The sequence below is a fragment of the Rosa chinensis genome, chromosome 1 (genome assembly GCF_002994745.2).
Source record: "Rosa chinensis cultivar Old Blush chromosome 1, RchiOBHm-V2, whole genome shotgun sequence".
Taxonomy (NCBI): Eukaryota; Viridiplantae; Streptophyta; class Magnoliopsida; order Rosales; family Rosaceae; genus Rosa; species Rosa chinensis.
In genome coordinates this window covers 66054764-66123253 of record NC_037088.1, presented here as the reverse complement: position 1 = coordinate 66123253, position 68490 = coordinate 66054764, and the positions used below count along the sequence as shown (strand labels likewise).

At 38.2% G+C, this 68490-nt stretch overlaps 8 protein-coding genes and 1 pseudogene across 35 annotated transcripts in view; 7 read left to right on the top strand and 2 right to left on the bottom strand.

The window, feature by feature from the left end:
* Positions 1-3800, top strand: part of LOC112177326 (inosine triphosphate pyrophosphatase) — a 4024-nt gene extending 224 nt beyond the window's left edge. Inside the window, exons 1-8 of one of the 19 annotated variants that reach the window (XR_005805161.1) lie at positions 1-289; positions 458-642; positions 1153-1188; positions 1711-1736; positions 1842-1970; positions 2064-2073; positions 2661-2759; positions 3300-3800. The exon at positions 1-289 is cut by the window's left edge and continues 221 nt beyond it. Coding sequence is in view for 12 of the 19 variants with exons in the window: in XM_024315630.2 (XP_024171398.1) it covers positions 1689-1970; positions 2064-2073; positions 2661-2759; positions 3300-3412 (504 nt within the window). In the remaining 7 variants the exon portion in view is untranslated. The other 18 variants (XR_005805162.1, XR_005805160.1, XR_005805159.1 and 15 more) reach the window with 18 other exon arrangements.
* An 8018-nt stretch (positions 3801-11818) lies between these two features.
* On the bottom strand, positions 11819-14583 carry LOC112182979 (PP2A regulatory subunit TAP46). Its single transcript, XM_024321571.2, has 9 exons — positions 14348-14583; positions 14136-14258; positions 13955-14041; positions 13708-13818; positions 13355-13516; positions 13100-13135; positions 12938-13009; positions 12362-12642; positions 11819-12253 (listed from the first exon to the last, which is right to left on the bottom strand). Exons 1-9 carry the CDS (start codon positions 14447-14449, stop codon positions 12001-12003), a joined length of 1227 nt encoding a protein of 408 aa, XP_024177339.1. The 5' UTR covers positions 14450-14583; the 3' UTR covers positions 11819-12000.
* Positions 14584-16032: 1449 nt separating this feature from the next.
* Positions 16033-20322, top strand: LOC112182963 (interaptin). 3 transcript variants are annotated; one of them, XM_024321540.2, is made up of 8 exons: positions 16033-16245; positions 16370-16490; positions 16794-16803; positions 16916-17005; positions 17112-17213; positions 17471-18644; positions 18740-19605; positions 19842-20322. In XM_024321540.2, the coding sequence occupies exons 6-8, from the start codon at positions 17495-17497 to the stop codon at positions 20190-20192; spliced, it is 2367 nt and encodes a 788-aa protein (XP_024177308.1). In that variant the 5' UTR covers positions 16033-16245; positions 16370-16490; positions 16794-16803; positions 16916-17005; positions 17112-17213; positions 17471-17494; the 3' UTR covers positions 20193-20322. The 3 variants fall into 3 exon arrangements, with proteins under 3 accessions (XP_024177308.1, XP_024177326.1, XP_040368431.1); XM_024321558.2 differs by lacking the exon at positions 16794-16803; XM_040512497.1 differs by lacking the exon at positions 16794-16803 and having other exon boundaries at positions 16804-17005.
* Positions 20323-22960: 2638 nt separating this feature from the next.
* LOC112203566 (uncharacterized protein At4g00950) lies at positions 22961-24770 on the top strand. The gene is made up of 2 exons (XM_024344514.2): positions 22961-23736; positions 24517-24770. Exons 1-2 carry the CDS (start codon positions 23182-23184, stop codon positions 24628-24630), a joined length of 669 nt encoding a protein of 222 aa, XP_024200282.1. The 5' UTR covers positions 22961-23181; the 3' UTR covers positions 24631-24770.
* A 314-nt stretch (positions 24771-25084) lies between these two features.
* LOC121049932 (protein RKD3) lies at positions 25085-26901 on the bottom strand. The gene is made up of 3 exons (XM_040508411.1): positions 26773-26901; positions 25625-26612; positions 25085-25252 (listed from the first exon to the last, which is right to left on the bottom strand). Exons 1-3 carry the CDS (start codon positions 26868-26870, stop codon positions 25085-25087), a joined length of 1254 nt encoding a protein of 417 aa, XP_040364345.1. The 5' UTR covers positions 26871-26901.
* An 11345-nt stretch (positions 26902-38246) lies between these two features.
* On the top strand, positions 38247-42259 carry LOC112181644 (glyceraldehyde-3-phosphate dehydrogenase, cytosolic). The gene is made up of 12 exons (XM_024320019.2): positions 38247-38531; positions 38633-38656; positions 38756-38856; positions 39284-39399; positions 39480-39579; positions 39905-40051; positions 40132-40192; positions 40524-40657; positions 41353-41495; positions 41599-41682; positions 41757-41846; positions 41951-42259. The coding sequence occupies exons 1-12, from the start codon at positions 38528-38530 to the stop codon at positions 42000-42002; spliced, it is 1056 nt and encodes a 351-aa protein (XP_024175787.1). The 5' UTR covers positions 38247-38527; the 3' UTR covers positions 42003-42259.
* A 1354-nt stretch (positions 42260-43613) lies between these two features.
* On the top strand, positions 43614-50642 carry LOC112182913. Of its 8 annotated transcripts, none has more exons than XM_024321483.2 (13): positions 43618-43870; positions 45259-45352; positions 46120-46141; positions 46357-46401; positions 46957-47063; positions 47306-47843; positions 48170-48334; positions 48515-48613; positions 48709-48810; positions 48924-49043; positions 49482-49622; positions 49786-50112; positions 50240-50642. In XM_024321483.2, the coding sequence occupies exons 6-13, from the start codon at positions 47349-47351 to the stop codon at positions 50528-50530; spliced, it is 1740 nt and encodes a 579-aa protein (XP_024177251.1). In that variant the 5' UTR covers positions 43618-43870; positions 45259-45352; positions 46120-46141; positions 46357-46401; positions 46957-47063; positions 47306-47348; the 3' UTR covers positions 50531-50642. The 8 variants fall into 8 exon arrangements, with proteins under 8 accessions (XP_040368429.1, XP_024177260.1, XP_040368428.1 ...); XM_040512493.1 differs by having other exon boundaries at positions 46357-46445; XM_024321477.2 differs by having other exon boundaries at positions 46357-46485.
* Positions 50643-51554: 912 nt separating this feature from the next.
* Positions 51555-54178, top strand: LOC112182941 (lysine histidine transporter 1). Its single transcript, XM_024321509.2, has 7 exons — positions 51555-51717; positions 52135-52515; positions 52998-53391; positions 53473-53578; positions 53728-53819; positions 53901-53969; positions 54061-54178. Exons 1-7 carry the CDS (start codon positions 51665-51667, stop codon positions 54157-54159), a joined length of 1194 nt encoding a protein of 397 aa, XP_024177277.2. The 5' UTR covers positions 51555-51664; the 3' UTR covers positions 54160-54178.
* A 942-nt stretch (positions 54179-55120) lies between these two features.
* LOC112172527 lies at positions 55121-61372 on the top strand (annotated as a pseudogene).
* Positions 61373-68490: the final 7118 nt, after the last annotated feature.

The following is a 68490-nucleotide window of genomic DNA, read 5'->3' as shown; positions in this document are numbered from 1 at the left end:
ACGAAGATGAAGTCTATGTAGCTGCGCCAAATTTCTTAGGGGAGACGATGGATCCGCCCCAGTTGTCAAACCCTAGTCCGGCAGGCCTCGGTGAACGCATAAAGCCTCCAACGAGAACACTTCTCCATCTTCAGATCTCATCTTTACGGCCCTGGATTCGAAGCCTTCGCCGGTGGCCAAGTTGAATGGTCTGTTGCCGCCATGGCCACGGCCATTAAATCCTCTCAAACGGAAGCTTGAGATGCTTCCTGAGAACTCCGCCCATGGAGCCTCTGATTCCGGCGTCCAGGTACTGCTCTAATCTTGAGACTGCTAATTTGAGAAATCTGTTTGTTTTTCATGAAATCGTTCTTGGGGTTTTTGCTTGTGTTTGGGACTTTTGTTAATGTTGGTTTGGTTATGGAAAGTCCTTGATTCACCGTCCTCTCTGAATTTCTGTTTGTTGGGCTTGTCATAGGGAAGCTCAGCTCGGTAACGCCGGAGCTCAGCTGGACTTTCCGCCGTCCTTCGCTCCAAAATCTTCGATATCCGCTTTGCAGATCCCCAAAACCCAAGTAAATATCATGTCATAGACAAACCGAGCTCAACTGGACGACGCCGAAGCTTAGCCCGGTCACATTCAATATCAATTTCACCATGGAGGTAACATTTAAACTTAGTAAATTAGGAATTTCAGATTGGGTTGATGCTCTTTTGAGTGATTAGGCTGTAAAAATACTATTTTAGGTTGTTGTTTGGTCTCTGGGGCTGTTTTTTGCGATCTGAGATAAACAAATGATTCCAACATTTGATTTGTGTTAATGGGTTTGTGATTGATCCACCAGAGCATTGTTGGAATCGAATTAATTGTTGGTGGGCTTGGTTGGGTTGGCTATATATTTTTGGATGTATCTAGTTATCACCGTAGAGCAGGATTGTCTTGTGAGCATAGCCGACTCGTTTCTATATGTTCTCAGGATCGGATTTGCTTCCACTTGGTTGTTTGGTTAGCTTGGTTTAATATGGCTTGAGAATTTGACTTGGGTTTGTGAATTCTAATTTGTTTTTAGAATCCAAATGAATTTTGATTGCAGGAAATAAGCTAATACATGAATTTTGGGGTCAGTTCCGGGGTTAACTTTTGTTCATAGTTGCTTTCTCTATATTTTGCAGGTATCTTGAACAAACAACTGCTTTTTTTGGTTCCTGGTAACCGTTGCTCTCTGCTCTTCCCTTTTGCATTTCCATCTAACTGAATTTTGTTTCCCAATTGCATATTTTCTATTTATTTTTCCCCGTCATCACTATGGTGCTTTAAATTTCATGGATTCTCAAAGAAAGAGGAAAATGGTAGTGTTCTGGAATTTCATTTGATTTGATACGCAAGTAGTAGAGTTGTTGAGAATTGGTTTCTACAGTTATAGATATTGGAAATCTTAATTAAGCTTTGTATTGTAAAGAAGGTTTATTGATATTGAAAATCTTAATTAAGCCGATACTTTGTGTTAGGCATAAGAATAATCAGTTTTATGATTGGGTTGGGAGAATTGGTCTAATCTTAATTAATACTCCCAACCCATCTTATTTTCATGATATATACCCCAATACTCATCAGTTTTATGATTGCATTTTGCCATTAGCTTGGAACTTAATTGGTTTTGCCATCAGGCTGCCTATTGCTTCTCTAATATGTATGTTTGTGTATTTGCATGGGAAATTGGGGATATATAGACAAGAACAGAGTTTCGTTCTCTACGGTAGGTCAATCTTCGAACAAGGTACTAAAGCATGAAGGCTTTCTAATACTGCTGTCTATTGGATCAAAAAGATTTAGGCTTTGTTTGTTGTTGGGTTTTTGGCAGTGCCAGAATTGCAAGGGGAGCCTGAGGACATCTCCAAAGAAAAGGCGAGGCTGGCTGCCGTTCAGATTAATGGTCCTGTGCTTGTGGAAGACACTTGCCTCTGCTTCAATGCCCTCAAGGGTCTACCTGGTTAGTCCTTAATTTCTCTATCTCCTTCCCCACGTTTCTTTCTGTTAATTTGGTATTGTTTGGTTCTAATTGATTGTTTAAATTTCAATGCAGGGCCTTACATGTAAGTTTTTCATCTTGCTTGCTCTCACTAGGTGGATTTATCTTTTGTTGCTCAAAATTTGATATTTTTATCATACGGAGCAAAAAAAAATGATTGATTTTTGATAACTAGAAGGTTCATGAAGGCAGTGGGTTTTGTGAGTAAATAATTGTGTTTGCTTGTTGTTTTATTTGTTTTCAATTCCACTATGTTTGAATTTAGGATACCCAATTGGATAGTGGTTGAAATTATTGCATACATGCAGATCCAGTTCTATAACTGGTTGAAGTTATTTAACTTTTTCTCTTTTCCTTTCCCTACGTTTCTGGATCATGACTACTTTGACAATTTTATTGAGTGACAAGGTTTTCATTCACAAACTGTAAAACTGTAGTATCTTGACAATTCTAATGATTATAAAATGCTACTCTTCTTTTAAATTAGTTTGGTGATGAACCTAGAATTTGATTTAATATTAGATTCACTCTGATTTCTTGCAAGTGGTCTTCTTGTTGTATCATTCCTTATTCAAGATTCACTGCTTTTTCCTTTGATGAGCATGTGAACTGTCTGGATTTTTGACATTTATTTTACTGAATATTTTGCAGGTTCACTACTAGAGCAGGAGAGAGACCTGGAGGGTGCAGCAGCTAAACATAAGAGAAAGCAGGCTTCATCAAACTTTGAACAGACCTCTAGTATAGATGGTATGGTTTATGTTTTTTGTTCGGTTGGATCATGTCCTTGATTTTTCTTTAAATGGCATATTAGAGGTCCGTAATATCTAATGGTTTTAAGTTTGTAAATAATAGTTTTGGGTATGAACTGGTATAATTCAAACTTATCATGTTGGGCGCAAATTTTATAAATTACAATTTAACAGTTTGCAAAAGAATAGTCTAGAGGTCTTCCCAATGTTGTTGGTGACAAGTGGACAACAAGTGAATCTCTCAAGTTATTTGCTATTAGGCTATATGTGACAATTATGAATTTTGTCATTTGCTGCCTAGTATCACAGAGGCATTGACATTTGCTCTTCTCTAAACAATACATGTCAACTGTTCTTGGGTGAAAAAAAGTAGAACTGCTCATAAGTATCTTTATGCCTCCCCTGCTTCCGCCCAATCTAACAATGTTTCTGCAAAATTCCTGATATGCTGCATTCACATATAGGGGCAGTGTTTCTGTGTTTGGTTTTCTTCTTGTGTAGCTTGATGTGTATGTGTATTTTCTCGACTTTCCTATAGGTTCAAACATGTTTCGTTTGAATATTTTAGTCAAAAGGATTACTGAAAGAAAATGGCATCAGAGATCATTTTATTGCTGGGATACTAGACAAAGTGACAGTGGGACACTATAGTGTCAACTGAAGTGTAATGCTTGCTGAATCCATGCCAGGAATGCTGACGAACTTTCATCATATTTGTAGTTGGCGGTAGAGGCTCATAAAGGATATACCCAACAACAATTTGACGAGGTGTGCATTGAAGTGGCCGACTAACAGACTTTGTTGTAGATTCTGACTACTTTCATGATTTTGAGTAAGGCTAGTTAGCTTTTGTTTAACATTTTTGTAGTAGATGAAATGAATGCAGCAATTATGAACAAAAATGTAATAGTAATTGCTTGCCTAGCCTTGTAGTAGGTTAATTGGGGTTTTTGTTTTGCCTATTTTGTGAACTGTCAATGATGATGATTTTGGACAAAATACCCCAATATATATTGAAATCACTTTGGTCAACTGTGGATATTGCAATATTGTATAGCAGCAGCTACATATTTTGTGGACATCAATCCTCTTATTTCAAACTGATGTATATGTATAAAGTTTAAATCAGTTATAGCTATAAGAACTGATGTCCAGTAAGAGAGATATATCAGTTCCAAAATCAAAATCGATGTCCCATTAATCACAGGAAATTGAATTATTATGTTGGAATCGATGTGCCATAAGCTACGTACTGCACATCGTCTTTTAGAAAAAGATCGATGTCCAATATAAGTATTGCCATCGATGAGGACAAGAAAACCGATGTTATGAAAATATATGGACATCGTTTTTTATAGTGATTCGATATATTACATAGCATTAGACATCGTTCTTTTACTGGAACCGATGTAGTATAAGATGATTAACATCGTTTTTTCCCTAGAATCTGATGTTAATGTAAGTAAATAAATCGGTTCATATAATATTCAACTGTGTATATTGAATTAGGAATGGTAGGATATGAGCCAAATTACACGTCTAAATCATGAACAACAAGAAATGTTCATGGTGACTGATGTGTGAAGCAATATCAGTCATCGTTTTTAAGTAAATAACGATGTTAAAATGTATAGTTGGGCTGTATGATCTATATTTCTATAAGCATTAAAGGCAAAAATATGAGGGTTTAACAATATGTAAACATACAAATTTGTCTGAATTTAAACGTATTTACATCGATTTATAATGAAGAACCGATGTATATAATTATACCAGACATCGGCTAAAAACCGATGTCTGCATTTTCCGGATCTTTCTCATCAGGCACTAAGACATCGGTCGGAATTCTTTTTCTCATCGGTTTTGGCCGATGTCTTAGGCCATAATTCTAGTAGTGTATGTTCCTTAGCTAAGGAACGGATGCCTGTTCCTGAGATCAATTATATTCAGAGTCGAGACGCAAAGGAAAAAAAAAAACACAAATTAAAGATTACCAATTTTATGAACAAGTAGTATAAAGGTAGCAAATTAAAATGTAAATGAACTAGCCATTTTTATGTACTTTGACCCAAATTAATATAAAAGAAGCTATAGGGTTAATTGACGGGAGCCTGGTATCCCAACGATCTAGACACTGGCTTATACATGAGTAATATTAGTTGAGCAAAAAATTAAAACAAAACATTCTCTCTCACATTTCTTAATAGCTATCCATCATTTCTTGGTTTTCCATAGCAAAGCTCGCTCGCACATTCTCTCTCGTTTATTCTCTTAGTAATCGATCAGCTTAGTTTCTAGGTTGCTTGCCCAAAAAGGCTTCACATCCTTGTGATAATGGGGAGGAAGAAAAGCAAGAAAGTTGAAGAAACACCATTGCCATTTGACCGGAGGTAACTAAAATGCCCTACCCTTTTCCATTTTCATCCGGGTCCCTTTTTATTTTTCGTCTCTATTGTTTCTTTCTTTTTCGTTTCTTGTTTGTATCTGGGTCTCCGGGTTAAAAATGGTAATGTATACACGGTAGGGCTAGGTGTCTCCTTCCATGTCAGAGGCTTGAACCTCCATGGAAGTGGGACTTTAAATATTTCAAAATTTTCTTTCAACTTTTTTTGGCGGTGGAATCCCCAAATTCTTGTTCATTTTTATGTGTTTTGATTTTCATGTTTTCATTTCTCAAACTCTTCTTTATTTTTCTTCTGGCTTTTTGGTGGTAATTTCCGTTCTTCTTTATTATTCTAGGTTTGATCTAGAATTTTAGGGGTTTAGGGTTTTGTTCGTTGAAGATATTGATCGATTCGTTTTGATTCGTTTTCAGAATGTGGTAGGCAGCTTCATGGTCCGGTACTCAAGAATGGAGCTTTTTTCTACAACAATGCCCAAGAACCATGTTCATCCACCAAAAACACTTCGAGTAAATACTATCCGACCCAATTTGAGCTGTGAGATATGGCGAACTGGGTTACTCTTCATTTTTTCTTAAACCCTTTTGTTTTCAAGTAAAGTGGCCAAAAGATTTGGTTTTGAATTTTAGGGGTTTAGGGTTTTGTTCGGTTTTTCTCAATTCTACTTATTTGATTGCAGCTCTACTGCTACTACTGCTTTTGTTAAATGGACCATTCGAAAGGAACGAGGCAAAAGGAAACAAAAATGAGCATGTGATCTCTCCTAAAAAAAACAATGGTGGATGAGCCAAAAATGAATCTTTTAGTAGTATTTGTAATCCACGAATTCTGAGACATGCCACAATCAATCACAAACAACTCATATCTGAACTAGAACATGAAAAATCTAGGAAAAAAAAAAACAGTTTTGAATTGGCCCAAATCGTAATATGAAACTCCAAAATTGTGAAACTCAGAAGAAAAAAAATTGAAAAACCCACAACCTCAAATCATATTAACTTCGAAGAAAGGTGAAGAATTTGAATTGTACAGAAGTTTTGAGAGGGAACGAAAAAAAAAAACAATTTTAACGGATGACTTCTCCAAATATTTGGTTTTTATAAACTGACAAGGTGATCACTACAATCAATCCAGAATAACTACCTAGAATCTTGGAATCGTAATCCCAATTGAATTAAGACGAGAATTTTGGGATCCCAATCCCAATTAAATTCACAAAACAAAATCATGATTTTGACCCTAAAATTTTCCAAAATTACTAGAGTTTGAAATTTGTTTTATTCATTATACTTTAGAGTACAAATAACATATTTTGTAGCATTTGAATCTTAATGTTTTGAAACTTTGGGATGAGGAATGATGTCTCTTGTACCTCAATATGTGAATGCAGTTAGGAGAGTGCACATTTGAGTGGCTTTACTGGCCTCAAGCTAAGCAACATCATCTGTCTGAAACTCTGAACTACATCCAATTTCTAGATGCAGAAAAAGATATTGACCTTTTAAGGTTCTATGGATGGAATCTACCACTTGAATGTGCCTGCACTGTCCTCATTGCCACCATGCTTCTAAAGAAAGGTGTAGAGAGAGGACTCACTCCCTTTGCCATTGGAAGTTTCCTGTGTTCGGAGACGTCGAAGAAAGAATCTGTTATTGAATGTGGATGATTCAAGAAGCAAAAGAAGTTGTACTCCCGGGAACGGCTTCGAACTTGTCCCCTTCCAAAATGAAATCAAGAGAAAGCCCCAACCAACTTGACTGGAGCTGATTTTGGTTCTAGCATACTTGGTTTTATATTAGCACTTTCATGGAATAGATTACTAATTTCTTTAGACAATTAATTTAAATTTCTAAGGTATAATTTCAAATTTTAGATTTTTAGTTTCTTGACTCTAACATTTCTAAATAGTTTAATGCTTTGCAAAATCTCCTAAATAGTTTTGCCACGTTTTAGTAATATTAATTCATTTGTATTTTATTGAATAGTTCTACAACTTCACTAAATTTCTAATTATAATTATTTATATTGAAATACCAAATACTTTACTAGCAACAGTGTACATTTACTCTAAATTACTATAATTCAGTTCACCATTTTTTCCCCCAAATATAATAGATAATGGAACAAATAAGTAGCTCACAAAGTTTCACTAGCAAATTAGTAATTTCAATAATTTTCTCTCAATTTCCACCATTTCTTTCAAAAATTTATCGATATCGAAAATTTTCCAATATTTCTATCGAAATTTTTATTTTTCAGACCGTCAATATATATTCAATACTCGATATTTTGGTCCTTGAATTTTATCCATCTCCTATGGCTTGCAGGTTTCTCATTTCTGTTGTTTGATGATGGATTTTGTATCTACCGCCTAAAAAAAACTCCTCTTTTAATTTGTTTCCCCTTTTGTCAAACTTTGATACATCCCTTTTCGATCTATATAGTAGTGCTTAATTATTTGACGAGTAATATGGAGACAGTAATACATAATATGTACTTTGATAGTACACTTGGTCCAACATTCTCTTCTTTGGTTTTTGCTATGGCTCTCCTAAGTTTCCCCGTCGTGGTTATTGAATTTTAGATTTAATGCTGTTCTTGAAACTATGATTCCATTTGCAATAGGTGAAAAAAGATTTCAGTACACAGTAAACACAGTAAATGTGATGGGAGTGAATTTTTTTTCGGATGGAAACCAAAGTCTTAATCTGAGATGTGCTACATTACCTACCTGATTATGACCGAGCATGTGTTCGGCCTTCCATGTTACCTGCTTAAGCTCCGGTAGTACCTTCCAAAGTCGATTTTGATACTAGTATACAACTCTAACCTAAAACTTCATTTCAAGGACAAATCCAAGAAAATGCTATTCTGGTTTGAGTTTGGGGTGGCTGATCCATTTCAATGCTTGGCAACCAAACTTAATAAACCAGGAAGATCAAAGTGGATATGGAACATCCTGGGATGAGCCTTGTGAGCATTTGGTGTTTGGAGGCACAAAAATGGATGCATGTTACAAAATCACATCAACATGAGTGGACTAGACCATCACATTATGCATTGATATTCCACAGCTGGCCGTGCTCTTCGGTTACAAAAATGGATGCTGATATGGGCCGAGAACTTAGGCAGTCGAAGCAACTAAAACGGCAGTTTAGTTTGGTCTTGGATCAAAAGGAGTCAGTTTTGATGGTCCAAAAACTATCTGCGGAGATTGTAAAGATGCACAAGGATTTGGAACAGAAAGACAAGATTTTATCAGCAATGCTGAGGAAATCAAAGTTGGACATATCAGAGAAGCAAATGCTTGTAAAGGAGATTAAGTTGAGCTGAACTTAAAACAGAACGATGGAAAGTAGTATCCGAGTCTAAACATGGAAGGCACTCATCGAGAAGTATGTTGGAGAAAGCGAATTCGAGTACGTAATAGACGGTTCCGCTGGGACGATTAAGACTAATTCTTTGTGCAGTATACAGATTACAGACAGCATAATCACGTGCATGACGATCATGTTCGCAACAGAAAACCAAGTCATTGCAAACCCCCAACACAAATGACATTATGTTCCTAGCTACGAGCTAAAAGTTTGGGTGAGCTAGGAAGCTAGCCGGCAATAATGCAACAGGGTCTCCTCTCTTTGGTTCATCTGTTGGTGCCAATTTCAGCATCAACGAGTCAACGGAGGTTCCGTTGAAATCCAAGTGTAAAGTGGTGGGGTTGTTTTCTTCAAGTGGGCCTATCTTTTCCTTCGATTAGTTTGGCTACGTGAGTAGCCCTGATCATCCACTTGTGACTGAAGGTATGCCTTGGTAGTCCTATGCCTAGCCTTGGTCGTTCACCTCTTGTGACTGAAGGTATGGCCTCGGGCTTCCTTCACCTGATCCTGGGCCTCCAAGCTACCTTGTTTGGTGAGACTGACAGTCTCGTTTCGGACTTCCTTCACCTGGTGTTGGGCTTCCTCCACCTAATGTTGGGGTTCTAAGCTCATTTCTTGGGTGGAACTGATGGCCTCACGTCGGGCTTCCTCCACCTCGTGTTGGGCTTCCAAGCTCCTTGTTGGGTGAAGCTGATAGTCTCGTCTCGGACTTCTTTCACCTCGTGTTGGGCTTCCAAGCTCCTTGTTGGGTGAAGCTGATAGTCTCGTCTCGGACTTCCTTCACCTCGTGCTAGGCTTCCAAGCTCCTTGTTGGGTGAAGCTGATAGTCTCGTCTCGGACTTCCTTCACCTGATGTTGGGCTGATGGGCTCAAGTTGGACTTCATCCACCTCGTGTTGGGCTTCCGAGCTCCTTTCTTGGGTGGAACTGATGGGCTCAAGTCGGGCTTCCTCTACCTCGTGTTGGGCTTCCGAGCTCCTTTCTTGGGTGGAACTGATGAGCTCAAGTCGGGCTTCCTCCACCTCGTGTTGGGCTTCCAAGCTCCTAGTTGGGTGAAGCTAATAGTCTCGTCTCGGACCTCCTTCACCTGATGTTGGGTTTCCTCCACCTAATGTTGGGGTTCCAAGCTCCTTTCTTGGGTGGAACTGATGGCCTCACGTCGGGCTTCCTCCACCTCGTGTTGGGCTTCCAAGCTCCTTGTTGGGTGAAGCTGATAGTCTCGTCTCGGACTTCTTTCACCTGGTGTTGGGCTTCCTCCACCTCTTGTTGGCGGAGCTCTATGGAAAGGGCTATGCATTTTGGCAGAGCTTTCAAAGAGAAGAGAAAGTTGAAGTCCCCCTCAGCCTTGTGAAGGCTGGGTATTTATAGGAGAAGAGGGTTGAGGTGGAAAGGGAAAGGCATGGGCTCAATCCCATAAAATTGGGGTGTCAGCACCCACTCTCTGCTTACTAACGCTCCAGGATGGATTTGACAGAGTTGGTGACAGGTGCCGTCACGTAAACCACCCTTTGTCCTCGAATCACTGTTGACATGACAAGGGAGCCATATTGGGTGTCAGAGCTTGACACGTGGAAAAGTTGGTGAGAGTTGGTCCTTGATGTGTACTACCATGTCTCCTTGACTGCCTCCAAGTGTGAGCCTGAAGGTCGAGGCTTTAGGCTTGGAAGTCGTGGTCATGATCCTTAGAGGTTGAGGCTTCTAAGCCTTAGGAGTCGAATTCTTGGCCTTGGGGGTTGAGGCTCCTGATTCCTTCGGACTATGCTATTCTAATAGCCAGGTCACGATATGCATTGACTTCGCCGTTCAAGGTGACAAGTCAATAACATGGTGACTGTCCAAGACCTAAGAGATGGAGGCCCAAGGTTAAAGACTCGGCATAACATGGTTAGGCATCTTACTAGTCATGGTTATTTTCATCTTAGGATTATCTTTTCTTTCTCGATGAAGGGTTTAAGTGCGTTGAAAGGTTAGGGTCCTACGTGGACTCTTTGACATTTCAACGCGTACCACGTGGAATGGGTTAAAAAGTCAAAAGTATTTGTCGAACCAAATTATGACTTCAACATCATCAGAGTCAGGGGCCGTGGAGTTTCAGTACGTTTCCTTTGTTGTTGAAGCACAAAGCGGCCAATGAAGTACAGCTCCGACGTTAGATTTCCCCAGAGCTTGCCCACAGACTTGCATTAGAACACTCTGCCTTCGAGACTATAAAATATAACCTGAACTCATAGGCTCATAGCACGGAAGTCGAGAAAGAATCTCGATCAATACATCATCAGGGAGATCATCAATGTTAGATTCACCAACTTTGATGATCTTGATGGTGTTGCTGATGCAAGGGACAAAGAATTTACTATAATCACTTCTCATGGATAGTCATTGTGGGATGGCATTATATATAAACGTTTTGTCCGTGTTTCCAAGTGTATATAGGAAAGGAATGTCCATAGTGTATAGGAAAGGAAATTAGAGTCCAGAGGAAAACTCTAGTTTCCTTCTTTGATTTGGATTCCAGTACTTACCTTATGATTTCAATTTTTGTTTTTTTGTTTTTTTTTTTAAGAAATGAAGCAGACATTTATTTTCTCGTGCTCTTGCTCGAGTACCGAGTGCCCAGTGCTTTCCAGTTACGAGTCCTGGTTCACTGATAGTCTTCAGAAATAAACTCATCAGAAAAGAAAAAAAGAAAATTCCTCTGGAAAACTTGGTGATGATGATGAGGAATATATATGTTGGTGAAAGAGGGCAAGCACATTCTGCTTCATTCAAAAGGATGATACTGGGGAGTGGATTTGATACGAAGCACAACAGTGATCAATACACGACGCATTTAAGATGATATAATACACGCACAATTTTCTATCGGAGAAGAATTTTGCCCGGTAAGGCATATCACTGCAATTAAAAGGCAGCTCATTACTAGGCTTAAGAGCAACTCCAACAGATTCCCCATATTTTTATTTTTCTCTACTTTAGGGAAAAATAAACCTCTTTTAGGGAAAGTGAGGAAAGAGAAAACCAAATTCCCTATATTTACAGCAAACTCCAAAATTTTAAGGAAGAATATAGAGATTTTAATGATTGTTGTAAAATAAGGAATCTGTTGGAGATGGAGAAGAAAAAGAGGCTAACGCTTTGCCTTTTGCTTCCCTATAATACAGAAATTATAGGGAAGCTGTTGGAGTTGCTCAACAAGCGCACCATGACAACCTGACCATTCATATAAGTATGCTTCTAGGGAATCTGAACAAGAACTTGACAAATATGACTCGACAATGATGATTGAAAGACAACTAAGCTGAAATTGATACCGAACCAAAAACAAAAACCTCTCGAATTTCATGAAAATGCTTTTATTAAAAAACAAAAAAAAAACAAAATTAATTTACATGAGTTTAAACTAGTCATCAAACACAATAATTTAGATCCTGCGTCTGTAAGGCAGTGTTTCCATGCAGACTTTATCCACAAGGGGTGAGCTTCTTATTGCCAGCACCTCGAGGATTATCGTCTTTCCAGTCATCCCATGCCCTTGCCTTGTCTTGAGCAGCATCATCATCTTCATCATCTTCCTGGGGCGGTCCTGGCAGTTTCCCACTGTCATTGTACCATGAAGAGTTTGCTTCTTCCATGAGTTTAACATTCCTCTCTTGCCATTTGTTCATTATCTCCATCTCCTTCAGCCCAGCGTCCTCAATGCTCATAGTGGGTAACCTTGCACAAAATTTCACTTTAGCATCTCAACATATGTATTAAAATGATAACAGAATCAGAACATAACAACCATATACTTTCAGAATTCAGATACTCTTAGAAAGGTACCTATGACTAGGTTGGAAAACCTGAGCTGCCATCCTTTCCCTCTCACTTGTTATGCTTCCACCAATAAGACTTGCTGGTCCAAAGATTAGTGGCTGGTGTTTGTGCTCATGCATCTGTGACACATTTGCTCTCCCTTCTAGAACATCTTGTGCAAAAGTTGCACATGTGATAGGCGGTGCTGGTTTACTGTACTGCACTCGAGCTGCAGCATTACGATGCCAAGCTTCAGCCCTCTGGGCACGATCATCAAGAACTTCTTGATAAAATTCCTTATCCCCCTCCTGAAATACAAGGTCACAACAAATCTTTTAGACCAGTGTTATACGTTTACGGACTAACCAACTAGCAACAAAAGAGAAACATCTGCTAGACAACTTCCAGCTTTCTACTCAAAAACATTATGTGCATTACTCTATTGAAATACATGGCCAAAACAAAATCTTTGAACCTGTGTTCTTTTACTCAACATTTATAGCTTTACCCGACTAACCAACTACTAGTAATAGAGTAACGCATAGCAGCTAACTGCTAGACCACTTGGAGCTTTCTACTCGAAGACATTCTGCTAGACAATACCTTTGATTGCCTTTCCTTAAAAGCTAGCAACATCTCTTCTTCCTTCTTTAGCATTTCCAATAGATCAAAAGCCTGAACATGATCGCATAAAAGGAGGGCATAAGTCCAAAGCACTGTATAAGAATAATCATGTTGAAGATTACCTTAAGGTAACAAACCAACCTTACAGAGTGCCAAAGAGATAGAAGTAAACCAGGCCTGCAAATAAAAAAAGGAAGTACGTAATCAGACATGTAACTTTATAAAACACTGTAGAAGAAAACCAATCAACAGTCCAGTAACGAGGTCAAGGCTATTTGGACTCCACATTCAACTTTTACATGCAACGTTGTGGCACTCAAACAGACCGAGACACAATAAACACCTGCGAGTGCTAATAGTACTGTCCTCCACAAACAAAAGGAGAAATCAACTAACCTCTCGTTCCTCCTCTCCATCATCATCCAGCACATCTTCATCTCCTGCCTCAATAGGAGTTGACAAGGCAGACGCCCTAGTTGAACGCCCTCTCCGCTCTTTCCTCTCCTTAATTTCCAGCAACTTTGATTCTGCCGCTCTTTGGCGTTTGAATCGAGCAATCTGGATAGATAAACAAGAAGTAGATAAGTAAAATATTACAACAACAAAGCTTCCACCCTATATTTAACTGCCACAAACTTAATATGAACACCAAAATGATACAAGCAATGACAAGTTGCCAGGAAAATGGTGTCACAACATCAAACTATCATGTCTTTCCAAACAAAATGATTGGGAAAAAAAAAACGTACCTTCTGAGCCCTTCGGTCAGCCATTGAATTGGATTTTGGACCATCTTGTCTAGACGCTTCCAACTCTTCTTCCGGCACAAGCTCCATCGCCTCACAAAACGAAACAAATTCCTACAGCGTTTTCCCTTACATAATCAGAATCACAACACAAAACTTCAAACCCGAAAAACTCCACATATATTCCCAAAAAAAAAAAACACGCACACACACTGAACATCATGGTATGCAACTATTCAATACACCTCACCTTTAACTTAGCCTGAGCTGCCTTAACAATCTGTATCCTATCATCATGCCCAACCTTCTCAGTCAACTCACCAAGATAATACGGCACCTACAATCAAAACCAACTCATCACTTCAACACCAAAAAGACCAAAACTTTTAGCCACCACTACACAAAAAAGATCACCAAAAACGTGAAATTACCATAATATACTTGAGATTGGTGGTGCTGATATCCTCCTTGGTCTCGTTGGTTGAGAACAACCCAAGCTTGCTTATCATTTCATCGCACTTCTCCAGAGCCCTGCACGCTTTCTTCACCTCCTCCTATTTCACCCATCGCTCAAATCAATTACCCATAAACACCAAAACCCTTGAAATTGAATCCATTTAGCTTACGGTGTGGATTAGCTGACCTGATCAATCTCATTGCCGGACTCCGTCGCCGTGAAATGGACCTTCCGAGCTTGCTCGAACAGCGCCGGTAGAGGCATATCGTCCATATTGAGTTCGCCCATCGATGTTAATTTGGAGAAATGATCCAAAGAATTAAGCTTTGAATCGCGGAATTTGAAATTCTAGGGTTTTTGAGATTTGGGAATTTGGGATTCTGGAAGGGATTGGAAATTTCGGGAAATTAAAGAGGGAGAAGTATTTATATGGGGAGTTTCTGTGTGGAAAGAACAACTCGGTTATGGTGGATCCGCGTTGCCACGTGGAACAATTTTTTTTTATTTTTTGAATTTTAATGAAAGTAATAAAAGACTCCAAAATATCATTCAAATAATATAGTCGTACATACACTTGATCGAGAAAATGGCTTGTGTTACTTCTCTGAGGCCATCAAAGATGAAAGTATGTTCTAAAATGTGTGTTTTATAACCTACAATTTTTATGAAAATTAGCACTTTTGATATTTTTGAGAATAATTGTCCGGGAGCAAAGGTAAATTTATATGATTTTACAAGAATTCAATCCCATAAGGTCTTATGCACCGGAATGATGGCTTTCTTTATGTAAAGCAATAAAGGTCATCGAGATAAGTGTTTGACTAATTATTGATTATTTTGGTGAAAGAGTTATTTTCTTTTACGAGTGTTGGCCGATTCTTTTAAGCTTCCAAATGAGTCTCAAATGAGACATGGAAATAACATTGAGCATTGAAAATAAAAGAAAGTTTGATTTTGACAAGACCAGTAAAAGGACCAAAGAAGCATCTGCACAGATACTTAAATATTTTAAACCTTATAAACTCTTAAACAATAGAAACTGACACACACTCGTCTTATACCTGAATCGAAATTACCTCATTTCAAAAAGCCAACCGATCTTAATCCTTCAAATCTTAGATCAATTCATGTTTATTTCTAACTGTCAAGATTTCATAGCCGCAGTGGCCTTATTAGGGGAACTTCAAACTCAATTTTGGCAGGGAAATAGTTCAGACTTCAACAAAACTGAAAATCTCTATTTTACCCAAAAATTACTGTTCCAAAAAATTCATGATGCTTTCTTTTGTTTACAAAAATGCCAATTTTTGTGCAAAGCTTTGATTTAAAGGCCATTTTAACTAATTTCTCTTTTGCTTTTATTACTCTATCTTTACCACATAGAGTTGAGTGATAATTTTGGTCACCATCATACAAGTTATTTGGACAATGAGTTATAACTGCGAATGGTATGAATGAGCTACTCAATTATTTCAAAATGCCAAAATGGAGAGTGATTGATACAAAGACCAGTAGACAAAGGCTCGGTAAAAGGTGAAGCTACAAGACACACAAACAGAAATTACAAAAATAGAAATAAAAGGGAAAGAGAATTATTCTGTACATTTTGTCCACCCCCCCCTACTTGTAGATTTCACAATTAATATTGAATACTCACCCTGTGGAAGAAGAATCAAATTGAAGAGAAGATGGTAACAATATTAACATATTGTTCATGAAATGAAAGTTTTTGAGAATCAAATTGAAGAGAAGATGGTAACAATATTGACATATTGTTCATGAAATGGAAGTTTTTGAATCAAAGTTCAAGTAATTCCACCATTCCTAGTGGACCCAAGAAAAACACAATAATTTAATACAAAGCCATGTTGGGAACATGTGCTGTGATCACAAATATCCAGACTTAAGACTGTGACACTAGTATATTCTTCTTTCTTGTTTCCCCTTTCTTTAATTATTTTCAGAAAATGTTTATGCAGGTCAGAGGGGAAGCGATTGCTTGGAGATAATCAAATTATGAGTCCAGCATCACCTACCCCAGATTCCAAGGGCAGATCAAGCAAAACTAGAATAAAGAAACTTAGGTGCTTATTACTGGTCCTTTTTCTGTTATTATAAAAACACTAAAGTGTGATTTGCAGCTTTTCAAGTTCAATGAATTTTCTCATAGCATTTGATGAACAAGTTGCTGCTGCTGCTGCTTTACAGGTCTCTCAGCCAAGAGAGAAAGTTCAGAAGAAGCCCATCTCTCTGGAGTCTGGACCCATGACCCATCTGCTTAGGTGGTTCCATTATCATCATTCTGAACTGGAAGTGAAATTCTACATTGGTAAATACATGTACTCCTACTTTTATATTATTGGTCTTATAAATGTTGGAAATTTCTATCTTTGGTTTTGGTTGAAACTGACTGGGTTTTAGTTGAATTGGGTATGCTATGTGGTTCTCAAATACTTGGTTGCAATAATGGGTTTCTGATTCTGAAGTATCTTTTTTTTTTTTTTCAGTTTGTTTTGGTAAAGAAAATTAGAAAAGAAGTAGCAAACAGATATGATTACTGAAAACTATTATCTATTTTGTAGTCTTTTGGGGATTACTTTTGTGACACTTAAAAATACTTTATGCTGTGTAGTTTTCTACAGGTAAGCAAGCCACTCTGGAAATATACAATTTTATTCTGGGACTGTTTCGTTTGGGATATGTTTATTGTTTTCCTGGAGTCCACTCTTACTAGTAATGGTGACAAACAACCAGGAATCTAGTGCTTTTGCTTCCAATATCAGTCATGACTCATGACCAGTGCTGCCCAAGAAAATGAAGAACATGTGGGGTTGTGCTGTTGAGGTCAGCCTTTCACTGAAAACCAGGGAACAAAGAACCTTCTCCAATTCTCTTTTTTTAACTGATTTTGCAGTATCATATATGAGTAACACCTCAATGGCTTTTGCAGGCTCTAGCCGTTGAAGTACTGCACTTTCCGAGCTATAAATTCAATCTCAGTTAGCTGTGGTTTGTGGTTTCAAGCTGCAAGAATCATACGCGTCTTCTTTCTGTAAGTTCTCTTACAATTCATGAATGTTAGGTACTGAAATGATTCATATATAGTTGTGATAAGACCTGTTGTTTCTTGATTACCTTGCTGGTTTTTGTGTTTTCTATTTGGTAATCTAGTACTACACTAGGTTCCATGTTTACAATCTTATTTAGTTATAGTATGTGAATTGTTGAAGCTCTACACTGATGCTTAAACTTTAGAGTTCCAAATCAAAGTCTGACCTTTAGTTTTTAATTTGATATTGTTACCTAAAGGAGAGGAAGTAAAGCTTCTGAGTGATGGAAGAGAGAGTGGTGGCGAATTCGTATTTGATTGTTTCTGAAGATAAGAGTGATAGCTTGTATCCTACATACTTTGGTATTTCTTGTGCATTCTTTGCTCTACGGCTCCTGTCAATATCTGATGTGCAAGATGAGAGGTTGTCTGAAGTGCGTGATAAGATGCTTCGAGGGAGTGCCCAACTATTGGGATTGCTGATGTGGAGAGTTCAGAAAGAAGGAAGAGGTGGGAAAGAATGTGAGCTTCTCCATAAGCTTGAAATTGCTGAAAGAGAGATTAGAGAGTTGAAGAGACTGAGGCATGAAGACGCAAAGGCGAACGAGAAAGTTGTGAGCATCTTTGCTGCACAGGAGCAGAGTTGGTTGAACGAAAGGAAGAAACTGAGGCAGCACATTGGAGCTTTAATGAGTGGATTGAGGATTTTTGAGAAAAAGAAGGATCAAGCAATTACTCACTGGAATGAAAAAATGAGGAAAATGGAGCATTTGGTGCAATCTAAGGACAAGGAATTGGGGGATATGGAGCAGAAGTTGAAAGAATTAGAAGAAAAGCTAACAGAGGCTGAAAATGTGGCTGAAGAATTGAGAGAAAAGGCAAAGAGTGAGGCTCAGCAGCATTCTTCTGAAATTTTGAAGCACAGAACTGCATTCATTGAGCTTGTGTCAAACCAAAGGCAGCTGGATGCTGATATGGGCCGAGCACTTAGGCAAGTCGAAGCTACTAAACGGGAGTGTAATTTAGTCTTGGATCAAAAGGAGGAGTCAGTTTTGATGGTCCAAAAACTATCTGCGGAGATTGTAAAGATGCACAAGGATTTGGAACAGAAAGACAAGATTTTATCAGCAATGCTGAGGAAATCAAAGTTGGACATATCAGAGAAGCAAATGCTTGTAAAGGAGATTAAGTTGTCAAAGGCAAAGAGGAAGCAAGCTGAACTTGAAACAGAACGATGGAAAGTAGTATCTGAGTCTAAACATGAGAGGCACTCATTGAGAAGTATGTTGGCGAAAGCAAATTTGAGGTTTGAGGTTGCTTTAAATGAACGAGTCATGAATACTAGTGCAACAGGTACATCTCATCTTGGGTATGAAAGTCCTGAGTTTAGAAATGAGTCTGTTGAGTACTCTTTCGAGGAAAATGTCGACTTAGGTGAGAACTGAACTCTTTAAGTATCCTTTTTGATTTAGCATATATGGCTCCTCCAGTTAACCTCATTTTTTGTTATTGACTTTAATTAATGACAGCTGACATGAAGCAGTTGGAAGGTTGGGTTAGCTCAGAGGCAGAGAGGTATGCAGCAGTAATTGAGCAGAGGCATCACCTAGAAATAGATGCTTTTATAGAACAGTTAAGAATTAAAGATGAGAAACTAGAGACTTACAGATGGCGCTTGTTGAGCATGGAAATAGAGTCAAAGAGGTTAGACTCCCATCTTGAGGGACTGAATAAGGATATCTCACAACTCAGACATAACAACATGAAATTGGAAGCCTTGTTATCAGAGCGAGAAGAAGAATCAACTTCCCTAAAAGAGCAGTTTGCATCACAGTTGAGGTTTCTACATTCCCAGATGAACAACTTTAGGAGAAAAGCTGAGGAGCAAAGTCAGAAAACAGAAACAAGTTTGGTTGAACTATCTCAGGAGGAAGACGCTAAGAAAGAAGATGAAACCTCATCTTATATAGAGTCTAACGATCAAACGTTGAAGGTACAATCTCCTGACAAAGATTTTGAAATTGAGAAGAATGTTTTGCATGAGGGTACAAGTCAAGAGGGAAGTGAAACTTGTGCAAGTCCTGTGGAAGTTATTGGTGCCGAAAAGTGGGTGATTGCATCACCAAGCCAGGCCTCAAGTACAAATAATAATTCACTGTGGAGGATGGATCTCCAAGCTCTGGGAGTGTCCTACAAGATCAAGAGGCTGAAGCAACAACTTCTTATGCTGGAAAGATTTACAGGAAAGCATGATAACAGCGCAGATCACAAGGAAGGCAATGATGATGGAAAAAGTGGGATGAAAGATTATCTTTTGCTAATGTCTTTGTTGAACAAACAAGTTGGACGGTACCAATCCCTCCAAGGGAAAGTTGACGACCTCTGCCAACGGATGGTAAGCTTCGACTCTTGATTTAAGTCTATTTAAAATAATATACATATCCAAAATAAGAAAGATACTATGTATCTCTAATTCTATGAAACATTAGGATCTAACCAAGACTAAACAGGTCCAAAAGTAGAAGCAAATGTTGAAGTTAGCACATTTTTGTAGCTTCACTATATGATAGTCATATTTTGCATTGGCACATCTTTTACTAACTGAAATGGACTTTATTTATGGTTTTTCAGCATGAGAATGATCTAGATGGAAATGGGAGACGCGGAGATTCTGATGTTGCAAGAACAAAGGACAAGTCTAAAACACTAGAGCACTTTCTTGATGAAACATTTCAGTTGCAGAGATATATGGTTGCCACAGGCCAGAGACTAATGGAAATCCTACCCAAGATTGCTTCTGGAATTGTTGGGATTGCTGTAGAGCTACAAAAGTGCCCAAGCTTTGACATGAATCGCTTCACCGAGTTTATCAGGACTCTCTTCCAGGAAGTTCAAAGAGGTTTGGAAGTTCGAATAGCTCGAATGATTGGAGATCTTGAAGGCACTTTGGCTTGTGATGGAATGATACACTTGAGGAGGTAGTGATGTGGTTTGATCCACAAGATTAATAACAGTAGCTTCTACTGATTTATATACTCATATTTGTATAGCCAAATAACGTATATAATCTCAATGCAGAAGAAATACCATGAATTTAACCTTTAATTTGTTAGATCATCAATCTCATACAGAATCGTAACTTTATTCCAATATACAGAAAGAAAACAAACATGAAAGGAGGATGAGAAGAGCCCTTTTTTTTTCTTTAATTCAAATGGAAAGACATTTTTTCTTTTTTTCTTTTCCTCTTATTCAAATGAAAGAGCCCCTTTTATATTATGTAGGAACTTAATCTGACCTTCCAAATGAGCAATTCAAACATTGGGAATCTTATAATAGAAAAAAAATGACCCAAACATGGATTCATAACCCTTTATATATTCTCCCATAAAATCTCAATTAATTATACAAAAGTTCTTATAGTACGAGACATTCTCTGATTCTCCTTTACAATTAGTAGTCGCCAGCAAATTGGTTACATGTCAATTTGAAGCGGTAGCTTTGTTGGGTTTCCGTACTAATATTCGTCATAACAGAAGAAAAAGAAACACTTGGTGATAGAATTGTAGGTATATGAGGTCTATATATCGAATTGTAGCTATTGCTCAATAAACTCGTCAAACTGAGATGAAGCTTCAATGAATCTAGGAATGAAATGAGGATGTGGTCCTCTTACCTGGTTGGGAAATGTTGCTCATGCACTTATACCCTAATCCATTAATGGCTTTGATAGGTCACAGTTAGTTTTAATTGATTTACATGGCTCTGCACGCACATTTGTTCCCATTTTCCACTACCATTTTTAATTTGGGTAGTTGAGTTAGTTGGTGATTAAAACTTTGCTGAGCTGAAAACTTTGTTTTTCATGGTGGATAGAAGCGGAGGTAGAAGCTAGAATTCTCTGTTCTGATCAATGATTACCTATTATTGCTATATATATGAGGAAAAGTACTCACAAACAGACAGTTTCAACATCTGATAATGCATTAGTTACTAACAACTCATCTGTCTATGCACTCTCAATTTGTTTTTATGCATTTCCGTACTGTAAAAGAACAAGAAAAAGACCTGTAAAACTAGGACAGACATACTAAATCCAATATCATTCCCTTACCAGAAGGAGGTGCACAATATTAATTATCATACAGTAATGGCTTGTAGTAGGAGTAGGATTACAGCTCAAAATGGACTATGAGAGTTGCGTTTTCTTTCTTTTTGAATTGGAACAAAAAATAAAACAACGAACAATCTAATGACGTGAGCCTTCGCAATTAGAACTTTTGATCACGCATTCTTTGTTTTCTGGTTGGTATTGGATGACTAGTAGATGCATGTTTCTCATTTTCTCTTTTTGGGTCCCAATGACTTAAAGAACTTGTTGGATATATGCATGTGCTTTCTTTTCTTCTATTTTTCTTTGTTACTTCACACACAGCTACCTAGCGAGTATTATTGTGAACTACTAATAATGCAGAAGAAGTGGGATACTGATATAGAGAAAAAAAATCAAAATTATTGATCAGTACTTGTCATGAAAGTAAAGAATGGGATATGAGTGAGCTCATAAACTGTAGAATAATCAATAATGAAGTCAATTGGCAATGTTTCACTAGCTTCATTCTATATATTTGGCTTTGTCGGTAGGAAAGGACAAGAAATAGAAGAGGGAGTTGAAATTAGCAACTCAAATATTTACTACCGCTCATGTTCTAATCTAGCTCAGCTTCATTACCATCAAGAATATATACACATCTGAAAACCCTAAATCTAGAGTAGTGTGAGTAGAAAAACCCTAAATCTTAAAGCTTTAATAAAGTCTCTGTTAGTTCTGTAAATCTAAACCATCTGGATGATCGAATACTTTAATTTGAAGTATATATTGGTTCTTCAATCCCCGGTCTTTTCCATATGCAGAAAAAACCAAAGGAATCAGACCATACGCCAGTACTTTTGTACTGGGTAACATTCTTTTGACTCGATAAAGTTTGTAAAGTACCATAAAGATCTAAGCTTTTGTCATTCATATCACCTCCAGCTTCCAATTCCAAATATGTACCCGCCTAAACCAGATTGAAGCGAAGCGAAAGAGAGATTTCTCCTCTCTAGTATGAAAAAATCATACAAGGGCATAAATACGAGGAAAGCAAGATTGTGTTGTTTGTGTTATATTGCGACATGATAAGTAGTGAAATCGATCCTAAACTTGTTATCAATTTTACATAACATAAAACGAGCATGATTAATTAAACACAATACATTGTCATGTCAACTCTAGTGTAAATCTTGATAATTAGCAGTATGGTTAGAGAAAATTTGTGATCTATACAATCTTTTTCGGCATACGTATATAATTAAATCACAATTTGCCTCCAAATTTAATAGTGTATTACATGGAATCACAATTTTCCTCCAAATTTAGTAGTGTATTACATGGTGCTCCGCAACTTGAAATTGTTAATTAGTTAATTACATGTGATGCTCGAAACCAATTTGCAATCTAAGACTTTCCGGTTTCAGAATTTACTTGATCTCATCACACATTTTGTACGTGCCTACTTGGCTTCTCTGCAAATACCCAGAATACCAGTTTTACAATCTCCATGATATGACTTGTTGTAGTGACCAATTGACAAACACTGAAACCTCGACAGTTAAAGGTCGTTATCTCTACCTGACCACTTTGACCCACAATGTCGTTTTGGTCATTTAGCAAACCCTGTGACAAAATATAAGAGGACTAGTCATTTCCTCGTGAAGAAGAAGCGCCATAGGAGCGTTTGCTCTGTGATCGACCATTCACATTTCATATTCACCTCCACCAACTCTCACTCTCTCTCTCGCTCTCAAAACTCAAACACCCCCTTCTCTCTCTATATAAACCCACAAAACCTACTTCACCATCCGACTAGAACACTAAGCAGAGCCTCTCTGCTTTTCTAGAGAGAGAGAGAGAGAGAGAGGCGAGGAGGTGATGGAGAAGGAGTCTGAGGCAGTGAACGAAGCAAGCCCCATAAGGAAGCTGGCTCTGTTCTCACTTCCGAGCCAGCCACCCGAGCCTCCAGGGATGCTGACGCCGCCGCTGCTGACTTCAGTCTCGGTTCCTTTCCAGTGGGAGGAGGCGCCGGGAAAACCCCGACACTTCGGCGGCGGAGAAGGCGGCGGAGGAACAGAGACCAAGGCCAAGTGCGCGAGATCCTTGGAGCTGCCTCCGAGGTTGTTGGTGAGTGAGGCTAAAGTTACCAACATGCCTTCCCCGACGACTGTGCTGGATGGACCTGAGGTGGGCCGGACTCTGTCGTTTTCGTATGCATTGAGGAGCCCGAGCAAGGAGGTTAAGGGCGGCGGCGGCGGGGGGTTTGGGTCTATGAGGTGGGCCAGGTTTCGGAAGAACAAGGAGGCCGGTGAGGGCAATTTCGACTTTCCGCCTACCGACAGCGGTGGTGATCGGACAAAGGTGAAGATCACAAGGGTTAGGAGTAAGGCTAGCTTCTTCAATGGTGCTCATCACTCAAGGTCACACATGTGGGTAAGTGCCTCCCATCTTAAATTGAATTTTGTTTTGCATAAGATCTATGTTTTTGATGAACTTGAGTTTGTTCATGGTCTTGATACGTTTTGGTTACATCATGGTTTTGATACTTCGTTATGTTGTTCTATAATTATTTTTTATTTTTGGCAAAAATGTTGTAGAAACTTTATGATGCATTTCATGATTCTAATTTTATAAAGAAGACAAAGAAAAGGAATAAACAATTGTTCTTTCATAATGTGTCCACATAATTGGCCAAAACATAACATGTTCTTTTTGGTTCATAGCCAAATAATACATGTTATTTTCACATGAAAATGTTATAATTATTTTTAGTTTTGCCAGTATGTTGTAGAAACACCATGATTATAATTTTCTAAAAGAGATAAAGAAAAGGAATAAGCAATTGTTCTTTCATAATGTGTCTACATACTTGGCCAAAACATATCATGTTCCTCCTTTTGGTTTTAGGGCCAAAACATACCTACATGTTGATTTCACATGAAACTGTTAGCTTAGAATTTTAAATGGACATAAAGGTCCAATTGTGTGCACTAGCTACCTTCCCATTTTCTCCTAATGATTGGACCTCTCTTGATAAGAGTCTGAAAGAAATGGAAAAGACTATGAGTGTATAAAAAAAATGTGATATTCTTTTTGTTTAATCAAATGCCTCTTGTTAATGAAATTAGTTAGTTTAATGACTTCTTGTTGCTCAAAAAGTTAAATACAATTTTGGGGTGAATCAGATAGTTATTTTCTATTTTATTAATGCAGGCCAGCATCTGTGAAAGCTTAAAGCAGGTGGTTCCATGGAGACGCAGACAGGAAAAACTGAGAAAATCTGCTACTGTTGGATATGAACCTCAAAATCCAATTCTCACTAGTTAATCAGTTTATGTAAAATATAGCATATATGAAGAAATGGTCCTAATAGTACAAATTACATATATAAACCAAGTCTTCGTCTCTATGTAATGAAGCAACTACCAACAATTTGTTTCCATTTTCTAGTTTGATGAATATTTCTACTCTAGTACTATATATTCTTTTTCAAAGCCATCACATTATGTATGATATGATTTGACCAGTATAAGTAGAGCTTAATTATTAGTAGCAAAGCCTCTCTGAAAAAGCAATAATTGACACGAAACAGATAGGAAATGGTTTAAAACGCAAAACCAAGATCAAGAAACTTCATTTCTAGCATAGAAAATTATGCCAGTAAAAGAGATGCTTGACTATGAAAGATGTAGTCTTCATTTGCTAAAAGCTAGCTAGAGACTATTTGACATGTATACTAAAATCATATATGCTAGGAAAGTCATGGCATGATCAGCAATAATCATCCAAGCAACAAAGACAAAGACATCTGCTTTTTGTAGTTGTAGTTAGCTTTGAAAATAGACTGCCTCAGCTTTTTGGTTCTCTTTGTTAGCTCCATGTTTGGCACTTGCTCTAGAAGCCTTTTGTTCTCCTCCAGCATCTTTACCTCATTTCTCAAACCCATTCCCTGCATATATTGAAAATTTTGTAAGCAAATCACTTCCATAAATCAAGCTATAGCTACTACTTCATTTCCAAGATTTTGACATTTCTCAACATCAAGAACTGTTGAAATTCGGCATTGGGCACACAAACACTGCTCACTTGTCATGTAGTCATGAACTGTGATGCATTTGACTTTGAAATGTATAAAATACCACCAAACATAGAAAAGGGTGACCTTAGTTTATAAGATTTGGTCCAAAAGGACCAAAATAAATATATAGGTACATGATTGCAAACTAGGTGAAAAAGCAAACATGTTGAAGCCTAGGTTTCAATATTAAGTGAAAATCAGTAGCATAGACAAAAACCAGTAATGTAGCTTGAGATTTTATACCTTGAGAGTTTCAATGAGAGAGTTCAAGCTCCTAATCTTTCTGTGAGGCCACCTCATGATGTTGAGCTCCCTGCACCTCCTCTTCAACAAAGTCACTCCCACCTTCAGTTCCTTGGCTGCTTTTGTTATGGGGAGGTCAAAGTACTTCTTTATCTCCTCAAATTCCAAAGAATCAGACTTGATCTTCATCTCTGTATTATATCTCCTTCTATTACTTGTCTCTCTTTTACAACTAATGTCTGATATGTCCCAACTAGGAAACCCATTTTCAATCATCACTGAAACTTCATCATGGCCCAAATCAGGTGTAGGAATATCAGAGTAGTCGAAAGAATCCACGATTGTTGAAAGGGGTTTTTCATAAAGCACCAGAGAATTACTATGGGACGACGCAAAAGCAGTAGCGCTTTCAGTCCTCATGGAAGCTTCATGGGGACCCAGAACACTCGGGACATTGTTTGAGTTGTCAAATGACTCTACCATTGTTGAAATGGGCTTTTCATTGAACACCACAGAATCACAATGAGATGATGAAAAGCCACAGCTTTCAGTCATCATTGAAACTTCATGCTGACCCAAATCACTTGGGACATTGTCCAAGTAGGTAAAGGACTCCACCATTGTTGTAAGAGGCTTTTCATCAAACACCAAAGAATCACAATGAGATGATGAAAAACCAGATGTTTCAATCTTGAATGAAACTTCACCATGACCAGAATCACTTGGGACATTGTCCAAGTAGTCAAAAGAATCCACCATTGTTGGAAGAGGCTTTTCATCAAGCACATGATTATCACAACGAGATGGTGATGAAACAGCAGTGGTGATGTCCAAAGCAGTAAAGTCCCAGGTGCTGAAATCTTCAAGTCCTTGAAAACCCATGCGGGGAATTTGGTTGTAATCTTCTGATAATGGCAAAGCTAGTGAATTGAATTCATGGTCATGGAAATCTTCAAGCAGTGGAGCTTCAAATAACGAAGTAGTACTACTGCAAAAACAAACCCATGAACAGTATTATACAACTAGAAATTATGAAACAACAAGAAGCACATAAATTTCAAATGCAGAGAGGAAAACACAGAGCAAGTAAGCAACTAATGTGACTAAAGAAATGAACTTGAAGCAAATTCAAAGATAAATAAGCTTACATTTGAAATGGGTCTTGATAGTAGTACTCTAAGTAGTCAAATTCAAGTGGGTTTTCTTCAATCTTTGGAATAACAAGTTGTTGGGTAGAGTACTCCATTTGAGATTTGACAGACAAAGAAAGGCTAATAGTACTGAGTTGAGCGAGTTGGATTAAACTGGTGATGAAGAAGGAGGGTTTAAATTGGGGAGGGGATGGGTTTAATTAGAAGTTCGTGTACATAGGGGTTACAATTTCGGTGTTACTAATTGTGGCATTAATTAGTGAACAATTACCAATCACGAAGGGGAGGCGCATCTAATTATGGCTTAATTACCATCATTAGTGTTCTTCATGTATGTATGTATTGAGTAATATGGGTGTGGTTAAGAACTTACAATATTATTATAATTAATAATTAACTCTCCTAATCTCCTATTTAAGTCAGATTTCTCATGTAGAATTTCATTTCCTTGTCATGTCGGTTTATCTTATTATATTCTAAATTACTACAATCATTATATAATTAAGTTTATCAAACACTTTTTTTGAAATACTATAGGGAAGAAATCATTAATGAATTTCATGAAAATTCATTAATGATTTCCATGTTACTTTCTAATTTCCATAATTTTTTAAGAAAATTTACTTAGATTGAAATTTCCTCGACATTTCCATCGAAAATTTCATTTTTTGAACTATTGATATTTCTTCGATATTCGATATTCGATATTTTAGTCCTTAGTTGAGAGAATATTGCTCTCGATATAATTTTTCCCTTTAACTTAATGTTCTTTAGCTTAACTTTTCGTCGTTTCAAAAAAGTAAATCAACTAGCCGCTAGACGCGAGAGAGAGAGGGAAAAAACCCTAGTTAGAAAACTTCACAGTTTTGACGGCATGGAGGAGGTGGATGAGATGGCTGTCCGACTGGCTGCCTCTCTTGGACTGGCAGATGTGCGTAGGCCGGTGGATCTGCGGCCGGCTCGTGGCGAAGGTTTGTGGCGTTCGCAGACGTATCTGGTGGGGAAGCTGCTGACGGCTAGGGCTTTTAACAAAAGATCGTTCATGGGCATGTTCCGTCGTGCATGGAGATTGAATGGACGGTACACTGCTCAGGAACATGGAGACCGATTTCTGTTCACCTTGACGGATCCAACTGACCGCAACCGGATTCTTCGCGGTGGTCCTTGGGGTTTTGACAGAGCTCCGGTTGTCCTGGCACCTTATGATGGAGTGGGAGCGATTAAGGATGTCCCGCTCTCCACCATAGCCTTCTGGATCAAGGTACGTGGGCTGCCACCGGACTTTCATACCGATCGGTGCTTGAAGAAAATTGGCAGTGCTTTGGGGCGGTTTCTGCAGAAAGATATAACAGAGTTTGGAGAGGGAAGGATTCGGATCCGGGTTGAGATGGATCTTCTGCAGCCTGTGATTTTCCGTCGTTGCTTCACGGTGGATGATGGGATTGATGTAGATCTCGATTTCTTCTTCGAAAATCTCTATGGAAGATGTCAAGATTGTGGTTTGCTTACTCATGTGGGTTTACCATGTGCTGGGCCGCCCTTGCCGGCGGAGGTCAGGAGTGAACAGTCGCCGGTACGGCGAAATCTTGACAGGGTGTTGAGCCGTATGGATGTGTCTCCTCATGTGGGATCAATGGTGTTCGGAGCACAGCTGAGTCCACAGGTTGGACTCGAGAGGTTTCTGCCAATAGCTAAACCAAAAGGGAGGAAGGAAATCAAGCGCAAGATTGTTACCGATGGTGGAGCGGGCAGTTCTGGAGTCAAAAAGGCACCTGTGCCTGAGCTGGTGGAGACTGGTAGTGACCCAGCTTCGGGTGGTCCACGGCAGGAGCCGATTGGCAGTGGTAGTTCTGTGGAGAAGGAGATGCTGGAGGCCGCTCCGAGTTGTGGTATGCGTCGGAAATGTGTGGATGAAGAGGGTAGCTCTCCCAAAAAGCTCCGCCTAAGTCTAGCAGTAGGTCGGACCAATTTGGATGTTATGACAATGGGATTGTGTCCTGTGAAACCTATGCAGGAAGTATACAAAAAAGGCCGGGAAGGCCAAAGGGGGCAAAGAATAAGGCAAGGGAGCTTAAGGTAGTGCATGCTTCCCCTATGAAAAAGTCACCGGCAAAAAAGGTCAAGACTCCTAGGAAAGAGGAGAAATTGGTGAATGGTTTACCGGAATTCACCGTGGTGGAAGCAGTTCATGGTTCCGACCCATCAAAGGGTAAGGAGCCAATAGTTGTTTGATAGGTTGATCCTAGTTTCTATTGTCTATGCTAGTAGAGATACCTCTATGAGTCTTGTGGAAGTACTTAGTTGTTAGCGTACCACAATTGCGTGCTCGGCGTGTGTGACTAGGTAGAATAGATTGCCTGCAAGGCGAGGTGTTTGTATTTGGTATAGGCTACTCAGAGCATAAGTGTCTTATTGGAGTAGTCTTTGTACTATTTCTTAATCTATGAACGGAGCATACTATTGGTATGTCTCAATTTTTTTAAAAAAATGTTCTTTAGCTTAGTTGTCTGAAAAAAATTTCGTTATAGTTTACTTCCGTTTATATGTACATATTCAAATATTCACTTGTCATAGTCTCATGGATGTATATGGATGACATGCATAGATAAATACGTGATGAACATGAATATTAAATGCATGGCAAAAAATATATATTAAAGGTTGATGAGAGGAGGTTACTATACGATTAACGAGGTTTGAGGGCATAAATTCCCATGAAGAATATATTAATTACGAATCTATTACCAGTACAAACCATATCTTCATCCTCCTGGGGTTTTGTGATTATGCACGATTTAGTAATTAATTACTTAGAAAAATAGCCGTCGTAACCTAAAGACGGCTGAAACGGTTAGCAAGATAAATGTCATGGCTTTGGCTGTTTCACTTTTAATTCATCTTCATTGTTTTGATAAATTTCCCGTAATTAGTAACTAACTAGTCCATAGCCACAAGCAGTAAAGAGAAACAATGTAGAATTGTAGATGAAATTTGTACTGATATTGATAATTTTGATTAGGACTTGATCTTGCTTAAGATTTTCAGTTGAAGTAGAAGATCTTGCTTTCTTTTGAAAAATTAGTATCATAGAAACTCGAAATTCGATTCATTCAAAATGATATTTGAAGTATTTCTAAGTCTTATTGAAAATACAAGGACAAAATGTGTTTTCTGGAAAATGAGGATTGCAAGGCATACACGTATCAATCCTTACTGGGAAGAAACCAAATAATTCATACAAAACACTAAATTTTTGGTTACGCAGTGAAAACCTCAAGTATGAAATTAAAAACACTGCGGGACTCTTATTCTTGAGAACCCAAAAAGAACAATTAACTTATAACGAATGATATGTTCTTTACAAAACTCAAGTAGCACTCAATTTGCTACACTCACTAGTCAAAACTATCAAGAAGCTTGTTTTCAATCTTTAACTCTTTCTTCACTTGAACGATCACCAATTATCGCTCTCATTTCTTCACAGCTTCTCTACTGATCTCAAGAGAATTTATGCATATGAGAAACACAATCAAGACACTTAAGCATAGAACAAGTGTCTTTGACTCTTATGACAACTCCAACCTTAAGCAAACAAGCAAGACTACTCAAATAATTCTTGCATCCATGGTTCACCCATATGGACGTCTCTTTTATTGAATATATTCAGAACTATATTCAGAACCAACGTTGTGTGTCAATCAACCAAGATTCTACCATAATTATGATCCTATTAGGAAACAAAATCTTTTTGATTAAGGATAACTAATTAAAAACACCAAATCCTAAAATACCTAGGATTTCAATAATCTGATTTTATCAACAAAAAAATATCTTTATATAAAAAATATTAAACCTGAAAGATACTTTCCTAGATCAAACACACTTTAACACAAGGAATTGATTCAAAAGGATACTTCATTGTTTTGTATGGGAATGCCAATACACCAAGTGCAAAGCTTGTACCTACACTTACACGACTGAAGAGATTGAAATTCGGTAGGTTGTTTTTTTTGGACCAGTGAGGTTTGCTAATCTTGATTGTTGCTCATCTTAGAATCAAATCTTGTTCTTCTGAAATCTGAACTAATGGTTGTTCATCTCTTCACAATATGAAATGAGAATCAACCAAGGATTCACTGTTCAGCACTTAAAACAATTTAATCAAATGTTGGTTTCGAAGTTTCATAATCTTGAGATACATTATTAGACGGTGAACGTTGAAATTCTTCCACTCCTGCTATTGCTTTCATCATTAACCTCACGATTTTCATCTCCTCTTATCATCTCTTCTTCTTTTATTTCTGTTCCTTGGCTAATATTACAACTACTATTTTCACCATCAACATTATTGTTGCTAGGCGGCGTTGTTGATCGTGAAGAAGGTAGACTACACCCATCTAGTGATGGTCTTAAACCGCCCTCTGTTGCCTTCTCAACAAGAACAAGAGCAAAGTGAAGGTTGTTTCCCACATCTCGAAATGACCAAACTTGGATTACATCATTTACTTGGAGACCGTTTTTCTTGTGAAGTTCGTTCCAACCTGTTTTCAACACATAACTTGAGCTAACGTTGCCGTTATTCTTATTCATGTTCCATTGCCTGAAAGTTAGATTTTCGTCCTTCAGTTTGGGACTTATAACTGAAACCGGCCAGTCTTGTTGAGATGCAAGAAACTTTATCTCATCCTCGTCCAAGAAACTCTCCGGTTTGATTTGTTTCAGAGGCATTGACAATCGGCTTGCGCTATCAGTCAGATCAGTCTCGAACAGATGCTTCTCTATCACCATAGTCATCTTAGCCTTTTCAAAACTTTCAATACCTTCCAAAGTTTCAATCTTCCTTTTCAAGTCTTCAGGCAAGTCATTAGGATCAGTACTATATCTGGGTGCTCTCATATGCTCCTTAGGCCTCTTGAATCTCAACCCCTTTTCCTTCTTAATCTTCATATTCTTCGGCTTGGGCTTCAAACTCCAAGCTTTACCATCCTCACCACCATCAATACTCTTCTTCTTTGTCAACCCATATTTTTCCTGAAACCCTGAATCAGAGTGTTTGCTAGCCGGACCAGTTTTGGAGCCAAACACAGAGCTCGTTACATAATTTGTCCTAAGGAAAGAACTTTCTCTCCTTATTGTGCCAACTGAGTATAAAGCATCCTCCTCAAATTCTTTACCCATTGATGAATTTGGTTCTTTAGTCTTGGAGGTAGTACCAAATTCCTCGTGCAAAAAAATTGTCTTCCGTTGTTTCAATTGAAAACCCTTGTCATGATGATCAACATCGTCCTCTCGACTCTTTCTTTTGTTCATATCAGCATCCGTCTCCTTGGAATATGTTTCAGCTACATAATTGGGCTCTTTAACCTTGGGGGTACTACTACTACCCATCTGAGTTTTGACTTTAATACTTTTCTCCTTCCTCCTTTGCTTGAGTTTCTCCCGTGCAACACAAGCAACCTGACCCAAAATATTCAAGGTTGAACCAGGTCGAAGTTGTTTTTCTATGAAGTCTTCCATACTCACTAGCGGCGCCATCTCGTCGTCCTATTTTCTGTTTTTCGACTTCAGAGATTGATGAAGATTGAATTTATGAAATTGTGGGTATTCTCAGTTACCATAATGACGAACTTGTGCCAACTGCGTAGACGCAACATATATATAATTATATAGACTTTTTCCCTATCGAATACGGAAAGTAGATTGTAGATACCCAACTAAACTTAATTGGTAATCAAGTAAGTCGGGGAAAAGGAATCTAAACCTTGATAATCAAGGAATTAGTCATATAAAGTAAGGTAGACTTTGTGAACACCATCCAAACGTGTACATATTGAAGAAAATTTGTTGCTGGATGCACGGGTTTTTGAATTCACATATTAGCCCCACAGTCCATTACCAGCCCAGACTGTTGAGATGATTGGCTAACTAATCTAGTGCATTCCATGTTAAGTCGTTGAGTTCATTAGTTATTCTAAATTAAACCAAGCCACATATCTCTTTTATTCTAAAAATTAAAACCAACATTTAATCAAATTTTGTTCTTCTAAATTAATGGTTGTTCTTCTACTCTTGCTACTCATTTTTGATACGCTTCTTAAGATCACCAGGATATATAAAGAAGACGATATATAGCGTTTAAGAAGAAGCAAACAGTTTCACAAAGATAGATCTCATCAAAACCAAAAGATCGAGTTTCTTCATTTTGCTCCTGTAGAAAGTGAGTTTCAAGGGGGTTATTCATCAACGTCTTAGCACTAGTAATTCAAATGATAACTGACCCCTTAGAAGTAGCTTAGGTACGCTCTTACCCCGTCATCCCCATGCATGTTCTCCCCAATGGTGGGTCTGAGTGAAAATGAGTCCAGTCTGCTCAAATTTACCCTAAAGAGTAGGTCTCAGGACTCAGGAGTTTAACACCCAATTATTGTAGGGTTGCTTCCCTTCAAACAGAATGATTAGAAGTCTAGCAAGTATGTAAAGAAAGAGATTAAAGGCAGCTTTTTAAAGATATGATGTACTAAACTTGAAGTGCTTCTAACAGTTCTACTTATCAATCTGGCAAATTCATTACAAGCACACAAAATATGCAACTAGTTGCAAGATATACTTATGCAAATCGATCAATGAATAATCCATTGCTATAATGTAAGTAGCTATCCTTACCTGTGGAAGTGGAAGAATCACATGCAAGTATGTCGAATAGGAAGTGGATTCGGAAGAACTAATATTTCCTTATTGCTATTGTCCGAGTATCTGGAACCAATTCACCTTCTCTTGATGATCGAGAGCAAAGAGTAACAACACTACTAGCACGAAATCGATAAATGACATATAACACATAAAAGAAGTCCACCACAAATCTCAAAACAATGGCTATGACCCCTAATCTTCTGTGCAATTCAAGGCACTTCTTCTCATCATTGACCACAAGGAGATAACAAAACAGAGGATCCAGTAATAGAGCAGTAACACACAGAACAGGAAGTATCTTCTTCCACCTTCAGCAGTCAAACTTACCTACAACCGAGGCCACTGATGCTAAACTTCCACTTGACTGAGTCGTACCATTAGATTTGAGTTTTGTCTTCAGCGTTCTCTTCTATATTACAGCTATGTGTCCTGTTTAGATCATACAGCAAACAAAAATGGGTTGTTTAGATCATACAGCAAACAAAAATGGGTTTTTTACACCAATAGTGTCTGGAGACTTAGGTGACTAACAATATGATACCTGAACTTATAAAGTTATCAATGTAATACCAAAACTCAATTTTTCGTATTTGTGTCATACCTACGGTCATTTCCCGTTACGGCACCGTTAATGTTGGTCACATGTGAATGATGTGACGCACATGAGTTGCAAAATAAGGGCAAAATAGACTTTTCCACTCTCTCAAAATTGAAAATAAATTGAAAAAATTATTATATATTGAAAATAAAAACTGAATATCCCAATTGGTGGTGGGAGGTCTTAGTCGAAAAAAAATCGGTGGAGAGAGGTTACGGGGCTTGAAATCTCATATTCGCTAGAATTTGGGAACTGGACCACATTCGGACCAGGGTTTTCTGTTCAGGGAGAGAGAGAGAGGAAATCACAGAGTGAAGTGAGAAGCTTTCATGAATTCTGGCAAGTCGAAGTTGAACTTCGGCGAGGAGGGGAAATGGGCTGTCTTGTTTGAACCCACGACGTCGGCTTCGAGTCTTTTAGAGAATGGTGAGGCGGCTACAGACCATGATGGGCGGCGGTGGGATCGAAGTTGGATTTCGAATGGAGTTCGAATTTGGGGCTGCAGCCTGCACTAGACCTTCTTCCGATGTTTTGTTGCGGCGGGCTGGCAGAGGTGAGGCTGGGATCGAAGTTCTTGTTCACTGATGTTTTTGTACACGTGATCCCGTGATCGAAGTTCTTGTTCACTGACCTTGGTTTGGATCAGATTGTTCGGATCTGAATTTAGGTGGCTGGGTGAGCGTGATTCAAGAGGCCTCCTGCTATTCTTGAGATTCAAGACAACTTGGGCCATGTTTGGTATGTAGCTCATCTTGAATTGTGGAACTGTTATAATCCTTCACAATTTCAGGCTTTATGTTGATAGTTTGTTATATGCTGATTCTCTTATACAATTGGAGACAGAAGGGTAGATGGTTCTTACTCACCTATTGGATATATTTATTGACAGGGTGGATATCGGTACTAAAGAGCCACTGATATTGGATGTTCTGATAAATGCATTGACTCAGATAAGTTCTGAGTATGCTGGGTTTAAGATGATGGACATGCATGAATGGGCTCAAGAACATGAACAATTGCTGGGATATCTTAGTTTTTTTTTTCCTTTTGCTCTTTTTCTGGGTTTAAGAAGATGATCATGAAGAATTGCTAGGTTCAAATACTTATCTTGACTGTTGTCACTGAGGTGGGACTGGTGGTGGATTTGGATGGGAAAGGAAATTGCAAGAGGTTGAATTTGATGTGAGATGAAATCAGAAGTTTTGGATTTAATCTGTTTCAAGGAAGAGGATGATGAGAGAGAGAGAGAGAGAGAGAGAGAGAGAGAGAGAGAGAGAGAGAGAGAATTTAACGAATTGAATATTAAAAATAAATAAATAAATAAATAAACGAATTGAGGGCAAATAAGTCTTTTTTGCCTCATTTAATGAGTCACGTGCTACGCAGGTGGTTAAATTGACGGCACTGTGACAGAAAATGACCATAGGTACGACAGAGATACGAAAAATTGAGTATGGATATTACATTGATAACTTTATAAGTTTGGGTATCATATTGTCAGTCACTCAAGTCTCCAGACACTGTTGGTGCAAAAAACCCAACAAAAATTAATTACTAGATTAATTAGCCTAAAGCAGCTCTTGCCAAAAGCGGAACACAAAAGATCTCATTGAAAACCAAAATATCATTTTGCTCCTGTGGAAGTTGTTTGAACTCAAAATGAGCATTTTCACCTGACAAGGCGTATCTTGGAGAAATTGAGCTAATGTTAATGACTCCAGCTATATATTGTCGACAAGTTCGAAATATATTATTTAGAGGCTAAATAAAGCCTACCTGCAGAATTATGGAAGATTATGCAAGCTGCAAGAAAAGGCACGCTCATGAGAATATTCATACTCTATTCAATTAAGGAATATGACATGCACGTGGGGAAGCATTCAACTACATTTCATGGTGGCCAACATTGGAAAACCTATCATGATTCCATTAATGCTTAATTGGAAAACCTATCATGATTCCATTAATGCTTAATTGGAAAACCTACCATAATTCCATTAGTGCTCCATCATGATTTGTTTAAGGCCAACCACTTTGACCCGGCAGCCAACGGTTACTGAACTAGCCAAGCAAGGGTAACGCCCTCAGAAACCAGCCAAGCTAAAGTCACGCTTTAGCAAGTTCTCCCCACTTCCCAATGATTTTCTATCTGCTCGATCTACGACGTCGAGTATCAATTGTGTGATTTTGAAGAAGCTTAGCAAAAGTCCTCACCACGAGGCACAAAGAATCCCACGACGAGGTTGGTGCTCTCCTCGTTCACAATCGCTCGAAAGAAGTCAGGTCAAGGGACACCCCCGAAGACCGCACCGGAACTGTGCTGGCAAGCCCGGGCAAAAAAGAGACTGTTGACCAGCTGTAACAAAACTGGAGCCAAACAGAAGTTAAGTCCATGGGCTATTCATCAGTCTTTTCACGTACATTTAAACTCAATATTCGATCTCAGAAAAATGAAAAAGAAAAGAAGTTTGAAGAATTTTCTAGAGGAGGAGATAGACCCAAATATTGGGAAAATAAAAAGGATTTTAAGAAAAGAAGAAATAATCCTCCATGTGGGATTTGCAAAAAGAATAATCATCAAGAAGAAGATTGTTGGTTTTGAGGAAAACCAAAATGCCAAAACTGCAACAAGTTCGGTCATATCGAGAAAAATTGTTTCTTTAAGAAAAATCACCGAGCAAACTTTTAAGAAGAAAATGAGCAAGATGAGAAGCTCTTCTATGCATGTCACTTGGCGATTGAAGAGAAAAACAAGAAGTGGTACGTGGATAGCAGTTGCAACAATCACGTGTCAGGAGACAAATCCATTTTCTCCAATCTTGATACTTCACAAAAGTCTCAAGTGAAATTGGGAAATGGAGAAATGGTGAAGACTAAAGGCAAATGTACGATTTCCATCCCAACTAATTTAGGAACTAAAAAGATTAATGATGTTCTATTAGTTCCTAGCTTGGAGCATAATCTCCTAAGTGTCGGACAAATGATGGAAAATGGATGTGCTATATTATTTCATGGAGAATTCTGCAAAATATTTGACAAGAAAAGAAGGTTGATATTCAAAATAGGATGAAAAATAGAAACCTGTTAGAATTTGTGGCTTTAATACTACTGTTGTAATTTGGTGCGGAAGCTTTTAGTATTAGTAGTGGGGTAGGACAATGTGTTTAGGACTTTAGTGTTGCAAAAGCTTTTGATTTTGGCTTAGGAAAAAACATGAATAGTAAGAACTAAATCAAACATGCATGGTCTAATTAGTTCTTCAGCAAATCAAGTTACTAATAAATCACCGTACATTGTTATCTTGAACTAATGTGCATGCATCTCTATGATGCTATGAAGGGTAATGAGAATGCAGTGCGGTGGGTGGCAGAAATACACCGCCCTCCTTCAATGGTTAGTCTGGCGAGTCTTGGACGGTATTTATGGCGGCGCCAGACTGCTTGCAAAGCCTGAGCTGCCCTTGGCTTGCATGCTTGCTCCAAACTAGAGCTGGGGAAAAGCCACCAGAACTTGGACACTACATTTTTCAAGTCATTGGCCTTTAGAGCAAACACCTCAACATCCGTATGCGCTTGGACTGTTTTGGTAGGGAAGGGAAGGTTGGATACGCGGGGATTGGAATAAGTCCTTAGCACCTAGTCAAGGAGTTCTGGGCCATAGAAGTCACCATTTTCGAGACAATCAACACCTACACTGTCTGCGGTGGTGTAAGTCAATAACTTGCCGCGAGTGATTAACAACATCTCATCAAGTGGGTCTTCTTTCCGAAATATGAAGTTGCGCTTTATGAATTATTCTTGTTTTTCAACTTATATATGAATACTTCTCTGTCATAACTCACAACTCATAGGAAAATAAACTTCAATTATGACCTTACATGTACACCAAGTTAACTTTAAACATAAGAACTTTTTTTTTTTTTTTTAGAATATTTAACATAAGAACTTTATCTTAATGATAAATTAAATAGGTTCACAATATTAGAATATTTCTCAAAATTTTAGTGATAAACAGTATTGATAAACATCTGAATCAATGTTCAATAGAAATTGGCACCCTAGTATGAAACGATGATCGAACAATCCCTTGATTTATGAATTCATTAATTCCGAAGAGACCATGCCCTATAAATGGTGGCAACTAGAAGTTTGTTTGAAATGTTTCTGGTACGTAGCTTAGATTGGGGCAAATTGTAAATGTCCTATTTGAGCCGTGATCTCACATCCAAAGACCAAAAACCAGATCCATTTTCTCACCATGTGACCGAATCTCGCGGTAAAACTACGCAGAGCAGCAAGGAGTCTCTTGGCCTTGCCTGATGTCACAGCCACCGGTTCTTTTGGTCTCCAATTCTCTATCTCTTTTCCATATGGAAACCCTCAATAATAGCATCGCTTCACTTGCCCACCATACACACACTCCAGAGCTTCTTGTCTAATAATCTATTCAATCTTGTGTATCGTCATGGGTAATGATGAAATTTTAATCATGCTTTTTTTTTCTTTTCCTCTGTCTGTTTGAATTTCATTATACACGATTCACTAATAGGATCTTAAATTGTATTCACAGGGAAAATCAAACTCGGAATCAATGGTACTATTTCATTAACCGCACATTTATCTTTTTAATCTTATGAAGATTTGGATAAGTATCTATTCTTCAGAATTTTTAAATAATGGACTTATTGTTTAGGGTTTGGAAGAATTGGAAGATTGGTCACAAGAGTGGCTTTGCAAAGAGATGATATTGAGCTTGTTTGCATTAATGACCCCTACATCACGGCCGACTATATTGTAATTTTCTTTTCGTTTCTATATTTTGGGTGTATTGCAATCTAATACTTTTTTTTTATTGTTCAATCACACGGTGTCCTCAGAGGCTTCCAAGGCTCTTGTCAAAACACTTCCTCCCCCTGGCCATCAAGAATGTATTGAGATTTAACTCCAATAAGCGTCGGCGGAATTCGAACCCGAGTATGGGGGTTCCACACCTGGAGGCTCTTACCAACTTGACCACCTGTGGTGGTTTATTGCAATCTAATACTTCATATGATTTCAATTTTCAGTAATCCGAATTCTTAAACCATTTTAGGAATGCAACTACCAATTTGCCATCATGTTCATTTTTCAATGATCATGAAAATATAGTTTATTTATGGTTTGAAGTCGTGAAAATATAATTGATCAGAAATTTGAGGAGTCGAATTATCGTGTGGACCAGGTCTACATGTTCAAGCACGACACTGTCCACGGTGCATGGAAGAATTGCGATGTGAAACTTAAGAATGCAAATCATGTTTACTTTGGTAACAAGGTAGTCACCATTTTTGCAATCAGGTATGATAACAGTCCCACTATAATGTAATATTCCATTTACAATAGAGTAAAAAGAATGAAAAGATTGTAAAACCTTTTAGCCGAGAAGACGAAATCCCTTGGTCTGGCCCAGGAGCCGAATACATCGTGGATGCCTCTGGTACTGCCACCGAAATCGAATTTGCTCAGGGCCATTTGAAGGTTGGCTGCTCTCCCTAATAACTTGTCATGTTTTGATGCAGTTTGGTTTATGTATCGTGGATTTCAGATCAGTGACAAATTTTGTTTTGTTTAGCAGGCAGTTAGTTTAGTGCAATTGTTCAGGCCTTTATGATGAGGCTTTTTTTTTTTTTTTCCCTTTTGAAGTTAGAGTTGTATGCTAGAAATTGGTTTGCCAGCTTTGTTATGCTTACACCTTTGCTTTTTCAAACACTATGGCTTTGATCTCTTCGTTTTTGGGGGATATTCATGGATTTCGGTCATGAATTGATTGCCTTACCTGAGTTTCTTTTATGTATACTACTAGGGCGGAGCAAAGAAGGTTATTGTCACTTGCCCGTGTGATGGTGCTCCTACGTTTGTTGTGGGTGTCAATGAGAAGGAATACAAGCCGGAGCTTAATGTTGTTTCCGGTGCTAGTTGCACCACCAACTGCCTTGCCCCCCTTGCAAAGGTTCATATCTGTCTGCTCATTTGGTCATGGTAGCATTTGATGCTGTTGCTAATAGTTTAATACTCATGTGAATTTTGCAGGTAATTCATGATAAATTTGGTATCATCGAGGGTCTGATGAGTACTGTTCACTCAGTTACTGGTAGGGCTCTTTTTTGTTGTTCGTTTTGCAATTCTTTTCGGCCCCGTTTGATTCGAGGAAATTGAACAATTCAATGTCACAGGAGAAATGAAAGCAAACCCGCTGGAGACGAATGCTTTTAATTAGTCTTCCATCTTTTCGGGCACCATTTTCCTTTGAGTAGCCATCTTTTTTTTTTTTTCCCCAAGCTTGCATTTACAGGGGAAAATTAATTAATGAATTCTTTCCACATTCCTAAATCTCTAAGCAATGAACCAATAGAGGCATTAGTTTAGTCTTTCGGCCACATTACCCTATGTTCAGTTTGCGGTCTTAACTTTTGATGATGCAGCTAGCCAAAGAGGTGTTGATGGAACATGTCCTAATGATTGGAGACCTGGAAAAGCTGCACCAACTATCAAAGATTGGAGAATTGGAAGAGCTGCTTATATCAACATCATTCCCACTACTACCGGAGCTGCTAAGGTAATAGCAATTGTAGTACATGTGATGGAACATTTAAACCCAGGCCTCCTTTAAAATTATGAGGAAATCTTAGACTAAGAATCACAAAACATCTTTGTGTTTTTTTTTTTTAGAATAAGGAATTGCATATTATTAAGCAATTTAGATAAGTACAACAGATATTAGTACATCGGATATCCAGTGAGGTCTACCCATTACCCCATGTGGAAAAGCAGGGAACAAAAGCGCTACCTAACTAAAACATGCGCTGCATGAATACAATTCCTAGGGAGTATGTACAAATAACTGTAAGAAAGAAGCGGAAAAATGTCTTCGCTTCTTCGATTACATCTCAAAATGTCATTGCTATCGTCAAAAGAATTCCTAGTAAATTCCCTCAGAGTTCCAAATCCTAATTTTCGTTCAAGTATCTTCCAAATGGCCTCTACTCCAATTCAACCTCGGTAGCTTTCATGCACACATTTATCCCTATTTCAACTGATGATTGTGTTGATGTATCGTTTCAACCAAAGTTGGGCGGAAATGAGGATTTGGACTAGAACCGGTGAAGCATTATGCATTTTACTTTCTGACCGCATGGGTAACATTGTGTATCATCCCCACTGCCACAAGTCGATCTTGTCCGTAATGTTTGGTTTGTCACCTTAGTTTTGCAATGTCTCAAACTAACCATATATGTACTGTGGCTTGTGAAGGCTGTTGGTAAAGTTCTACCTGACCTGGATGGTAAATTGACCGGAATGTCATTCCGTGTTCCTAGTCTTGATGTTTCGGTGGTAGACCTAACAGTGAGACTAGAAAAGCCAGCTACGTATGAGGAAATAAAAGCTGCCATCAAGTAAGGGTAGAGACGAATACGTTGAAATGTATTTAGTAGTTCTTGATCTAAACTATCAAGCTCTGATTTGGTGGTATAATTCAATTTATAATGGTCTCTATAGGGAAGAGTCTGAGGGAAACCTGAAGGGAATCTTGGGTTACACTGAAGATGATGTGGTCTCTACTGACTTTGAGCGTGACAGCAGGTACACAAATGCATATATATGCCTATGATTTTGGTAATTGCTGTTACATCATCTATTGGATCATAACTGTGCAGGTCAAGTATTTTTGATGCAAAGGCCGGAATTGCTTTGAACGATAACTTCCACAAGTTGGTTGCATGGTACGACAACGAGTGGGGATACAGGTGATTTTCGACACCTAATGTAACCTCCATTTTTGAATTCATGGTGATGAAACCATAATCCAAATGTTCTTCTCATTTTGGTTTGTTTTATGATGAACTTGCAGCACTCGCATCGTTGACTTGATGACCTACATTGCGTCATTTGATTCAGCATAAGGTAGCAAAAGTAGTATTGAATCAATGTCGATAGTATGTGTAGATTTCGGTTCATGGTTAGCAGATGCAGCAGCATAAAATAATTCTGATTCTAACATATAAACTCAAAATTGGTCTGTGCCTGATTAGATGCTTCAGTACTTTGTATTAGAGTAGCTAGATCAGACATTTTCACAACGAGAAAAGTGTGGACATTCAAACTTTGACAATTTCAGCTTTATCCTATTTAAAATAGGAGTCTCTTACAAGCACCATAATATCAGAGTTGGTGGCCTTTCCGTTTACGTTATGGTATAGAAGTAGGTTTCCTGGAAAAGGAAAGAAAGAAAGCCACACGCCAATGTCGTCTGTGGTCTTTCCTAACAAATTCAAGCAGGTGATTTTTTGTAGAAGCTAATGCAAAATTAGTTGGAGATCAAGAAAATTGTTTGGGTAATGCTAGACTTAACATTTGCGATGTGAAATACAGTTGCAACACTTGGCTTAAAAAATGGTAGGATATACACATATACAATTAGACTAGTGTTATGAGCTCAATTTCATGAGCAATTTGTGCCATATCGCAACCTTTCGGAGGTTGCAGGAAATCAATGATAAACTAGACCTCACTTTCTCTGTTTCTTATCTAATGAAGATTGAGTTTTAAGGATGATATTTGAAATTCAATTTACTAGGGTGTTCAATTCAAGATATGACTGTTTAAGAGAAAAAAAAAACGAAATAACATAATCAATAGCAATTAAATAATTGTTTGAATCGACAGTGATTTGAATAACCAAATCATGTGGAAAATAATATACTGATAAAGAACCCTAAGACACTTTAAATCTAAAAACAACTGTAATGTATCCTCCATTCCAATATCTCATACTTACAACTCATACGAGAACTTAGGACGTAAGATATTTTACAAGAGAAGAAAGGAAATTTAGCTATTTTGGATTGTTTAACAAGAGAGTTAGGTAAAGAAAATGACTTTTTGTTAGTCCTAGGCTAATAGTAGCTAAATTTTAAAATTGATATATACATAAGCTAATAAAACCAAACCCTTCTCAAAGCATAATGTACATTTTGTTTTTTTTTTTATCAAATAAAGGGATTTCACCAATAAACAAATATTACAAACAATTATAGAACAAAATGTAACCTCGGCAAAAAAAAAAAAAAAAACCATGGAGATGTTTAGATATGTACTTTTTTTTGGATCAAATATAAATTTTCATCAATAACAAATGGTCAATACAACCTTCGAAATTAAAGACGATATCATTAAAAACCCTACTTGATGAGAGCAACTAAAAAAAAGTATCACCCTCCATAACTTCAACTCCTACAATCAACTAACAGTATTTCAAAAAGCCATGGTGGCCTTGCTTCCTTCCAAAAATTATTCTCTCTAGCAACCATAGCTTGTTTAGCCAATTGATGCGCAACTTTACTGCCATCTTTATGTATTTTCTCCTATATGATTGAATTAAATCAAAATTCTCGATTATTATCTTCTTTTTATCTATATATAAATATTTCTCCGGCAAAGCAATATACTAATTAAGCAAGTTTAAATAATTGCAACAATTTTACCTAGGGTTGATCCTCTTCACCAAACTCGACTAGTTCATGCACACAAAGTTCCAAAGAGGGCAATAAATCCGTGAAAATAGTAGCAAATAATAAATTTTCCTTTTTCAAAACACAAAACCGGCCCAAAAATCCACGTGGCCTCATTCAAATTCTGTTCCTAAGCACTGTTCATCGAGTGTAGTTATCAAGCTCCGACGTTAACAGGCGTGGCTGTCCGGTCGATGCAACTGGATCGATCACGTACGAAGGACAGGTTTGGGTATCATTTTCAGCAGGAAAAAGAAGAGGTGAGTGTTTGAAATTGTGGTTTTGATTATGAAATCTTTCTGTATTTGTTGTTTGCTTTACAATCTCACTATTTGTTTCTGCGAATTCAACTCATATTAGAGATCGATCCATCGATTTTTGTTTGAAATATGGGTTGAAATTTAAAGGCTAGGCGTTTCTATTTCATTGATTGCGATGGTTTTATCATGTGGGTAATCGAATTGAGATTCAACTCTCAAATGTTCTTATTCTTTGTCTGAATAATTTTCTCTTTTCTTCTTTATTGTATATTCTTTGAAAAAATAGTTACATGATCTTTTTAAATAGATAAGTTGTTGTGTTTAGTTTCATTAAGTGTAGGTTCTTTTGGAGTGAAACAGAGCCAGCTAAGGCCTTAACACAGTTAATAGAACTTTGTTTTGAAGTTGGAGAAAACTTCAGCAAGCTTGAAGTTAACAGTGATGCGATCAATGTCATCAAAGTAATTGAGAATCATAATTAGGATCTAAGTCAACAAGGTCCAATCTTTGATAACATCTAATTAACAGCAACCAAAAAGGCCATACATAGTAAAGATTCAGGAGTTTATAAAGAAACTCACGTAGCGTAGCTAGAAAATTTTAAACCAAAAATGGGTAGTCACCAGTGGTAAATGTTACTGAACACTTTTTGTCAGTAACGTACTGATCTAATCATGTTGAACTTTGAGAGACGCCTTCCGATCTCAGCAGAAATTTCAGCTCTACTTCAACAATTTTCAAGAATTTTAATTTACAGCATAAACCTTTCATTTAGGGTGATTTGGGTATGTATTTGAAATTTGCATTGCAGTTCTCTCCATGCCTTCCAAAATGAAAGAATATGTGCTTTCCCCAGTTGAGCTAACACAAGAATTCCATTCCTTGGTTCCCCTCCATGCCTTTCTTCAACTTTGCTCTCTTATTTGGTGTTCTATTATATACAGTCCGCATAATGTGAAGGATTGAATCCACTGTCAGTATTTCAAAGCTTTACTCTTTTCATGGTTCCTCAACAACAGCGTCTTTGACTGAAAGGCTATCCAGGACATCACTTTCCAAATCAACCTGAAGCTCTTTAAACATAGCCATAACCTGAATCATTACATTATCAGAAAATGTTAGTTTCTTATAAAGCTTTCAGATAGAGCAGCAAATAGATCAGTTTAACTGCATTTAAGTTTGGTCAGATGAATATAGTTTGTTTTTTCTTCCCTTGAATCGTAATCTGATATACCTTCATGATTTACATAGTGAATAAGCATGAGAAATATGCGTGAAGAAAAATGTGTTTACCTTTTTCACACTCACAACCTGCATCAGTAAACCTAAAGTAACATATTTATTCTCTAATGTTGTAAATTTCTAATGGATTTTCTGTTTGCTTACAGCAAAGATACTCTGCACACCATAAAAAAAAAACTTTGCTGGCCAAAACAGAATTCCCAGGAGGCTACCTGAAACTAATCGATCTAAGTCTTGAGGGTAAGTAAAACTCTCAAAACAATATTACATATACTTTTCATGTTTTTCACAGTTTAATACTCCTTTAAGCAAGAGGAGTATTAATTTTGAGGTCTTCAGTGTAATTTCATTCATGCTTGAGATATTTTTTTCTTTAATTTCTGATTTTTTTATTTTTTATTTTTATTTTTATAAATTGATGATCAAGTAGAAGGGTATGTATCATGTAATGTAACCACTTGGACTTTAGTTATGCATATATCTTTATCATATATTTTTACAAAGTCAGATATCACCAGATATTTGAGGGATTGGGAATATGAAAAAAAACTTAGTCCTCTGCTGCATCTTCTTCTGCTTTACCAAGCCTTTTCTCTAATCTTTTCCCAGCTTGCCATCACCTGGGTATATATCTTCCACTGTAAAGAATTGCTCTATAGGCAACTGGACCTTTATTTTAAAATTTCATTTCTATTTTAAAATTATGTCCACATTAAGAAAGGGGGAGTTCTAAGAGAGAAAATATTGATTACTGTTATTCTTCATTGATATGATTGCCCTCTTATTTGTGGTTTCTGCTTCAAACCTGTTTTCCTTATACTTTCAACTGAATTCATATACCCCTTTTTGCATGTTCATGATCTTTGTAGCTATAGTTTGTGTTTGATACGAATTATATGATGGATTTCTATTCTTAAAAGCTGTATGCTTAATTTTTCTCCATGTCAATTGCATAATTTATTCTTCTTTGTATGAACTCCTTATTCCTACTTTTTATTGCATTGCAGGTCTGTTAGCAAGAAGAAATAGGTGAGATTTCATCTTTGTGTGACTCAACTCCTACTCATGAAAGGGAAAAAAAAAAAATAATAACAAATCACCTATAGTATTTGATACCATTTGCATTGGTTCACATATCATTGTGGTGCTCTAATCCATCAAAAGAAGGAAAAAATTTCCATGTCTTAACCTTCGTTCATTTGTTTGTTTGATTACATTTCTTTTTCCTTCCATGTCTTAATCAGGTGTGTTCAGTGTGCAAACGTTTGAAGGTTCTTGCAATACATACAGTGAGTATACATCCTGGTACCTCCTTAGATCACCGAATTCAAGGGTAAAGGTCAACTCCAATATATTAAAATAGGCACCCACTGGTAAATCATTCTGGTATCCTCTGCATTTTGTTGATCCAATATGAATTAGTTCCATTTGAGTTCCCTTTTTCTCTGTCAATGATTACAATTGCCGTTTATCACAGTTTGTATCACTCAATGAGTTACCGAGTATAGAAGGAAACTGTTCATAAATTGTGAGATAAGTTTTACTCCCTAAAATCCACAGATGTTGAGCTCATCAACTAATCAAAACCCAAACCTCAGTAAAATACAGAGGTTAGTGCAGATTCAGACTAACACAATAACACACGTGAACTAACTTGAAGTGATAGATGACCTTTGTTTCCTAAGTGATATACATCAAGGATAACTCAGAACATATTTAGCTTATTGTCTGATTCAGTTGTCCATGATTCATTGACAATTAATCTGAGCATGGCAAAAACTTATTGCAGTGAATTTCAAGTGAAATTTGGAGTCATTTTATTAACAATCATTTTATTATTTCAGGTCAAGGAGCAGGTACCACTAGCAAGGAAGGCACAAAAAACATCAGCAAAGACGCATGTTTCTTCGGATTACTCTCTAGTAGATAATAGAACACCCATACCTTATATGTGAGTTCAGTTAAAAAGAAAACAATTGATGCATTTATACTACCCGCTGCAAAGCGTGGGCTCTGTAACTAGTTTCTTCTTAATTTTCAATCTATCCGCCAACACCAAAATCTTCCCCTTAAAACCTCTCTCACTCTTCTCTCAGCTACCTCCGGCCGATTGCCGACCACTCAAACCCTAGCTTTCACCGACCGTCGGAAAACTTAGCTTTCGTCTATCTGATTATTTTATATTTGTCTTAGTTTGATTCGTTCCACAAGTTTGTTAGTTTTGAAATTTCGCGAAATGGCGACCTCGGCGTTCAAATCGACGACGAAGCGGACGGCAACCGGGAGCTCTCGGGCTCCGGCTGAGGACTCGACTTCGGTTAATCAGTCTCACCGGCGCTCGCGCAGCCTCAGCTGCTTCTCGCGCCGGCTAACGGAGCCACCGGCCGAGGAGTTTGAAGTCAATCCGACTCCAAGGAGGAAGTTTGTGAACACGGTCAGGGGCTCGGGGTTCCCGGAGATTAGTCTTAATGACCTGGTGATTGAGCTGTTTGATTCTAGCTCGAATGATAGAGGAGGACGCTCGGCGTTGCGGAGTTCCGAAACTACCCCTGCCCAGAGGCGGGGGAGGTCGGTGTCGAGGCACGGCCCGAGGGTGAGCAGCGGTAGTGGTGAGACGAGGGGCCGTGCTGGTAATAGCTCAGGTGGAGGGAGGGTAGTTTCGGAAAGTAAGACAAATTCGAGGCAAACGCGATCAGTTTCTGTTGCTCGGTATCAGATGAGCGATTCAGAGGTGAGAATAGTGGTGGCTTTCTTCTTTAATTTCATTTTGAATTGTGATTGATGTGATAGCATTAGAAAGTAGTTAGTTTACTGTTGCATTATGTTCTTGTTTGGATAACAAATTTGCATTACAATTAGTGCTCTTTAGAATCATTTGAAGGAGTATTTGCATGGGTAAAAGAAAGAATTTTTAGCCACATTGTGTAGACTGTATTAGACATCGGGACTGAAGACTCTGATGTAATCTGTTAATACTCAATGTAGATGTAAGATTGTTATCTATATCAGATTATAGAGATACTCCAACTCATTTATTTCTGGCTGCATTTATGACAGAGTGATCTCGATCATCCTCATAATCATAGCACTGCTAAGTCGAAAAACTTCACTAGTGGAAACAACCACACGCCCTTGTCCCGTAAGTCATTGGATTCAAATTATAGGCCAGGATTGAGAAGGTCTCTTAGCCAAAAAGATCTGAAGTGCCATGATGGTTACTCCGTAAGTGTTTCTCCATTTATTTGGTCTATGTTTGTTTGAATTTTTGCCTACTAGTGTTTAGTTAGGGCAGCATTTAGCTGAAATTGGTAGAAAAGAAGCACTGAGAGTGACCATACCTGGTGGTTGAGTTGGCTTCAATCCTTAAAATTTAAAGATCTTAACTTTCAGTGTTTTGTTTAGAGCCAGTCTTCTGTCCTAACTGATGATGAGGGGAAGGATGCTTATATCTATAAAAATGGGGCTGAGAAGACTATACGAGCTGTATATTCAGAGAAGAAGGTAGACAAACTTTGTAGAACATTTTATGAAATCAAGACCACCTAGTTAGTTCTTTTGTCTCAGTTGCTCTTATTTGTTATGTTGTTAATTTTCAGGCAGAGCACCCCGCTGGTAATGATATGAAAAGTGGATTATATGAAGTAATGCGAAAAGAAATTAGACATGCTGTGGAAGAGATTAGGACGGAACTTGAACAAGTCTGCTTTTAGTGCTCTTTAGAACCAATACATATGTTCTTTGTCCTGCGCTTGTAGAGTTTTGATGGTCCTTTATTTTGATTTTAAAGCTCATTTCCTTTTAACTTATTCAGGAAAAGGGCAAAACTAAATCTACTGTTCTAGCACCTGGTGATTCTTTGCGTTCTAACGGTTCAGATGTACTTCAGGCTGTTTCTTCGATCATGAAGAATTATTCTTCCAAATTGGAACAGGTATGAAATTTTGTATTTAGATTCTCAGGTTATAATTTTGTATTGTGTATGTTTTGTAGTTGTTCTGAAAACAATTCATCCTCTGAAATGTCCTTCATCTCTAACAATAGTCAATTTATGACTTTTTGAGTGCCTTTCAGCCTGTTACACAATGTCCACCAGCTGGCCTATGTGTAAAGGCGAGTTTAGTTGACTATAGAGTATGGCCTTTGATGTCTGGACTCTGGATATTAGGGCAGATTATTTGTCGACTATGCCATAGCAGCCTGTAAGCTGAGAGTGCCGTGTTTGCTTTTATATTCTAGTTTGAAATGTTCTGTGCAACTACTTGGCATTCAAATGTGCCATTTTAATGAAGTTTTAGCTACTAGTGGATCAATTTTTTTAAATTTTATTATTATTATTATTATTATTAATTTTTTTTTTTTGTATTGACAGTCAGAAAAGCGTAAACAAGATTTATTAGCAGAAATAGTGCTGGAGGAACAACACAGTAGGGAACTCTCAAAGATTGTAAAAGAATTGCTTCCTGAGCCAAAGAAAATTGTCAGTCCAGACAGACCGTCACAAACTAGAAGGGTACATGTTCCATCTGATAATCTGCAAAATTTGTCATCTTTGAGTTTGTTTATATTTGTATGTTATTATTATTATGTTTTACATTTATTATTATTTTACCTGTCTGAGGGATTGGTATGAAATTTCTAAGACTGTATATTGACATTTGTATTGCACTTGGCAGAGGAGCAATGACAAAGGTAGGGTGTCTAAGCGACTGACTGAGGAAGCAGAAAGATATATTGAGGACTTCATTTCAAATGTTGAAGACACAGATATATCATCACTTGATGGTGAAAGGAGTGATACAAATTCCAGCTTAGGAGGAATAATGAAGGGCGAAACTTTTCAGAGTCCAGCCATGTCAACTCCTCCTCCTCCTGTTTTCATGGATGGCGTTGTACTGCCTTGGGTGCGGTGGGAGACTAGTAATGATGGTACTCCTATGGGGTGCAGGAATGAGACTGAACCACCAATGACCCCCAAATCTTTTTCATGGGGTGCTTCTCAGGTAATAGAAGCATTTGGAAGTTTAGCGTCCCCATTACAGTTTTTGATTGCCACTGGCATGTCTCGTTTTTCATTCATTGTTATCTCTAGTATATCGTACTCAAATTTCTTTGATATTCAATTTACAGAAAGTGACTAATGCGCAAGACCATAGTCAGTCAGCTAGTAGCCGTGGGAGTTGGAGCCCTGGAATAATCGATTCCTTGCCATTTAACATCATGGAAAATGCATCCAGGAAAATTGGAGAATCTGGTAATTACCAGCGCCAATCATACCCGGGCGGGTCAAATCCTTCACGCTTTGACATGGAAAAGTATCTCCAGCTTAAAAACAATAAAGATTTTCTCTTAGAAACACTGAAGCAACAGCGCAGAATTGGTTCTGGGGGCCTCCTGCTTTGTAATAGAATGTTGATGTAGCCATAATTAGTTCTTTATAAGACTGCAACCGTAAACTACATCGATATCATTGTATATTTTCTCCATGATGGAGACTCCATCTATTAAGCTTTGTAGGTAGCCATTGGCAATATGTTTCAAGAGTAGTTAATTGCTAAATTACTAACCAATCCGGTGGCTTTTTTTTTTTTTTTTTTTTTCCTTATTAACGAGAGAGAGAGAGATAGCTGTGATATGCAATCCTTAAGAACTTCTCCGTTGTGCGCTTACACTTTGCTTGACAACTGCCAAAGCAAACCTTGTGTGATTAACAAACAACTCAGAATCTTTGTTTCATGACTATTTGTGGACTTGGTTGAAGTCGCACTTTACAACAACCACTCGACTCATGCATATGCATTTCTCATTCTTCTAAACAGTTTTATCTCTGCCTCCTCTTCACCATCTCATACACTCCTCTCTCCTTGAGCTAGAGCCTCATAGTAAAGATCTTAACCGAAAAAATGTAGTTGCACAGGTTCAAGTATTTTTACCCAAAAGCTATAGGTAAAGAGTCAGACAGATTTACGGTTTCCTTTTTCAACTGAAATCATAGACTTCTGAGGGTGGATTGGATTCACTTGTGTTGAATGATTTTTTTTTTTGCCAAAGTGATTGACTGAATTCTGTACCATCTGATTCCTCACTAGAAGAATCTTTATCCTTTTTGGATACAGATTCTACTTAGGAATTTCAGTTCTACAAGGATTCAATGAGATAGATATGATCCAAAAAAGGGTAAATTAGAAATTTCAAAAGTTTTGAAAAATCAAATGGCTAAAAGTAAGTTCTTGCACATATAGTGTGAGTTAGTTTCAGTTCACTAAGTACTCAATCTACCCTCAGGAGCCTAACGATTTCAGTTCAACACAAAATCGAAGTCCTGTAGGAGTCCTACTTACGTAGCACTTTCTCGGTTCTTATTTATGATTAAATCAAAGCAAGAGAACTTGTTTTGGGTTTGGGCAACTCTTATGCTTTTACTCATTGAAGGGAGAGATGGATATTGAAGCAAAAGGTATTGATCAGAAGGAAAAGGATCTGAATGACTGGCTTCCCATCACAAGTTCTAGGACTGCAACCTGGTGGTACTCTGCTTTCCACAATGTCACCGCCATGGTTGGTGCTGGTGTGCTTGGTCTTCCTTTTGCCATGTCTCAACTTGGATGGTAAGGCATGTTTCAATTTCATGTCTTCAGGTTTTTGGTTGTAGGACCAGCGTTTCGAGTCTTTTAGGGTCGAAAGGTTGGCTTGTTTTTGTGCTTTTTGACATGAACATGATTTTTAAAGATTTAGTACGTCCTTATACTGATTTTGTTCAAAGCTGTTTTTGGATCAAGTGTTGAAGGCATTATGTGAGAAAGATAATAGAAGCAAAATCGACTTAGTTTTATGCATAAATCCAATACTTGGAGTTTAAGTTTAGCGTGTGGTGATACAAAGTAGGATCTGTTTTGGTTATGGGGGAAGGGGTTTAGGGTTTAAGATTCAGTGAGCAAGGTAATATGCCATATTATCTTTTTGCATGATTAACATGATGATAGCATATTTTGGAGCCATTAACTAAATTGGGTTTTGTGCTTTAGGGGACCTGGAGTCACTGTGATTGTTCTTTCATGGATTATCACGCTATACACCTTATGGCAGATGGTAGAGATGCATGAGTCCGTGCCGGGGAAGAGGTTTGATAGGTACCATGAGTTGGGTCAACATGCCTTCGGAGAAAAGCTAGGGCTTTGGATTGTGGTACCCCAACAGCTAATGGTGCAAGCTGGTACGTGCATCGTCTATATGATTACAGGTGGTAAATCACTGCAGAAGATCCACGATACTGTGTCCCCTGGAAAACCAATCAAAACCACCTACTTCATCATGATCTTCGCCGCTGTCCACTTTGTTATCTCTCACCTCCCTAGCTTCAATTCCATTGCTGGTATTTCTCTTGCTGCAGCTGTCATGTCCTTGAGGTACATATATTTTCCTTTTCAGCAAGTTAATTTGTTAGAATTGTGTACAGGCAATCGAATTCCCATACATCTTCCTAGAACAGATGAGACACACCTATAATTGATAGGTAGTGATTTCTAGGGAATTAACCATTAGCTGCTTCTCCAAAAAGTACAAGTGCTTCAGTAACTCTAAAAGCACTTCTATCTATTTTAACCAACCTATAGAATCTAGTACTTAGGTCACCTAGTACTTATGACATCGTACCTGAATCAAATCCTTGATTAAAAACTGAACTGCTTGTTGCAAAATCACCCTGAAGTGCTTCTACAAGAGGCCTTTAGTTAATCTCTAGAATTGCTTCTGGCACCTCCTATACAAGTTTATTGATAGAGCAGAGTTTTCTCCAAATGGGATCTTTTCAGATTAAGAAGTTCATGTCAGTTACATTTTTTAATTTGCTGAAGTATTTGGTTTAATGTCTCATTGTGTATTTACACAGCTACTCTACAATTGCTTGGGGAGCTTCACTTCACAAAGGGGTTCAACCAGAAGTGCAGTATGGCCCCAGGGCTTCAACCACCACAGGAAATGTGTTCAACTTCTTTAGTGCTTTGGGAGATGTAGCTTTTTCTTTTGCTGGTCACAATGTGGTTTTGGAGATTCAAGCAACACTTCCTTCTACACCTGACAAGCCTTCCAAAAAACCAATGTGGAAGGGTGTGATGCTTGCATATGTTGTGGTGGCTTTGTGCTATTTCCCAGTTGCTCTTATCGGTTATTGGGTGTTTGGAAACAGTGTTCAGGATAACATCCTCATATCATTGGAGAAACCTAAGTGGCTTATTGTTATTGCTAATGCCTTTGTTGTTATTCACGTCATTGGAAGTTATCAGGTAGAGTCCTACTTCAATATTTACATTACTGCATAAACAGTTGATTAAGTATTCATGTTGTTCATCTTGTTGCTTATGTAGGTCTATGCAATGCCGGTGTTTGACACAATTGAAGCAGCTCTAGTGAAACAGATGAATTTCAAACCTTCTTATTCTCTTCGCTTTATATCACGAAATCTATTTGTTGGTAATTATCATTTTCTTCCCCATCATCTTAATCTTGAGTTTACTTCACACATCATACATGAGTCTTGAGATATGATTAATAATGTGGTTTAGAAATATGGTACATATGATCTATTTCACTCAATATTAATGTATTCTGCGTGAATGCAGCAATGACCTTGTTCATCGGAGTCACGTTCCCTTTCTTTGGCGGGCTTCTCAGTTTCTTTGGAGGATTTGCTTTTGCTCCCACAACATATTTTGTAAGTAACTTCTATAATGACATTGCATCAGTGGATTTTTCATTCCCTTTTAGTACTTAATTACCTGAAAATTTCTTGTAGCTTCCTTGCATCATGTGGCTCGTCATCTACAAACCTAAGAAGTTCAGCTTATCCTGGTTTGCAAATTGGGTAAGATAGCAAGAACTTAAAGTACTTTGTTCTTTTACGTATTATTTTTCTTTGCAAATACTAATTTCATTCTGGTTTTCTTCTATTACAGTTCTGCATTATAGCTGGAGTGTTATTGCTGATTTTTGCTCCTATTGGTGCATTGAGGAATATCATACTTCAAGCCAAGGATTTCAAATATTACTCTTAAGAGTCTTGACATTTCAAATTAACTATCTGTAATTAGTGCTTATGTTAATAATAGGGCCTACTTATTCAGCTGTTCATAGCTTGTTTGGTGGATATGAGTGTATGTATGACCTCTCTTACTGCTGATGGCGAAAATTTCAAGTGCTTTATTAATACTCTATTATTTTAGCTTTAATCGTTTGATTAAACTCTAAATCCGTTAATTTATTCTTCAAAAAAAAAAAATCCGTTAATTTATATTTTTAGTGCAATTCCAATTCTGAAGTGCATTATTTAAATGTTTCATTTATTTATCATATAATCACCTATTTTAGAAGTAAAATAAACGATGATCATATATATCCACAATTATTAAGCCTAATACGCTTGTAGCTAGAAATATCGAAGCATCCGTCTGAAACCAATTTAGCTTGAATGAACATTGTGCAAGTTCAAGATCTTATGAACTTGTATAAGAAGATAATTAACCCTGAAGAGAAATTCTTAAAAGTTAAAACAACTCGCGCTAAATTTTCCAAGTCAATAACAGCATAAAAAGCCGAGATTGGCAGAGAGCATAGAAAGAATTATAGAAGCGACACACCAGATCGAAACCCAACATGAGAAAAAAACAAAAAAAATAGAAATTACTTTATCCACTCAGCAGTTTCACTCTGAGAGCTTAGGACACTCTCACCTTCACTCTCAGTGATGCAACCCCTAACCAATTCCTCTTCACCTAAAACCCTAAACCCTTCTCCCCACTCCAAACCCCAACCCAAATGGACCCCTCCCCATCTCACCCATTCCCCTCTCCCCAACCTCTTCAAACCCAAAGCCTCCAGCTCCGACAAGTAAGTTCTTGTGCTTATCTTTTTATATCTTATATGTTGTGTTTCTGGAAATGAAAAGTTGAACGTTATATCCAAAGAATGCTGAGGCATACTTGTGTTTCATTTAGTACGGAATGCTTACTAAGTTGTATGGTTGAGAAAGAAACCGTAAAGGATGTGTCTTTGGTCGCAAGAGACAGAGTGGCTGATGTTACAGTGGGAATATGTGTAATGCACATCTGTGAAGGAGCATGTATATAGTGACATGTATACATCTGTATCAAGGAGCATTTGTGGACACCGGAGGTGTATATGATATGCTATGTAACTTGAAATTTATATCTTTATTTCTTGAGGGGGCGAATCTACTAATTTCAGTAATGTGTAATAGTGGGGGTGCATTCATTGATACTTTCATGGTCTAACTAATCCAGAGTTGAAAGCTGGCTTATTTCAATTCAAAGTAGTTTGATGAGTATTAATGTCTTTCAGGTGGGGTTCCGATAAAAAATATTGACTGGTACTGGATCCGCCGTCACATAAAAGTTGGTATGCGTGTCATGGTTGAAATTCTGGCGAGTAGTGCTGCACTCCAATTTCTCTCTCTCTCTTTTGTTTTATTGACTCTGTATTCTCTTTCTTATGGGATGATGTTCTTACTATTGATCGGCTAGTGTTATATTTCTTGTGGGTATTATCTTACTAAATTTTTCTTGTGCAGGCATATTAAACGAGATCCTTATCGCTTTCGGTTTCCAATTGAACTGCGTTTTGTCTATCCTAATATAGACCACCTTATGTATGTAACTATGTATTCCTAGTTTTTTACACACACTTCATCTATATATCACCCATTCAATTCTCTTTGAGGATAATCCTATGGATAATATTCTGATCGAGTTTGTTTCTTCTTAATCTCAAAATTGCTTCCACACTTCCAGCTTTAACAGATTTGACTTTCCACCAATATTTCATCATGCTGAAGATACTAATCCAGATGAATTACAGGTATGTGCTTCTCCCTCACTAATGTTTCATTTTCTGTACCTTTTCCCTGGTACGCCCATCGTTAGTTCTTTATTGCAAACTATTGTTTTTGGGTGGGGGGGTTAATCCTTACATTTACTTGGTTTCCTAGCTTTCAGTCATTTCATTGCAGTTTTGTACTCTGTGAAAGCATGTAGCTCTTACCGTCTAATATAAGCACGTGTTTATGGTTTTGATATGCGCTGTTTCACTTCTCAGCGTGATTGTGGAAGACCTCCTGTGCCCAGGAAAGATCCAAAAAATAAGCCCGTAGAGGAACCTTTATTGTCAAATCACCCTTATGTTGATAAGGTGAATCTTTGAGATCTGAAGTATCTATATGCCGTAATTCATTCATGTCCATGAAATACTTTATTTCTGTTATGAGTGTAATTTCACTTGTCTTGTGATCACTATGATGCGTGACTTGCCTTGTTCGATTTATGCAGTTGTGGCAGATACTTGTTGCTGAACAGATGATTGTGGATGATGTGGAGGCTAATCCTGAAAAATATAAAGACAAAAAGCTATCAGAGTTAACTGATACTGAAGATTTGAATGAAGAAAACTGTTTTGAATATACGAAAGCCTATTATAAGAAAACCTTAGTACCAAAAGTGATTCTGGTGACCACTTGTCTTGTGGACATTGTATTGGGTCCTATGCCGTGGCACTTACTTTCTGTTGTCATATTTGTTTGCAGAAAACAAGCGTTAAAGAACTTGACCTGGAGGCTGCCTTTGCTGAGCGTCAGGTCAGCTGCTTACATTTATAATCTGAGTCGATAAATTTTCTAGTCACTTTTGTGGTTTTCAGTTTTTGTTTGCCTGGTTTGTTCTACGGTGGTTCATGTCAAGAATGGACGTTGCACCTCATTGATGAATCATGCTAGAAAATAAGGTCAAACATAATTTCAATTGATTTTTCTAGGCCAAAATCTTGACACATCATCAAATGTCTAATTTTTGAAACCGCTCCTTGAGAGAGTGGATAACTGACCTTGCAGAGTCTAATAGTCAGGATTGTTAAGACAGTTTCAGCTTTACTTTATACGGATTGTCCAAACGTGTAGTTTGATATCTGGCCTCAATCCAACCTGTTGTTGTGCAGTCTTACTTCATTTTCACCTCTTTATACCTAAAACACATGTCATTTGATCCAACTTGATATGAAAAGGCCACTCTGGTTGGTAAACAGCTCCTTAAATTTCTCATTAGCAGTGATGGTCTTGAAATGGTAAATAAAATAAGGAGTTTTTTTCTTTTTTGGTGGTAATATTTAGTTGGCCGAAGTTAAAAATGTTATCACCAGCAGCGGCGGATCCAGAAGTAAATGTCAGGTAAGGCAAGATTCAACTAAATTAGTACGATATTAAAAAAAATATTAAATTACAAATTTAGTACGAGACGGTAATTGTCCACGGCGCGATTTCATATTTTGAAAACGCTGCATTATAGCATCATTACCAATGCTATTGAATATATCTTTCTCAATGTAAACAAGCAAACTATCATTCATCCATTGATCTCCCATTCTATTACGAAGTGGATTCTTCACAATGTTCATAGCTGAGAATACTCTTTCCACTGAAGCTGTTGCAACCGGTAGAACTAAAGCCAAAGTTAGAAGCTTGTAGACTGATGCATGTGTTTTGTGCTTTCCTGTCTCCACCAATTTTTTTGCAAGACTACCAATTCCTTTCAATTGAGAAAATTCATTGTTGAATCGCATTTCGTTAGCATAAATATCAAGCTTGTCTTCAAGTGATAAGATATCTCTTTCAGAAAAATCTCTTGGATAGAATTTGGCAAGACGGAGTAACTTTTGCTTATCAAAAGCGGAGAATAAATTATCTGGACTTAAACTTGCAACACAAAGAAGAAGCTCAGAGTTTACCTCATTAAAACGATCATTCAAGTCTGAAAGTTGTCTATCAATCACAGTATAAAAGACCTCTACTCGATAATGATGAAGGTTTGTTATTTTTTCAGCTCTCCGTTGGGATTTCCCTTGAGCAACAAAGACATCATCCATATTGGGAATCTTGATACCATGCTTGCCACAAAAAGAATAAACCTTGTCAAGAAAATCATCCCATTCACATTCATCTTCCCTCATTTTTTGTAGTTTCTGCTTGCATGCCTTGACTAAATCCATAGCATTGACAATATCTTGATCATTCTTTTGTAATGCTTGTGATAAATCATTCGTGACTCCTAACACTTGCCTCATTAAAAACAGACAAAATATGAAGTCAAACGATTGCATTTGTGCTAGCAAAAGATTACATTCCCCTCTCTGATCAGGGTATGCTCCATCTTCAATAATCATTTCAATCACCTTAATTATGGAAGAAAACATAGAAATAATACTCAGTAAGGTGCCGTAATGTGAACCCCAACGTGTATCACCAGGACGCTTGAGAGTAGTTTCTTGATTCAACCCTCTTCCACTTAGAAGATCATCATTGTGAAGAGCTTCCATCACTTCATTTTGTTGTTGCTCTCGAAGAAGATCACGACGTTTACATGATGCTCCAACAATGTTAACCACTCTTGTTACTAAGAAAAAGAATGAAGCAACTAGAACATGATTTTTAGCTAAAGCAACAAGGGCAAGTTGAAGTTGATGTGCAAAACAATGAACATAAAATGCACAATCATTTTCTTTCAAGATAAGTGCCTTAAGACCATTGAACTCACCTTGCATATTACTAGCCCCATCATAGCCCTGTCCTCGAAGATTTGATATGCTCAACCCATTTCTGGAGAATAACTCGTCTATTGCAAGTTTTAAGGACCGTGCATCAGTGCTTTTAACATGTTGGATGCCAACAAACCTTTCAATGACTTGGCCTTTATTGTCTACATAGCGCAGAACAACTGCCATTTGCTCTTTTATTGAATGATCTCGTGCTTCATCAACCAAAATAGAGAATGGGGCATCACCCATATCAAACATGATTGCATTTAAAGTTTCAACTGCAGCTGCATTTATAATATCTTTCTGTATAACAGGTGATGTCAACTGTAGATTTCCAGGAGCATTTTCAAAGGCAACAGCCTTCACCCTGTCATTATGTTCAGCAAGAAATTCTAGAAGTTCAAGAAAGTTCCCTCTATTATTAGAGGATTCAGATTCATAATGACCACGAAAAGCAAGACCTTGCCGCAACAAGAAACGAACACAATCAATGGAAGCATTCAAGAGAGTGTAATAGTTATGCTTAGAGGATTCCACTTGACGACTAATTACTGACTCAAGATGCTGTTTTTGATCCATTAAAGCTTGGCAATTTAGTAAAGCTTGGTTGTGAACACTACCGAGACCTCCAACATGATCTTGAAGTCCTTTTTTATTCTTCCAATTAGAGAAACCTTTGCAAGTAAATGTATCACCGCCTCCTTGGTCACCATGATGTGGTTTAAAGAGATAACAACATAGACAAAACATAGCATCATTTTCTATGCTATACTCTAACCATTCAGGATGTTCATCAAACCAAGAAGGGACAAAACGTCGTTTTGTTCCACTTATTACCTTTTGGGGAAACTCATGGTTTCGAGGCTGACAAGGACCCTTAAGCAAATAACGTCGTCGAACTTGATCACGAATATTTGGATCATAATCCAAGATACGCTTTCGACGTGCAGGGTCTGAAGGAAGATCATCCAAAATTGCTTCAAGTTCATTTTTCTTTGAGCTTTCACTATCAACATTGTTCTTTGTAGAAGATGAAGTCTCCTCTGGTCTCGATATTTTTTTAAAATATCTCTTCATAGTTCATACTGTTATAAAACATATTGTCATTGAACAATAAAATACATATAAATGGACCTTGTTCTAATTTGATGAATATCAGTAGCATAAATGGATTGTAAACTAGAAGATGAAGAACTGACCTTCATAAATGGTTGTTTCACTTGTTTGGGGATTCTTGATAGAACAAAAAGAATGAGAAATGCTGAAATGGGAAATGGCCGGGGTCGTCTGGAAATGTCAAAAAGAAGGAGAAATGGGAAATGGGGTAGTGACAAAAAGAATCAGAAATGTGGGAAATGGGGTCATCTGGGAATGGCAAAAAGCATGACAAGCTTAAGCCTTTACATGTATACAATTATATAGGAATGATAGTGGATTAGTGGCAGATTGCTTTGTGAAACAATATCAATTATCTATATATATATTATACCTCAACATGTATATTAAACGTGAGTTTCCCCCACTCATTGCCTATCTGCGTCCCCCCTTCAGCCAACATATATATATATTAAGCTAAACAAAAAAAAATCCAGCCTAGGCAAGTGCCTAAGCTAGCCTATACGTGGATCCGCCACTGATCACCAGCCTGAAGAATAATAATAATTTTAGCTCTGATGTTAATATTTCCCATTGGTTTCCTTTCTCCTACAGCTTCGTAACACACTAAGAAGGAAAGAGAAGAGAGAGGAGAGGAATACATAGTTACCAAAATGAGGCGCAATATTGAGATGGACGAGTATGACTTCTTACATTGGCGTTGATCATTGGAGGAAAGAGAAGCTTTGATCAGGGATATAAGCTGGTAGTGCAAGAAGTTTTGTATGTTTTGATGCTATTATATAAGTTTTACATCCATTTTTCTACCATCTTTTAGGTTTATTAGTACTCCCCTGTCCCCGTTGTGGATATGAGTGTTATCCATGTTGAACCTCTGTTGAACTTGAATATTTTGATTTCATTTACCCACTGAACCTGCATAGTAAAACTGTCTGGTTTGTTCCTACAGCCGTAAAGCTCTTGATCTACCACTGGAAGAGCCAGGGAGGTATGTGGAAGACAGCTATTTTGGGAAGGATCAATATGACCCAGACAATGCTCTATACCGTTATGACTACTGAGGAGAACCAAAGAACTGAGAGAAGAGCAAGCAGGAACGGCTGACAGATGCTCACAACAAAGCTATTGTTGGAAAGAGTACCGTTTGTTATGAAATGTCATATGACGATTGCATCAAACAGCGGATGGAAAGAGAAGCCAAGGGAATAAAACCAAGAGAATATGACGAGGAAGATACAAACATAGATGATGATGATGAAGACGATGACGATGATGACTTTGATTTCAGCTTCTTGAATGAAACCGTTGATATGACCACGCAGCCCCATGTTAATGGGACAGAATCTCCTGGAATTTCTGATGAGGGCATGTTTGAGGATTAAATCTCTACTGGTACATGGCTGAGGTGAAACATTGCATCTTGTATCTGTATATTAAACTGACTAAGAGAGGTAGAGTTGCGGAGGGCAAATCCAATTTTTGTTGCTAGGACTAGGAGACAGCATATAGAGTTCCATTTCTTTTGAAGAATCTGGATTAGGTACTTCCTATAAATGATGTAGAGGAAACTAAAATAAAGGATTTGATTTGCATAGACGTGTATTATTTTTTGCCTTTTAGTACATCACATTTTAGTGTGTATTGCGTATTATCCCTCTAATTTAAATTTAAATCAAATAAAAAATAGATAAATAAGCAATTAGTATTAGTTATACAAAATACATATTTAATATATGTAAAGCACTGACTTTAGATGATCACATATTGCATCGAGCAATCATTTATCCATATTTTGAAACTTTGGAACCTGCGGATGGTCATCACCTCATCATGTAATGTAGAGTTGATAGCATCGTGTGCATGTTACAACTTGCATATATATATATATATATATATATATACACACACACACACTATATAGGGACAATTTTCAATAGAACATACTCACTTTACTGAGTGAACTGGAGCATAGATGCAGCTTAGTTTCCCTTCTGATGTCCCGGGGAAGATTGTGAAGAAGACTGTCCACATCAACACCTCTTGTTACTTGCCATTTGTATTTCTGGTATCGCCTTATTTGCTTCTTGAGCTCCCGAGGAAGGGAATGTATGGCCATCCACAGGTCTATCTCGTGCCCCTTCAATCTCATTTTCTCCATCTTTGCTGTTTTCGATTGCAAATATGTCTGTTCCACAACAAATGGCAGTCATTGTCAAGGGAATAAGAGGAGTTAAAATCGTGACGCGTAATGACTAAATAACTGAGAGCTCAGAATTCAAACTTCAGTGAGGACCAACCTGCATATTTCCAATAAGAAAAGCCAATAATATCAATCCAGAAAGCTAGTGAAACAAAAACTGAGAAGTAGACTTCCCACACAGGTACTTTTTTCGAGGTTTTGACCCAGAGAACTGCAGAATGTAAAATTGAAATGTAGCACAAGTTAATATCGAAAGGGTAGCTAGGTAAAGAAAACTGCAGGAACAAATTAAAACTCTACAAATATGTAGAAATTATAACTTTTAATTTCTTGATTTACAAATTAGAAATGTGTGTACACCTCAGGTTTCTCAGTCCCCACCAAAAGCAGTAAGAGATCTTTGTCATGAAATCTGTTGATTCGATGACACCAGATTCAAGAGCACTAAAGTATATTCCAAATTTACAATCTGTGGAATTTGGTCTCTTTGAAGAGCAGGAGTCATCCGAAGAGCAACAGTAAGCAGTAGCATGAGTTTTACAAGTTTTTCGCCAGCAAGATGCTTTTCTCTCTCTTTCGTTAGAACCAACAAGAAGAAGAAGCTTATTACGTTCATAGATCTCTCCATGAGCTCTTTAAGCAGAGCACAGACAAAGAATGAAGCTTCTTCTTCTTCTTATTGTAAATTTGTTGCTTTTGTGCTTGTAGACCAAAACAAGCCATGCCCTGTTTGTTTTGAAGCCATAGTTGTACCTGACCCACTTGTTTCTCCACATCTGCTCTCTCTTCATCAAGCTTCTCACCCATTTGCCCAATCGCTTCATCATTGGCTTCCTTCTATCTAGGTACCTTATTCTTGCCCTACTCTCTCATTCTAGCACCTCCAGATATGAAAGAGATCTCTGTTGAAGGATGTCGACATTATGTGTGCCTCTACAAACTAGGGTTTAGAGTTGTAATAGAAATGTGTTCTAGGTATTCAATTGTAATCCGATTCTATTACCTTTTGGGTACCTTGTAACTCCCTATTTAAAAGGCTCCTATTATCAATGATAACACACAATTCTATTCTCCTACAACACGTTATCAGCACGAGTTCTAATCCTATCTTCAGAAAAAGAAAAAAAACCTAAGAAGAAAAAAAAAACATTTTTCTTCTCTGCCGCCAACCCAAAACAAAAACAAAAAAACAAAAAAAATCTCTCTGGCCTCCTCCCCAGCGCCCCCGCGCCCAGACACCGCTGCAGCCGCAACCTCCCTGCCGCACAGCTGCTTCCTGCTGCACAGGCGCATTGCGTCCTACGACCTGTCGCACGCGTCCTGCCTCCAGCAGCCCAAGCCGCCTGCGCGCTGCTGCTGCTGCTGCCCTCTGCCGACCTGCGCCCCCGCGCATCCTGCAGCCAGCGCTGCTTCCGGCCAACCTGCTGCGGCCTACCTTCTGCTGCACCCATTCTCCCTGCAGCTGACTGCAAGCCCTTCTCCCTGCAAGCCCTCCTGCCCGCCTGCCTGTCTTGCGAAAGAAAGAGAACAAAAAAAAAACAGAAAACGAACAGAGGAAGAAGAGGAAGGAGTGGGCCCAGAAAAGAAAAAAAAAAGGAAGGGACCCGGCCGGCCCAAAAAGAAAAAGGAGAAAGAAAGAAGAAAAAAAAGGAAGAAAGAAAAGGAAAAAAAAGAGAGAAAAGCCCGAAGAACAGACGGCCCAGAAAGAAAAAAAAAACACGCCTGCTCCAACACGCGCGTGTCCTTAAGTTAAGAATCATCACGTAAGTTTTTGTGAATTAAAGTTGTTGTTTTCATGTATTTTACCTTCTTTTATTTTCAGTAAATATTGGAATATATGTTGCCAAATAGTGTTGAGTATTTAACAAACCGGAATTGTGGGGATTCACGCTTAACGAACTAAGAGTGTTCGTATGAACTAAGAGTGTTCATAATTAAACGAACTAAGAGTGTTCGTGTGAACTAAGAGCGTTCACAATGCTTGGACTAAGAGCGTCCGTAAGCATCAAATTGTGACCATATTCAAACATCATTGTTTGGTCTAATCCAAAAGAGATTCTTGGAAATTGATTTCTTGGTAGCATAGCTCTGAAATCTTATTGTTTTAGTTTTCGTGGAAGTTTAATTCTGAAACTAATATATCTTCTCTTCTTATTTTCAGGATGTCGAATGAACCTAGACTCGACTTTCCCATGCTTGACTCAACAGGCTCGGATTACCACAGTTGGGTAACCGATGTTGAGAATCATCTCACTTCCAAGGGAATATTACCCATAATCCAGGCACCTAACCCGGATCTTATGTTCAACCGAACATCTACAAAGCATGCTCAAGCAGTTATCTTGATGCGACGCCATATGGACAAGGCACTCAGATTGGAGTATATGTCGATCAAGGATGCAAGAGAGCTATGGGTAGCGCTAGAAGAGCGCTTTGGCAATGTCCAAGATTCCCTCCTCCCTGACTTGAAGGTTCAATGGAACAATCTACGCTTTGCTGACTTCAAGTCTGTTGCTGAATATAATTCAGAAGCTCTTCGCATACAGTCCATGTTGAGGTTTTGTGGACAACTTGTCACAGAGCAAGAGCTAATTGAGAAAACTCTCTCCACCTTCCCCGTTTCAGCCATTGTGGTATCAAAGCAATACCGTACTGAAGTCAATGCTGGACGGATCACGAGGTTTCATCAGCTTATCAATATTATATCAGTAGTTGAGAAACATGACAACATACTCGTGAGGAATTATAATTCAAGGCCCATTGGAACTAAGATCATTCATGAGGCGAATTATAATGCACCCAAATGAGGGCGCAAGGAGCGGTACCCTAAGAATAGGGGACATGAGGGACGTATGAGCCCATATAACCGCCCTAACCAGAAAGGAAACCGCAAGTTTGGTGTGGATACACGTGGTGGTAATGCCACACGTGGGAGAGGGGGTCGTGGTATCCCTAGCCGTAATGGTGGCTTAATGGGTCGTGGTGGTGGCACCAACCCTCCTAGGGAACGCCCGCAATGTGCACAACGTGCACCTCAATTAAAGGGAGGCAGCCGCAATGATGAGTGTCTTCGATGTGGATCAATTGAGCATTGGTTCAAGCAATGCAAGGCAAGTGAGGAACTAGCTGCAAGATACATGGCATATAGGGACCTGAGAGAGCAAGAAGTGTACCTTGCAGAAAAAGAAGAAGATGGTGGAGATGTCAATCTCACCATAGAGGACTTCAAAGCTGAAGATGAAGTGCATATGGATGCAACAGACTTTGATTAGATTAGTCCTTTTTATTTTTCCAAGAACTTTTGTAATGGCTATTTGCCTTAGTCAATAAATGACAATTGTCTTAACTCTTTCTTATGTGGCGGACCCAATAAAATGTGATGTCTAGGAAAATCATTGAGATTATTGGTACTTAAGAGAGCCTCGCTCCACCAACATCTCTCTCTACTTTCCTGGTCATATTTGATTGGAGTTACCAAATGGATAGAGTGACTACAATGTGTCTTACTTTGATTTTATTTTGGATTAGATTTTGGAAACTTTGATGTAATCATTGGCTATTAATAAAGTGTCAATTCTTTACTTAATGTCTTGGACATACCTTAATTCGAACTTTATTATAAGAGCCAATGGTTTTCATGTGGAAACACATTATGAGAATGGACAGAGTTCCTTTGCATCACTCTAATGACTACGGACGTGAACGAGTATTAGAGAAACTTATGTGTCGCTCTAGTGGGTTGTATGCAACCACTATTTGAGTTATTGAATCCAACTATGTCATGAGAGACGACTTATGGGATTTTGGCACATATAGGCTTTGACATGATGATCCGTGTATTAAAGACTTTACACGGACATCCATTTTCAGAACGAAGAAAAGTAAGAACCAAGAATTGGTTCGAGGAGCTGCACATGTGCCTCATGGCGCCATGATTGTGCAAAGACAGGCCATACATGGCCAGTGCCGCCTACCCCCTGCGGCAAATACATGGCATTGACGCCATAAACTCCTCTCTCTACTTCTCAAGTCTGTTGTGACACTATGGCTTCACCAAAACCTTTATTGGTTGATTATAAAGCCCATGTTTCGTTCTGTAAAGCCTGTTATTTAGGATTGAGACCATCCTATGCAAAGGAGATTGAGGAAATAATTCCATTCTCACAAAGAATCTAAGGGAATTCTATGGATTTGATCAACCAACTTGCGGACCATATAAATGTTTTATGGTGTTGGTTGATACGCAAACACGCTGGTCACGTGTTGTGCCATTATCCACTCTTAATGCTGCTTATACTACACTCCTAGCACATAACATATGGCTACGGGCTCACTACCCAGATCATCCCATTCAGTCAATTTGACTTGATAATGCTAGAGAGTTTACATCGACAGTTTTCGATGACTATTGCATATCATTGGGTATTGATATCAAGTATCATATTCCCATGTACCCACTCAATTGGTCTCGCGGAAAAGCCACCATTAAACGACTATAATGGTAGCCCGGACATTGGTAATGCGCACCAATATTTCCGCTTGGGTTATGCAATAACGCATGCAGCTATACTAATTCGTCTACGACTCATAGCAGCCACTCAACTTTTATTTGCATTACTGCTAGTGACTGGGTTCGAGTTTAATATCTCGTATTTATGCATATTTGAGTGTGCGGTTCATGTGCCAATTGCGTCGCCACAGCGCATCAACATGAGTCATTGCAACGAATGCATATATATATATATATATATATATATTTGTTGGACATGAGTCTCCAACTATAAGTCCGTTATGTAGAACCCTTGACAGGCGATCTCTATTTCGCTGGATTTGCGAATTGTCACTTTGATGAGACAGTCTTCCAGTCGTTAGGGGGAGATTAGAACGTCAATGTTCAACAGAAACGACAAGAATTGTCATGGTCTGTCCCCATTATGTCTCATCTTGATCCCCTAAAAGTGACGAGATCACATATACCTGCTGCAAACATGCCTGCAAGGATTAATGTCCCCACAAGAGGACATGGTGCCACCCAGAGAAGATGGGTACTGCACCACTACCATGGATGGTAGTATGGTGACCCCACAAAGGTGGCATAATGGCGTCATAGGCCATGAGTTCCGCTAGAGAGAGTAGGAGACCCATAGGTTCGATGGATTCTCGCCCTAAGAAGAGAACGAGTTTGGCACAACTTGATCCATTGATCATTGATACTCATAATCCGTCTCATGAGAATATTTTGGATTGTGGTTATGTCCAAGAGACATCGTTGGGGGACGCCTCAATGTTAGAACCAATTCATGAAAATATAGAGATCTCTACGAACTACACTAGTGTACATGAGGACGTGGAATTATTGAGACCAATGACATCGAACCTTACTCCGTTGAAGAATGCCAACGTAGAGAAAATTGGCCTAAATGGAAAGATGCGATACAGGTTGAATTGGATTCACTAACGAAGAGGAAGGATTTCGTGCCTGAGATGCCAACACCTCCTAACATAAAACCTCTTGACATTAATAGGTCTTCGTTAGATAGCGTGATGAGAAAAAGAGATGGCAATCTCACCTTATGGCGCAAGGTTTCTCACAACGCCCTGGAATCGACTACGAGAAGACATATTCTCTCGTAATGGATGTCATTGCACTCCACTACCTTGTCAGTTTGGTAGTTTCCAAATAACTGAACATGCAGCTTACGAATGTGGTCACTACGTATCTCTATGGGGATCTAGATACGGAATATAATGAAGGTTCTTGTGGACTTTATTTACCCAAGTCAAGTGGCTCTAGACCACGGAGCGCATTTGCAACGAGGTTGAAATGCTCACTAAAATGACTACTTGATTGGGAAGGGATATGATGAACTATGCCCACACGTTTCCATGACAAGTTCCGGATTTGCAATGGTCGTGATTTATGTTGATAAACATAATTGGAACCCTTGAGAATTAAGGGAAACCGCTGAACACCTGAAATCCGAGTTTGAGAGGAATGACCTTGGGAGAACACGGTTTTGTCTAAATTCAGAACTTGTATACCGTGTCAAGAGACATTTTTGATAAAGTCAAAGATGCACCATGGTCGTCCGTAGTCTTGGCCCTAAAAGGGATCCGTTTCGTCCCAGGGATGATGACGAAGACGTATTAATAGCAGAAGTGCTTACTTATGTACAATATGCGCATTATTATACTTAGCACAATACAAGACCGGACACCTCAATTATTATGAACTTGTTGGCTAGATATAGCCCCGCGCCAACGCAACACCATTAGATTGGTATAAAGACAATTTTTCGATATTTGAGAGGTACGATTGATATGGGCTTGTTCTATCTCTACAGAGAAAAGAGATGACGGAAGTGTGGGGTCAGACCCCACAAGGCAAAATGCCACCTTCCGTGCTCCTCCTCCCCTCCATCGAAATGACAACAAGCATTTCTAAATATTGAAATGAACCAAATCCGATCAGAGG

What these genes read in the sequence shown, in the direction of transcription:
- LOC112182979 (XM_024321571.2), bottom strand. Translation starts at nt 14,449, where the DNA reads ATGGGCGAACTCAATATGGACGATATGCCTCTACCGGCGCTGTTCGAG. An exon ending in CCAATCTCAAGTATATTATG is followed by an intron (nt 14,042 to 14,135) that starts GTAATTTCACGT and finishes TTTTGATTGTAG; the next exon opens with GTGCCGTATTATCTTGGTGA. An exon ending in CTGACCGAAGGGCTCAGAAG is followed by an intron (nt 13,517 to 13,707) that starts GTACGTTTTTTT and finishes TTATCTATCCAG; the next exon opens with ATTGCTCGATTCAAACGCCA.
- LOC112182963 (XM_024321558.2), top strand. Translation starts at nt 17,495, where the DNA reads ATGGAAGAGAGAGTGGTGGCGAATTCGTATTTGATTGTTTCTGAAGAT. An exon ending in CGAGGAAAATGTCGACTTAG is followed by an intron (nt 18,645 to 18,739) that starts GTGAGAACTGAA and finishes AATTAATGACAG; the next exon opens with CTGACATGAAGCAGTTGGAA. An exon ending in ACGACCTCTGCCAACGGATG is followed by an intron (nt 19,606 to 19,841) that starts GTAAGCTTCGAC and finishes ATGGTTTTTCAG; the next exon opens with CATGAGAATGATCTAGATGG.
- LOC112203566 (XM_024344514.2), top strand. Translation starts at nt 23,182, where the DNA reads ATGGAGAAGGAGTCTGAGGCAGTGAACGAAGCAAGCCCCATAAGGAAG. An exon ending in ACTCAAGGTCACACATGTGG is followed by an intron (nt 23,737 to 24,516) that starts GTAAGTGCCTCC and finishes TTATTAATGCAG; the next exon opens with GCCAGCATCTGTGAAAGCTT.
- LOC121049932 (XM_040508411.1), bottom strand. Translation starts at nt 26,870, where the DNA reads ATGGAGTACTCTACCCAACAACTTGTTATTCCAAAGATTGAAGAAAAC. An exon ending in TATCAAGACCCATTTCAAAT is followed by an intron (nt 26,613 to 26,772) that starts GTAAGCTTATTT and finishes TTGTTTTTGCAG; the next exon opens with TAGTACTACTTCGTTATTTG. An exon ending in CTCTCATTGAAACTCTCAAG is followed by an intron (nt 25,253 to 25,624) that starts GTATAAAATCTC and finishes CAATATATGCAG; the next exon opens with GGAATGGGTTTGAGAAATGA.
- LOC112181644 (XM_024320019.2), top strand. An exon ending in GCCTTGCCCCCCTTGCAAAG is followed by an intron (nt 40,052 to 40,131) that starts GTTCATATCTGT and finishes TGAATTTTGCAG; the next exon opens with GTAATTCATGATAAATTTGG. An exon ending in GAAATAAAAGCTGCCATCAA is followed by an intron (nt 41,496 to 41,598) that starts GTAAGGGTAGAG and finishes TGGTCTCTATAG; the next exon opens with GGAAGAGTCTGAGGGAAACC.
- LOC112182913 (XM_024321483.2), top strand. Translation starts at nt 47,349, where the DNA reads ATGGCGACCTCGGCGTTCAAATCGACGACGAAGCGGACGGCAACCGGG. An exon ending in ATCAGATGAGCGATTCAGAG is followed by an intron (nt 47,844 to 48,169) that starts GTGAGAATAGTG and finishes CATTTATGACAG; the next exon opens with AGTGATCTCGATCATCCTCA. An exon ending in GACCGTCACAAACTAGAAGG is followed by an intron (nt 49,623 to 49,785) that starts GTACATGTTCCA and finishes TGCACTTGGCAG; the next exon opens with AGGAGCAATGACAAAGGTAG.
- LOC112182941 (XM_024321509.2), top strand. Translation starts at nt 51,665, where the DNA reads ATGGTTGGTGCTGGTGTGCTTGGTCTTCCTTTTGCCATGTCTCAACTT. An exon ending in GCCATGTCTCAACTTGGATG is followed by an intron (nt 51,718 to 52,134) that starts GTAAGGCATGTT and finishes TTTGTGCTTTAG; the next exon opens with GGGACCTGGAGTCACTGTGA. An exon ending in TTGCTCCCACAACATATTTT is followed by an intron (nt 53,820 to 53,900) that starts GTAAGTAACTTC and finishes AATTTCTTGTAG; the next exon opens with CTTCCTTGCATCATGTGGCT.